Below are 72089 nucleotides of genomic sequence, written 5' to 3' on the forward strand. Positions count from 1 at the left end.
TACCAGTCTGGGTATATAAAATACCTTGACATTTGCTAGTCTTTCAAGAGCAACCATTTGTACTCAATAAGACTTGCTCAGGACTGCTTCTCTGGCTGGCTGGCTCCTTGCGAGGATCTTGCTACTTCCCTCCCTCAGCTGGTGTCTCCCAATAGCTAGCCTCTCAGCTGGCTCCTTCCAATGGCTAGCCCTTGAGCTGGTCTCCTTCCATTGGCTAGCATCTTTGCTCGGCATCTCTCATTGGCTAGTCTCGCTGTCCTGTGTGGCAGCTTGCCTCCGACTTGCAGTTTACAGGTAGCTATGGTCCTAGGAGTGGGCTGTCCTGTAGTTTTTTTTTTTTTTCTCAAGTATGATGCACCGTGATTGAGAGGAACTGGTATAACCAACTACAGTCTAGCATGCAAGAGAGCTTTTAAGAGCTCAAAACAACTTAAAGCAGAAATTTCAGATGGGTTCAAATTTAATGCAGTTGAAAAGCTTAGGCTTTTCTCCCCCATTTAAGGCGCCTCACCTTAAGCATGGAATATGTACATGATCTACAACTACAGTGAGTGTATGAAGGTAGCATGTAAAAACGTGTTTACCTTTTTGGCAGCAACTCAATTCAACCATAATAACAAACCTCTAAAAACTACAAGACGAAGAGTGATCACGTACACATTTAAATAAAAAAGAAAAACTGAAGCTGTTTATTTAATCTTGATTTGCGGCGATTTACATTTAAAACACACCCTTGGGGATGCAAAATATACCTCAAAACAAAGTTAAACCCTACCAATGACCTATTGGAATGCCTTACACTTCACAAGACAAAAAAAAAAAAAGAAGCAAAAACTACAAACTATCGACAGCTTTTTTTTGTTTGTTTCCTATTACAAATAAAAGGGAAAGAGACAAAAACAAATGATATATAAACTGGTGTTTCCTTCCATTTGCAATCCTCCCCCTCCCCCGCCTCCCAACCCACATGATTTTCCTCCCCTAATGTACACGTCTCTTCGTGCAGCGGATGCGTTAGCATCAACCACAGCGCATGGCTGAGCAGATCTAGGGTTGTAAACCTGCTTCCTTGCTCCTTTCTTTGCTTTCCTCCTTTCCCTGTCACCTCTCTGGCTCTCCTCTCCTAAGCACTGTGGCCTGTTGGACAATACGGAACATACATATACACACAGTTACCACTTTGGCACCTCTGGCTGCCTCGCATTTCAGAAAACAAAAAGACCAAAACAAAAAAACAGGGGATCAGAGGATGCTAGTCACAGAAGCAAACCTTCAATTCAGCAAAGCTACGCAAGAGGTCATTAGCGAAGTGAAGACTGAACTGTTGACTGAAGTAGGTAAGCACTGCTTTACATAACAAGGAAACTTGGAAACTGCCAAATTCATAAGTTCTTCTGTGAGATCTTAGCTTGGGTGGTCAGTGAAAGTTTGCTGCTGGATCCCCCCACCGCAATCCTACTCAGTATTAGGTATTCAATTACAATGACCCCACATCATGGCATCATTAATGCAGGCATGGTCTGGGATGGTCCTACCACTACAGAACATGTTATCTATCTCATCAGGACCAATGTAAGCACTCTCACCGTAGCGTTACTGTGAACTTTTCAGAGAGTCATGGATGAACCAAGCAGTCTAATCGAGGGTGAAAGGTGGTGGTGGTTGTTGTTGTTGTTGTTTTAAAAAGGGAAGTAGGGGGTACTAACAGCCCACTGTCGGGCGCGATGCTTACCCATTGCTTAGTATCGTCGACCTCCGGAGCCTCCTCCATAGCCACCGCCAGATCCTCCACCATACCCACCTACAAAATGGCCAGTGGGTTCTCTTAAAAACTAGTGGACAGCTGGGATACAGTTACACTACACTCAAGTTAGGGCTACACTCAATACCTTGCTCCCTTTTAAAGACTGAAGGTCAGACGGAACATATTTGGTACAAAATATGAACGCAAGGGACAAGTAAGGGAGATAAGACACGGTGCTGTGTCAGAGCCATGCTCTTTTAAAGAACTTGAACATTAACGAACCCCTTCATGAAGGGACAACCCTATATGACTTCTAGGATGGGTTCATTATCAGAGGTACACTGGCACTTGTGGAGATGCATTCACCTCAGTGTTGGGTAAAATGGTTAAGCGTCGAGGAGACTTACCACCATATGGGCCACTGTTTCGGGCTCCGCTGCCTCCTCCTCCACCACCGTAGTTACCACCCTTCATTGGGCCATAGCTGGAAGACGACTGATTGTAGTTCCCAAAGTCATTGTAGTCGTTACTGCCTCCAAAGTTTCCTGTAAAGACGGGTAGGCCAAGTTAACATCTGTAGAATTGTCTGGTAGGTTTTGAAGAAAATTTTTCGTCATTTAATTGTAGCCACAAGATGAGCTTCACTGACCACCGCCAAAGTTGCCGCCGCCACCACCGCCGCTTCCATTGTAGCCGCCACCGCCGCTGCCTCCATAGCCCCCACCCTGGTTGCCTCCATAGCCACTGCCGCCTCCCCCTCCTCCATAACCACGGTTACCACCGCCATAGCCTCCTGGACCACCACCACCACCGCCGCCATAGCCACCTGTCCAGAAAAACACAAATTATTCAATTTAACTGTCAAATATAATGCTTCATAAGGAGCATAGAATAAGTCATGACACGATTGCTAAAGACTGCTGTCTAACTCACCACCACCATCTCCTCCATAGCCATTGTAACCATCTCCTCCGTAGCCCCCTCTTCCTCCTCCATATCCACCTGTAGTCAAGGTAAGATTGTAAAAAAAAAAAAAAAAACGATAATTTCTCATGGTCTTTAGTTAAGAAGCAGCACACCAAAACCCATATAATTTTCTCTTGTTGAATCAAAACGTGATGCTACAAAAACTTACAAAACAGCTTTTGACAAAGGCACATGACCATCTACTGTGGAAGTTACGTGCCACCTTGTAGTTAGCAGCAGCTTTGCAATAACCACTATGAAAGTAGTAAAAACTGACAAATCCAGTAAACTAACCTCCTCCATATCCGCCGCCACCACCACCACCAGTTCTTCCAAAGTTTCCACCACCTCCTCCACGGCCACCTGGACAAGGAACAAGGATTTCAGAGCAGATAAAACGCAAAGTTCAGACTACATCACTGACTACCAATTTGACTTTTCTGTGGCTGACATGCAAGTAAAAAGTAACACACAGGCCATCCCAGCCACACATAGTGAGACTGAATGGAAAGTAGAAGTTAGCATCACTGGATCTGAAAGTAGATGTTTACATATAAAAAAAGGCACACATTTTTGCCACTTTACACACCATCTCTTGGGCTCATCCCGATCCTGTTCATCTCCTCTCGTGACAGGGCTTTCCTGACCTCACAGTTGTGGCCATTTACCGTGTGGTACTTCTGGACTGTAAGGACAGCAAAAAAACATTAGAAGTGCATATTGACTTTTGTAACTGCTCTTCAATCCAACTGTGACTGGTTACCTATATTAATTTAGGAAACGGAGCATTCAATTAGAGGAAGCAATGTCTATATCTGCCGTAACTAATGCCCTTTGGACACAAGGTAATGGAGCCATAACATTCTTTTGGTCAATTTTTGAAAATGTACTGACAACAAAAAAACCTACGGCCTCCTTATTGACAATTTTGATCAAAAGCTCTTAGGGTTAATCAAGTCACTCACATATCTTATTTTATCAAGATACTGGCGATCACAAACTTCTAGAAGGGATGCAGGACTTTAATTAATATAATGGAAAAGGGTTGTGTGTGTGTGTGTGTGTGTGTGTATATGTAATATATATATATATATATATTACACTTAATGCATATTTGTATGTAAAATGTAATGGGTATGGGGTGCTGCGAGGGTTCATATGAGCTGCCTTTAAGGTTGTTTTATGTTTGTTTTTGTGTGTTTTTTTTTAGTTCGATTGCTTGTTTGTGTGTTTCCCATTTAAAATGTGAGATGTTTTGTAACATACATGTGTAAATTCTATGTATATATGGAATTGCATCTTTAAAAGAAATAAAAAAAACTTAAGACAAAAAAAAGACACTGGCGATCACCAGAGGGACATAGACATGTTCCTGGCACACCATGCACTCTTCTTGGCTCAGTAATTTGAGCCAATTTAGGACAGAAATATTGGGAACCAGGCGGTTTTTCACTCACTGACGATCCTGTCGACAGAGTCGTGGTCATCAAACGTGACGAATGCAAATCCTCTCCTCTTGTCACTGTTCTTCTCAGTCATGATGTGGATGGCTTCAATCTCACCAAACTCTATGAAGTAGTCCCGTAAATGGTGCTCCTCAGTGTCTTCCTTGATGCCTCCAACGAATATCTTTTTTACTGCCGTGTGAGCTCCAGGCTTGCAAGAGTCCTGACAAAGCAAAGGGGGACTTGATTAAGAATAATTTTATAAGAATACGTATAAAAATAATCGCTTTTAAGGAATGAAATGTATGGACACTATTCTGACTGGTCAAATGGTCATGGACAGTTTGGGTACCTCTCTCGAAACTGCTCTCTTGGGCTCCACTGCTCTTCCATCCACCTTGTGTGGACGGGCGGACATGGCTTCATCGACTTCTTTTGCAGAGCTGTACGTCACGAACCCAAATCCTCTTGACCTTTTCGTTTCGGAGTCCCTCATGACCTATGGCACAGTATGAGCAGTTGTCATTTCTACCATGTTCGAAGCAAATGTGACCAAAAAGACACACAAACCACTGACAGCCACCATGGATGCTTCTAACATGCTACTCACCACGCAATCCGTGAGGGTTCCCCATTGTTCGAAATGGGCACGAAGGCTCTCGTCTGTCGTCTCAAAACTCAGTCCTCCTATAAACAGCTTGCGGAGCTGCTCGGGTTCACGGGGCGCCTGTGAATGTAGGAACGTAGCAATTACGAATATAAATTATATGAGAACATTCGCCTTCATGCATTTCCATTCCAACACCTTCATGTTGTGGTTGGTTTGCTTCGAGGTGATACAGCAGCAGGCCATATCCGTGACGCCATTTTTATACTACGAAGAGATTAGCAACTCGAGCTAAATTAAAGAAATGGTCAAAGGCCATACGAAAGTTTTAGCGAATTAACTGCAAAACCGAAGCACACTCAACCACAAACGTGCCAGTGACATCCCATTTAGTGTATCTTACCTGGCCATTGATACTGCATATCCGCTCCCTTGAAAACATTCACTATGGTTAGCTGGTAGGCTAGTTAACGTTAGTTTGCCGGCGTAAAATGGCGCACTCGATTTATATGACGCTATAATCAACATTAACCAAGGACTACCTCGACTCAACAAATGTGTTCTCAACTAGTTCTCAACCCAAAATTGTATGGACACTAATGCATTGGTTAATATCTACAAATGGCCCACTGTTCGCAAGCTAACGAAACAATAGGTGTCAATTGCTATCCAAGCTAGCTACCCTAGCTTTCTACTGCTAAACAGCAAAATGCACGATGAGAGGTTGTTTGACCTATGACTTCGCTAACAGCTAGATATACAGTTAAAAATAATTCGGACAGCACAGAAGTGTACAAAATTCACATTAGCCTAAAATGCATTGTTACATCTAGGCTGAAATGTCTAAGCAAGCCTATTAACAGACAACAATTTACCTCTTGCTTGGACATCGTGGTACGAAGGTTTAGCACTACCTTCCACAGCCCAACCCTCTTTGTGGTCACGCCAATGCGCAATCCGACTTCGAACAGTTGAAAGCTCAGTAAAGTGATTTTCGGGTGATTGATTCAAAACCCGCCAAAGTAAACTGGAAGCTGATTGGATCACACATTTGGATAACACACTTTTGCACTGACAAAAACAAAAATACAGCGACACAAGATTTTGTAATTAAAATGTAGTGTGTTGATAAATATGGTTTTAATTTAACCAACAGTTTCCTATTGTTAACTTGCTGTTAATATAATGATATGACATGGTTTCCCTTTTGCATTATAGGCATCAAAGGCCTATATGCTTTTCAGCATTATTGTCATTTCACAAATTCGGCTTGTGTTTGTGCGACTGTCACTAGATAGTGTGTTACGTCAGAACCCATAGAGATTTAAGAGTAAGTATATGATAGATAGAGTAAGGATATGATGTTCATATAAAATATAAACGCCGTATTTCACCCTTTCGCTGTCTGTGGTTACAAGCATAGACCTATATAGATGGCTATGGTTACAAGGACATACAGTATGTCTAACCAGTTCCTCTTTACCACGGTCTTTTATAATTTTCCCAATAGATGGCGATAGGGAGCTTTACGACATTTGAACATCGTAGAGGTAAAACTCAAGAAGAAGAATACGTAGTGGTTGTTCCAGCGTCATCCAAAAGCAAGGAAGTGAAGATGGACTCGTTTGCCCTGGTATGATGTGCATATTGCAATATTTGACTGATAAGTCATTAGAATGCATGGTATTTCAATGGTAAAATATTTTGCATGAGGACTGTGTCTGATAGTGTAACTTCAGACATAGCCATAATACATTGATTGTTTTCTCATCATAATATGCATTGTGTTGTAGCTGGCTGTCTAAGCACAGCTGGGCAAAGGGCACAAGGTTTTTTTTTCAACTTAAGTATCTGGATGATGGACATTTGACCTATCACTCCATATGGGATCGTTGTTCTGGATGTACATTTTTGCAAAGTAAGATCGTCATAAGACGAGAAATGATGCAGTTACTAAACCATTATGTTTTTTGCTGCTATACTTCCAGGAACCCACACTGTACACTGTAAAAGCGGTACTCATTCTTGACAATGACGGTGAACGACTATATGCAAAGGTATGCTATTTTAAGTTCCTTACCATATTCAAAACATACGGTTACTCCTGTCGATGCCTTGTATAACACTTTTGTTTTGTTATCTCAATACACGCTGTTTTTATGTGATTATCCACATTTTTCTCGTTTCTGTAGTATTATGATGACACATACCCGACAGTAAAGGAACAGAAAGCTTTTGAGAAGAACATCTTCAACAAGACTCACCGCACAGACAGTAAGCTGTATTTGTCCATTAATATGCCCTTCAAACTCACTGTATCTCTAGTCTCAGACCATTAGCCATGTTCCACTGGCTGGTATAGTACACCATCTCATACCACAGTGTGTTTGCCTCCCCAGGTGAGATAGCACTTTTAGAAGGACTGACTGTGGTCTACAAGAGCAATATAGACTTATACTTTTATGTTATTGGAAGCTCACATGAAAATGAGGTAAAAACAAGCATAAACAAATCAATTGAATTCCATCCATAAATGGTTCTTCACAAGATAAGTTTTAGACATAAACATGGACCTTTGTTTTTTCCCCATTTCAAATCAGCTGATGCTGATGTCTGTCCTGAACTGCCTGTTTGATTCCCTCAGTCAAATGTTGAGGTAAGTCATTCTGTGTATTTATTCCCCTCTCCTCGATGTATGCTGGTCTGGTCACCACATGATGAGTTTCATAAAATGTGTTTTCCATATCCTTCACCCTGCAGGAAGAATGTGGAAAGAAGAGCATTGCTAGAGAACATGGAAGGATTGTTCCTAGCGGTTGATGAAATTGTAGATGGAGGGTAAGACCTGTTCATCAACTATGGTTTCACCTTTCACACTTCAAATGGCATTCCCTTAGAATGCCATCTATGTGTTTTAAAATGCAACTGATTTTAAATGTAGTTATTTAGCACATGCTTTCATCCCAAACAACTTTCATAAACTTATGTAACTGATGTAACAACAACAAAAATACCACCTCTACTATTTTAATGTATTATTTTAATACTTTTATATTCCAAAATTATAAAATGAAAACATTATATTCTATTGTAAAGGTTGTACCAGAAGTTTGTATATAGTTGAAAATATTAGGGCAATTCCTTGAACAAACAATACCATAAAGGGTCAGCATAGAAGATACAAGAAGATACGTATTTTTGAAAATGTAAGACTGCTTTTTCCAATTTCATTGTACATTTTGCGGCAAAACAATAAAATTGCCTTACAGAGCTCGGGGCCTGAACCCCCTTAGAGCAGGCACAATGGCAACATTGAATGGCGAATAAACATCAGTCATTTACAACCTTAGTTTGTCAGGTTTTTCATTTTAAAACAATCATTTTAGTCTATCTATTCACTGATCTTGTTTTTATTTTTTTTATTTCTTGATCCTTCAGAGTCATCCTAGAGAGTGACCCACAGCAGGTTGTGTACCGCGTAGCGTTGAGGGTAAGAACCATCATCTCTCTGATGGCCTTTTGTTGTTGTTGTTGTCATTTACGTCTATGTCTCAGGGAAATTCTGACAACGGAGACTTGAGAGACCATGAGATCCAAACAAGAGCTTTCTCTTGCTTTCTTTGCAGGGTGACGATGTTCCATTGACAGAGCAGACTGTGACTCAGGTACGAGTGCGTTGACTGACTTGTGTGGCATATCTGCTTTGCAGTAGGCCGTTAGGTCTAAGGTTAAGACCCCTAGGAATTGTGCAGAGATGACCTGGTTGTAGAAAGGTCTGCAGGTTAATTTGAAACCGTACAATGTGAGTGCATCTCAACTTGTCTAGAACATTCTTCCAAACATGGAAAATCCATTTGGCCTCTTTTGCAACAAGATGGTACCCTTAGTCTACAGTCTTTATTTTACAATGCGGTGAGTGGACATACAAGTTTAGTCTTTGTCTGGCAAACCCTTATCAGTGTATTGAGGGGCATCACATTAGATTTTTCCCTTTGCACAGTCCTGTGTGTGCGGGACCAGTCTCATTGGGGGCAGTTGAGGATGCCACTCAGGAAATGAATGTCCCTTATTCTCCTAACTCTTGAGAACTGTGACTGTATTGGCAGTCAGTCATGACACATCTGTTGCATTTTAGTGTATTTGTACATTGAGACTCATTTTCTTTTAACAATCTTCTCTGTTTCTAAAGGTGCTTCAGTCTGCAAAGGAACAAATCAAATGGTCACTTCTGCGGTAGAGTGGGAACCACAACCCCTGAATACACACACGCACGCACGCACTCGCACTCACACACACACACACACACACACACACACACACACACACACACACACACACACACACACACACACACACACACACACACACACACACACACACACACAGGTGCGCGCATGCGCGCGCATGCAGACACAGACACACACACATACACAGTGACATTCCTGTATTCATACCTCTGTATATCACAGAGATCATTGCACTGAATCCTGTAATTACATCACCCATCAAAGGACATAATTCATCTTTTGACTCAATGGTTTGGACAACGATCTCTTTCCAGTAAGAAGGGAAACGCCTGTATGCTGGTAATGTCTGGAGTGTGTGATCATAAGGAAGCCCTCTCTGCTGTGATTTTTTTTTCTTCCCGGCTGTAGCATACACCAGCTACTTACCTTTATAGATTTTGACAACAGCCCAGTAATTCTCTATTCCTCCTGTTGCTCCTTGTATAGATATGTGTGTTTTTATCATTCTGTCACGCTGTTATTACCAGTGAGTGGGTAACTTAAAGTAAAGTGTAACCCCTTCAGTTTGTTTGTCTATTTCAGGAAGCATATACAAATCAGTATGCATTGTATGGCCCTGTTTAGCCCTTTGATGAAAATAAACGGTGTAAAAGTGGAAACGAATTTTCAGTAGTTTCCCATGTTTATGAAGGTTGGTCTGTCAGTAGATGATGGAAGTAGCAGCGCCATCTCCTGGTGGCTGGAGAGGATTTTCACCAGGCCTCCTTTGGGGTCAAGGCCATAGACATATATACATAGGCTGTATGAAGGTATGATGTCTCATATGTAAGTGTGGGGTGTTATTCAATGCATTAATGTATTCATTGCATTTCTCACATAATGCACACCTCCAAAGATTTGCAGTTGCAGATATTTGCTGTACTTGTAATTATTTACAGTATAGTTACAGACTTCTCATCTCTACTCTTGGAAAATTACAAACACCAACTCTAAAACTAATCATGTCACCAAGAATTAAAGAGTAAAACAAGGAGTAAATATTTAATGGAATGTTCATTACTATAATATCTCTGTACTAAAAGAGGGGTATTGTGGTGAATAATTATTTTTAAGTTTGTGGTACTCATGTAAACTTAATTTGAAGTTAGGCCTTGATTTATGTTAGGTCCTGGATAGCAACCAACAGAACTGCGCCCTGCTTCTTGTATACATAATTGGTAGATATAAATGACATACAAATAAATGACATTATCTATATGAGGTCATCTGTGAGCCAGGCCTGCTTTCATGCTCGGTTGATTTCTCCTTAAGAGAAGACCGCTGTCGTTTTCAAATACGTCACCCGCACCACAACACAGCTTCCCAAATTTATACTGACATTTAGCAGTCATATGGATGTTGTCAGCACGAGGGCCGTCTCCAAGGAAACAACAGTGACCCGGGCATGCTGGTCCCATACTTAGCCACATGATTGAGGGTGCGTGTAAACCCTGAAACCGGAGACTGCATAGGAAGAGACAAGTGTGTGCACTTCCTCCCCGCATCTGTCTGCCCATCGCATGGCTGGTTTTTGTAGAGCCTCTGACGGTGTGTTTGCAAGATAAGGGAATCGCATCTCTGTCTAACTTTAGAGCACGAGTCTGTGTGTGTGTTTACCCCAGGAATTTATCACTGAAGTGCTTAATTGCCTGAGATTATAGAAAACACTGCATCCTACGAACTCCATTGTGATCATTAGTTTGTATACATGTATACAGAGCCTCATACATTTGATTCTTTTGGAATTATATGAATGATGCATAATTGAAAGTGATTTTCATAAAAGAATGAAGACAATAGACACCTGCTTGACTTATATGTTGAAGCTATACAGAAACAAGGAGGTGTGTGTGTGTTCATCCATTTGCGTCTAGACTGTGAAGCTGTGCAAACCTGTCTGCTCTGATAAAGACAACCTGAGTTAGACAGGCCAAAAGCACCCATGTCCCCTATCAAACAAGCTCTCTGAAAAACACACACAGATGGACTAGAGTGTTTGGGCTGGACGAGGCTCTTTGTACGTGACTTATCTGGTTTGCGAAACGTGTTGCTGCATGCATCCGCGGCATTTTTGTATTTATGGGCCGTCGCCAGGCACCGCAGCAATCTCGGGGCCGTCGGCGGCGGCAACTCCGCTCAGAATTTTCAGTTTTATTCTTTATGGCCGTCGCGAGGGCCGTTTGTGGCTTTGCACGCGCTCACACTACCCTGTGAGTGGCTCCAGCGGGAAGCAGGCCAAGAACAACTCGCGCTCCCCCACGCTTCCTCCTCATTACAGCGTAATGACCATAACTCAGTTTCTTAGCTCGCCTCCTAAGCCTGTACCGTGATAATAGTGAGCATTAATCTATCCACACACTAGTACTGTTTGAACTTGCACAGATACTAGTGCTGTGAAAGAAAGACAAATATGCTTCTCTTATTTCTGGTAAGAGTTAGATAAAAAAAAAGAGTGAGAACGCGTTTCATCCAACAGGTTTAGGCAGCAGACGTCTCATAAGTGTGAGAGTTAGCCTCCAGGTGAGAATGAATATAATTTCAGGCATTTTCGGCAGATATCGATCAGCATAGCCATACCCACCGATCCATTAAACTATCTGTCACAGAGAGCATGAAGTTCACAGAGTATGCAACTTAGAGACCGACTAACTCATTGCGCAAGGGAATGACTGGGAAAACATAATTTGAGCCAATGACATTAGCAGCTGCACCCACCGTGGCTCTAGCCATGCACCGATGTCCTGGTCTAACTCTAACAGCAAAGCCAAGAAGGGCTGGACTGCGCTGGAGGCAAGACGTTAAACAGAGCTAATGCTGGAAGCCTACTTCCATGGGTCCTGTAGATGGTACAGCTATCTTCACGTAGATGCCTGCTGATGGGCTAGAAGACTGGAAAATCTGTTCATATTTGATCAAAACCTCCTTCCTTAATTGTCAGGTGATATTTGTTATCATTTTGATTCACAGGGCAATCGTTTTTCAGTTTTGTGGTATGCCGGTATTACCCCTTGCCAGATTTTGTTCAGGCTATGTTCATGTAGCATTCTCCCTTGCTCTTACTGTGATACAGTTGTCAATCTGAGATGTTATGTGTGATGTCCTCTCGGTCTTATCTCTTTTGTGTCATGTTCAAACTTGAATCTTGTGTAGATCTTTCATCAGTGCAGGCAAGAATGAAGCAAAAACACGTTTCTCTCTTAAAAGCAGCAGCACAATGAGCATTCATAGTTCTCATTTTTAGGCCTCATTTTTTTTCTTTTCCTCTTACCCTTTTTCACCCCCCACCCCTCCTTTCCTCTCCCTCCCCCAGTGGATTCCCTAGCAGCAATGCAGCGGCCATTAAAAGACCCCCCCTCCAACCTGACAGATTTATGGCTGCCGCCATACCATTGGCCGCCAACCTGACAGCGGTGATTTAATGCCGGCCTCTCATTGGCGGAGCCCTGACAGGGGAATTTATGGGTGTACTGTGATTCGCTGCTGGCTCCCTTTGAGGTGAATTACGACCCTGGCACTGATAGGACACAGAAGCAGTGTCGGGTTGCAGTCGTAAAACCACTGTCCCGTGAGGAGAAGGTGGGGGAGGGGAGCGAGAGGAGGGCGTGAGGGTAAACCTGGGTCTTGACGTAAGCAGGGGAAGATTGGAGAGAGAGAGAGGGAGCAAGACACACAACAGAAGATCTAGAATTTTTAATGTAAATAATGTAAATGGACACTAGCAGAGTAACAAAACAAAAAAATACATTAAATAGTACGATGCCAAAATGCAAGGGAAAGTTGGTAAACGTAGGACAAGTTGGCAGAAAAATGTGCCAGGAGATGGCTTAGGGTAGAGAAAGGGTGAAAGGAAGGAGATGAAATGTGAAAAAGATGGAGACGGAGACTAAGAGTGGAAGAATAGGGGAGAAGAAGATAGAGGATGATATAGATGAGCAGAGGGATGAGAAGACGCCCAGGGAGGACTGGATGTGCACACGTGATTTAGTGCTGCAGTATTTTCCAGGCCAGCAGAAGTCCTCCTGTGTGATGCTTTTGTGGAGACACTTCGCCCCTCGTTTCCAAATGCATGCATCATAGTCACCTCATTCAGCTCTCACAGAACCACGATCAGCCATTGTGTCTACTGCAAATACCATGCAGTTTCACAGAAGATGGACAAACATACTGTCTCTACAGAGCCAAAACCACAATATTGAAATGGGAAACAAAATGGAGGCCGTCACCAAGCAAGGCGTAACATATTCATTAAATAAGGAGAGTGGTGGTGTTGAGGTTACCTATCAAATAAATAACTAGATAACCCAAAACGAAGAGTGGTGGTGTTGAGGTTACCTCTCAAATAAATAACTAGATGACCCAAAACAAAGAGTGGTGGTGTTGAGGTTACCTCTCAAATAAATAACTAGATGACCCAAAACAAAGAGTGGTGGTGTTGAGGTTACCTCTCAAATAAATAACTAGATGACCCAAAACAAAGAGTGGTGGTGTTGAGGTTACCTCTCAAATAAATAACTAGATGACCCAAAACAAAGAAAGCCTTTTGCTGGGCCTCAGTGGGGAGCAGAGTTATGGTTTGTCAAGGCCTCACACCCTCGTGACATCGCCATTACATCATTTTGCATCATTTATATAATTGTGACCCATATGGGGATGCGAGTAAATTGCTTAAATCTGAAGAGACAGGGTGATATATCCTTACGTCAAGAGTACATTCTAGTGCAGGAAATGAAGTTCTTGGCTGGCTTTTGTTCCATTTCCGAGTCCTGAATTATGCTTGATACTAACCTATGGGGTCTGCTTATGAGTTTGTGAGTGCATCATGCAGGTCTGGTGATTGGCCTGATAAGCCAATGGACATAAACTTCCTAGTGTCCATTGTACAGCATGTGCATTCTGAAGTGCTTTGGGAAGACTACACCTATAATGATGGGAAACACATGCTTCAGGGCTGAACTACAATACCTGCACTTTTGGATGAATAAATAATACGCATGTATAGAATCAAATAATGAAGTAATGTAGTGAGACTGGAGAGAGGGGCCTGAAATGCCTTTCATTTTGTTGCACTGTTATGAAATAGAAATTCAAATGAGGTTTGGACAAAGGCCTGAAACGGCAGCACATGCTTTATGGCTGTGATGGTATATGCCAGGTTTTATGACTTCGTACAAAATTAAATTCCCTCCCCTCTGGTGTGGGTGTTGAGCTATGGTGTGAGTTACCCATGATGCCTGGGGAACAAGGCGGCCTCCTCCTTTCACTCTGGTTCTGCTCTTTCTTCTCTCTCTCTCTCACTCACTCACTCACTCCCTCACACACACACTCACTCACTCAGTCCCTCACACTCTCACTCACTCTCTCTCTCTCTCACACACACACACTCACTCTCTAAGTCATGTTCTTTTTCCAGGATCTTACGTTTTATTCTGTTCCTCTTGACGCTGAATAATCCCAGTTTCCTTCTTCCTCTGCATGTTCTTTCCTTCCTGGTTATTCCCTGTGATCTGCAGAATCATCCTTTCAAACGGGTCATGAAAGAGAAGGCTGCACCCCTGGTCTAATACCCACACTGCAACTGTCCCTGAGCGCAGGTGAACCCCTTTTAGGAAAGTCAAAAGTATTTGTTTTAAGATTTTCTTGAAATAAAAAAAAAAAAAGATTTGAAGAGCGACATGCAAGATGGATGTAGCATACACGAGAATGAAGGCGAAAGACAGAGTGTGTGTGTGTGTGAGAGAGAGAGAGAAAGGTAGTAAGAGATTAGAGAACGAGAGATAAAGGCATGAAGCGTAGCAGCAATGCCTCTTTAATACCTTCAATGACCCGTGAGGATGAGGAGAGCCGGACCGCAGACTCACCTGTCAAACTCAATCTGGCCTCCTAATCTTTCATTTGGAGATGAACTACCTGCTGACTGGAGCACCCCGCAGCTGGGGATCGTCCTGTGCGCTTCTCTCTAACAATGTCATCGCGTGGTCAGAAGCAGTATGTCACAATTTCAGTACCGAATCTACCATAACAGTGCCAAAATATTGTAGATAATCTACAAGACTGTTACAGTATAGACAAAATACAAATGGCACATGTCATGAAATTCTACACAACATTTTCACTGGAAAAAATCTGTACGTATCACATATTACAGGTAAAGACACTGAACAATGAATTGCACTGTTTTAATCATTAATATATCCGGGTTATCAGCACTTAAATAAATATACCTCACAGACATTTCTGATCCAAAAATCACTGGCATTTACCGGTAAGGCATCATTATTGTGTGGATCCACACACTCACACACACACACGTCTCTCTCTCTCTCTCTCTCTCTCACACACTCACACACACGTCTCTCACACACAAACACATTAAATCATGTCTGATTGCTTCCACAGGTCAATTACACTGTCGTCACCCGCTGTCAATCTCAATCCCATTTCTGCGTGTCCGTCAGTCAGTCTATTATCATCGCCAGCAAGGACATGCCTTGTTGATTGTAATATTTACAGTTCTCACCTTCTCACCAGCTATTGTTCCAACCATTTAACCTGTTGACTTATTTGTGCTTTTCTTTCAACAATAGCAAATAGTCATTATAGTACTACAAATGCGAGTCATTTCTTTCTAAACACACACACACACACACACACAGAGACATTGCGGGAGTACGAGAAAGAGAGGGAGAGCACAAATGCAACACTTGAGATACAGTTAAGATACAGTTAACGTTCATAACGTTCATAACGTTCATTACTCCATTTTGTACCACTGCTATCATCATAGAACCCCTCTCCCAAAATGGCTCCAGCCGCCACCCTCCCTCCTTCCAACCCCCACCTTTCTTTAGACCCCTATTCTGATGCACCAGAGGCCATACATAATTTATGAGCTGTGTTTGCAGCCATTATTACGATGGTACTTTTATCTTTACTGTATGCCTTTTAATTTATATCTTTTCATTACACTCCGCCACCAGCACTGAAGAGCCCATACATCCCTTGCGAGGGGAGCGTTAGCAAGTTAATGGCAAATACTAAACAACTAAATGTGGGTTCATGGGCGTTGCAAATCTTGTCAACTTGTAAGCACGGGCAGTGATTGCTGATGTGTCTGTATGAAATTCGTGACCTGGATTACCTTGGCAAATACAAACTGTTTGTGGAGCGCCACTGATTGAACTTTTGACTCGAATCAGACAGAGAGAGTGTGTGTGTGTTATCCTTGTGATACAGCACTGACTATAATAAGTTCCCCTGTTTATTTGACCATTGCAGGACCCATTGAGATTTATTGTAAGCTATTGTAATGAAACAGCTGGTGTAGAATGACGATTCTCACCAAAAAATGCGTAGAAGTCCCAAGACACAAGTGCTGCTTCTATATTTACTCTTCAGTGCATTTCACTCCCTTATGCACATGGAAATAAAAATATTTTTTTAGGCAAATATCCATACTCCGTCCATAGAAAGTCTGTGGTTTTGAAGGTATCTATATAAACGCATCTTATCTATATAAAACCTCTGTAGAGGCATTCAGACTGCAGTGTGTGATGACGGGGGACGGACAGTACTGAGATCAGGAGAAGCAGAACCACAGTGCGAGCCCGAGCCAGAGCACATCTGCTTCATTAAGTACCGTCATTAATTAACACGGACGGACGAGCTGTGAGATGCCTGACGGATCACTGCATTAACACATCCACTGAAACATTTATTAAACATTAAACAAGCCGGAGACCTCTGACCTGGTGGAGAGGGACAGCCTCGGAGATAAGGGGTGCTTTTAAGGGAATTATGGGTGATTTACAGTGGCGTGGGGGGATTTCAGTGGAATCTGGGATCAGGTGGAGCAAAGGGAGACTCAGGGACTTCATCCACAGATGAGTAGGAATGTGTTTAGAACGTGGAACAGTAAAAGACTTTGGATGAAACATTCAAAGACAAAATTATTTTTATCATGAGGATCAAAAGGAAGACGGTTTAAAAAAAAAAAAAAAACAGCACTACTCCTTCTAACCTTCTGTAACCGCTTTTCTGAACAGGGACCAGAGGGCGTCAGAGTCACAAGTGCATCTCAGAGTAATGTCTTGGTACCCTAAAAGCACGCTTTGCGTAGGGAAACTGGGCAGATGTATCCACACACTGAGCACCCCTAACCTCGTCTGGCCAGAACAACTCCTACTTCACTTAGGATGACTGTGTTAAGTGCTTGTGGACCCCAGAGAGCTGTAAATCAGACATCAATGGTAGATTCAGAGAGAAGGAGCAGAAACAGAGCGAGAGAGAGAGAGAGAGAGAGAGAGAGAGAGAGAAAGAAAGAGACAAAGACAGACAAAGACTGTAAAGACAATCATCAAGCCCTAGGGTGCAGATTATAAAATATGTGTGCCATATGTGAGATCTGGATATGAAGCCGTTTGTCTGCGATCATTCCATAAGGAAATGCAGCATTTGGGACATTTATCAAAGAACACAAATAGTGCTTTTGCAAAACAATTGGCAGACAACTGCAAGCCTAACTTCATTAAGACTTTTGGTTGTTACTTAAGACTAAATAATCCTAAACAGGGGCATATAGCTATAGATTTCAACTTCTATATTTTCTACATCTGATAAATTGTCCAGTGTTCAGTGTCGGGGGGCCTGGACCTTTAAGAGACTAAGACCCTTGCTATAGCCCTACTCCTTAAACTTATAAAATTAAAAATCATTTATATCAATTATTAATCATGATCAATTTTATATCCACCACAAACGTAATCACATAACAGCCCTTAGAATCATCCTTACAACCAAATGGTATTGATTAAGATTGAGTGAAAAGTAACAACTCAACCATCAATTTTTTTGTGTGTGCTTAATTAAAATGAAACATTACCCCACTATCAACTAACCCTAATTAAAGAGCCCATCCCTGAGACAAGATCCACATAAAGCCTCATTTGCAGCTGAAGGTGACAACAGCAACAGAGAACAAAAGCTCCTAAGCCCCTGGGAGTCACACAGATGGCTGGCTATGCTGAATGGACACACCTGGCTTGGTCCTGTCCTCCCTTCTCTCTCTCTCTCTCCGTCCTTCTAATCATTTTAAGTCTCCCTGCCTCCCCCATCAGTACTCATCCGCGATGAAGCTCAGATGTGTGTGTGTTATTAGCCATAATGGCCTGCAGTGGTCTATGGACTGGAGAGGACACATTGGAGGCAAGGTCACTGCCTTTTTTTTTTTGGTTTGGAATGAGATTTGGGAGGTTTAGTTTGTGGACAGGAACAGCGCTGTGAGAATGCCACTCGGCTGGAACACATTCCGTCAGAATGCCCATTTGACAAGGTCGGCAGCGCTGGGCTGGCAGTGACTTGTGATTACTCTGTAGCTCTCCAAGAGGTGACAGGCTGAAGAATGTCAAAGGGAGAGAGCTGTGACGGACACACCGTCTGCTGCCAACAGGAATGACAATATGTGTAGAAATATATAACATCCACAGCAAAATCAGGCTACTATTGCAAGGCAATTGTGACTGTGCGATAGCAAAGTAATTGGAATTAAACTAAATCAGATAATAATTCCCAAGATTCTAAACAGCACCTTCTTGTGGGGATGAAGGGAATGAGCAGGAGCTGCATCCTCCATTTTAGGGGCTTGTCTCATCTTGAGATCGGACATTTTTTCCACCCAAGAAGCAAAGCCGATGGATACGAGCAAGTTGTAAAAACATTATTGGGGTGGGGTGGGTGGTTGTGTAAACGTGTAATGTGAGTATTCCTTCAGAGTAATGACACAACAAAAAAAAATGTACTTTTACAAAGTATTTTTATTTCTGCATAATGGAAGCCCCTCTCCTCACTCCATACAATGAAAACTAATTGGATCACAAGGGTACATATTAGTTTGCCCATTTTTTTCTTTACAATAATTATCATGATATCACATTATTTTTTTATTAGAAAAGATGTCTTTGCAAATATTTTTTTCACCTACACAAAATAAAAAACAAAACAATATAAGCTCTTAAACTGATGACTGTAACTGCATGCAAGCCTATGAGAATAACAAAAAGACTAGTCTGTGTTTTCTACCATAGACGCGGTCTCTTGACTAATGTCACTATCAATATAGTTCACTAAAATCAAAGTTGGGGTGGGGTGGGCTGGGGGGAAGGAGTTAATACAAGAGGAAAAAAAATATAGATTTTTTTTAGGTACACAGACCCTTATGAATCATCCAAAAGATTGGACTGGTTCTGCCCACCACGTGTGTCGAGTTGAAGAGAGGCTCTGTCTAAATTCTAAACTCTAATTCTGTTTAAAATAACAAAAACAAAAAAATCTGTATTTTTTTTTATTTCTTTCTTATCACTCCAGTGTTTTTAAAGTCATATTAGAAATAAAAAAAGGTCCTTGAAATAAAAACAGAATCATGTTACTACATTTATGCAACTAAAAGAGGAGGAGCTTAAGTTCATTTCTTGTCAAATTCATAATCATAATTAAAATATATATATAAAAAAAGTGGATTAAATACAGATTTGGCAACCCTGCCTTCCCTTGTCGCACTTGTGGATTACATGACGGGGTTGTCAGATCAGATATAAATCAGCATGCAGGACCCAGAGGTAACAGTTGGCCCATAGTCGGTCTGTGGGTTGCCCAACAGTTCCATTGTGCCCTTCAAAATGCCAAGGCGCCACACAGCCAAGGCTGCGAAGCACCGTCATGCTTCATCCAAGTCTGTGACAGGGTATAGAGCAAACTCTTAGACACACAAACCCACCACAAGCACTGAGGGCAAGGACTACAATGGAATCTCGTCTTGGGGTGCGCGCACGTGAAGGCCGACTTCTCCCCCCCCAAAAGAGAAAACACAGTTTCAATGCTAGCGTTACTCCAACACCATCACTACTTAATAGGCAAATAGGAAAAAGTTATGACCTCAAGGACGACAAGTTACATCATTTCCAGGTACAGGACCCCCACAAGTCTTAGATGTTCGAAGTAAAAGTAACTAGGGTAGCCAATCACACTGCCTGTCAAAAATGATAAGTCCTTGTTACCATCTTTCTTAAGTCCTCTTTTTTTCCCCCAACAAATATCCATGACAGATAATATTGATACATGTATGGATGAGAATATTAATTACAAAAACAACAGCAGCATCGCTACTCTATGATCCATGTGGTAACTGAAGCGTTCAGGTGCCAGAAGGGTAGGCGAGGTTTCGTTACAACGGCGGCTTTGGAAAAAACGTTTGTCTGTTTGTAAAAGGCAGTGACTATCTCAAATATGATTTTAAGTGAAACGATAATTACACCATTAACTTCAAAGTAAAAATAACATACATTGAAAACAAACAAAAAAAACAAAACAAAATATATTGAAAAAAACATTAGCACATCCTAAGGCCACAAGATTGAATATGTCTTGTTATAGGCTGAGCACATTGATCTGTATACACGGTTAAGTGGTGGGACTTCGGAAAAGTCTTGTGCTGTCTCCAATGTCTGTAAAAAGCACGACAGGGCTGTGGTAACCTTGACAGCGTTACCCAAAAACGACAGCACAGGCTCACGTATGTGTTTCTCAGAAGTAGCGACAGGACTTCTGGACGTTGCTAATATTGTGCCATCTCAGACAAGCGTTTGTTTGTTTTTTTTTGTTTTCACTTTGCAAAGTTCTCGCTTCATCGCCCCGTAAGTTGGCATCCTGCGGGCGTTTTGGGGGGGATCTGGGTAAAGCGGGCAGCTCTGTAGGAGCCGCCACCATGTGTTCGCCGCCGTATCCTTTGTCACCAGCGCATCAGTGGTGCTGCAGACGAAAAAGGCGGCATCTAACCGAGATCGTGACCGTTCCTGACACTACTCCACCCGGCACGAACATCACACAAAAATATACAAGGGGCGTGTGATCAGTCCTGGGGTTCACACTATCAAGCTCCATCGCTGGAACTACGGTCATCAAACACTATTGACTGAACTAGAAAGTTGTACCATTCATGGTTATCCTTTTGAACTACAATGGGCACTGACATTAATGCCTTTTTTTTTCCTTGATAGGTTCTCTGTGTAACTCCGGTTATATATTTATGCATCCCTCTTCGTTGCCATGGTGATACAACAAGTCCCTCCTGAAATCCCTCTCAACTGCTCTAGTTCCCTTCCTTTAAAAAGTACCACCATAAAACATGACAGTAATTTCAAATTATTATATGAAAGCAACATGATCTTTTAAAGGAAAAAGAACCATGATTACGTACAAAATAACCTAAACAGTTGAAGGAAGGAAACTAACCATACGTTTGAAATAACATCCCCCTCCCCTCCCCAAAAACAACAACAACAACAAGAAAGTAAAAAAAAAAAAAAAAAAACATCTCCCCTCTCTTGGTTAAATTCCCCCCCTCTGGACTGAAAGTTGCAGTTTCAGTCTTGGCCACAGAGTGGCGCCACTGAGCTCATTGCTGGGGTGGCAACGGGTGAGCGTTGCCAGGACAGCAGGGTCTCCAAGGAGCCGATGGCGGTGCGAGGGGGGTGAAGAGGGGGGGAAGGGAATGTCAAACGGCAAGACGACCTGGGGGCGGGTGCAGGGGGCTCCAGGCCGAGGTGGGAGGAGGCGGCTCCTGCGGGTAGGGGCGGGGCTCGCAGCAGGGCTGCGACTCTACCTTAGCAACGCCCCGCCCCTGGCAGAGCCGCCTGTGCCTCAGCAAGCGGTCCGTCCGTGAGAAGTTCTGCAGAGGAGGGAGGGAGGGGGGGGGGGAGAGAGAGGGAGGGAGAGAAGGAGAGTAAGGCAAAAGAAAATGCTTTCAGAAAGGAATATGTGATTAGACCCTTGTACCACAAGTGGGTGCTTGAGAGAGAGAGAGAGAGAGAGAGAGAGAGAGAGAGAGAGAGAGAGAGAGAGAGAGAGAGAGAGAGAGAGAGAGAGAGAGCGCAGCAGACAACCAGGAGAGATGAGGCAGAGGCAGAGCGATGGGACTAGATCTGAGAGGTGTGTGGGGGGTGGTAACGGTGTCATAGAGCATTGGTGTGTGGGAGGGAGAGAGAGAGAGCGAGAGAGAGAGAGAGAGAGCGAGCGAGCGGGGGAGCGCGAGAGAGCGAGCGCAGCTGGGAAATAAGCAGTTTAACTCTGCATCGCCTTAACCAGCAATAGCATGTGCCCATTTCTAAACCACAAAGGACACAGACATCTGCATGCGATTGTGAGTGTGTATGTGCTACTCCTGTGCTACTCCATAAGGGTCCCTCTGAGTAAATCAACGCATCCATTTGTCTCTCATCATTTGGCCTGAGCTCCATTACAGCCAGGTCCACTCTTACTGGGTGCCTCAGGGAAGGCTTCTGGCCTCCAGGTCAAAACCCTCTCAATTAAAAACAGGACTGAGAGCGCGTACATTTCATTCCATTTTAACAGTCGAACTGTAAACCTCAAGGCAGTCGTGGACACATGCACACATTTCATGCGTGTCAAAAATATCGCCGGTTAGAAACAGGCAGCTTTGTTTTTTCTGAGGCATGTGAGCAGAAGAGGAGTCAGTCACGACGAGAGAGAAGGAGGATGCGGAGGAGTGCTGGCGGTGATGGCTGCCATGAGAAACAGCCGGCCAGGCTCAGAGAAACAGCAGCAGCAGCAAGGCTGTTTGTCTGGCTCTGCACCAGATGACGTGGGCAGAGGAGATGCAGAAGGGCTTGGCAAGACTCACACTGGGAGAAGGCAATGGGGTGGTGTGTGTTTCTCTCTCTCTCTCTCTCTCTCTCTCTCTCTGTGTGTGTGTGTGTGCGTCACTGGTTTAAACAGGCAGATGAAATGTGGCTTTTTGCATGTATGTGCAGCTGCCTTGACTGACAGTGGGCTATAATTTGGAGGTAGTTACATCCCCCTAACATGCCAGTACTGGCAGCACTGTTCCCGGATTTCAGCTGGCAACCTTAAACGCTCTCATTCTCTTGTGATTATTTCAGGCTTCTCAGGGAGTAAGGGCAGGGAAGAGTGTGTGTGTGTGTGTGTGTGTGTGTGTGTGTGTTAGCGTTAAATTCTCTTGTGATTATTTCAAGCTTCAAGGGCAGGGAAGGGACTGTGTGAAACCTCAGAATTCAGCGACTCGCGCTTCGAGACGCAAGAAAATACCAAACAACTTTAGACAATGGCGTAGCGTTCAGGGTAGAAGATCACAAAAGATGTGTTTGTGTATGTGATGACTCAGTTGCCTATTCTAATCACATGCATCAGTTGGTGTGAAAGTTGGTGTGAAAGTTGTGCAACTTGGGAGTGTACGCATGAGTGGGTGTGTGTGTATATTAGCGTGTGTGCGTGCGTGTGTATGTTAGCGTGGGTGCGTGTGTTAGCGTGCGTGTGTATGTGAGCGTGTATATTAAAGTGTGTGTGTTCATGTTAGTGTGTGTGTTCATGAAGGTGTGCGTTCCCACACACCTGCTGGCAGCGTTCGCACTGATATGGCTTCTCTCCACTGTGCACGCGCTTGTGTCGCTCCAGGTGGTAGCGCTGGATGAATCGCATGTCACACATGTCGCAGGCAAACGGCTTCTCGCCTGAAGAGTGCAAGGGGCAACAAGTCAATGCAATCCCAAGACCTAATGGCTCCACCACGTCTCCACACACACACACACACACACACTCTCTTAGCCATGCACCAGCCTGACTGCAATCATCAAAGTATACCATCTAATCCATTATTAGTCTCCGTCAACCTGTCTTCTGAACTCCTCAGGGGTATGAGATTATTGGTTGTTTTTGTCTGGTTGAGACGCTACCCAATCTGACAGTTTTTTGCGGTCAAAGCATAAAAATGGTTCTAAATCTAATATGGTCAATGAACTTGATTTTTTTTTTTTTATTCTGATTGCGAATATGATGATCATCCATAAAGCTACGAATCAAGATGTGCAGAATGCACAAGGGATACTGTGAACAAGGAACTTAAGGTTTTCAATGTTCCTTCAGAATGCATATCTTTTGTCCTGAGGCGTTTCATTTCTATGACGCACAAAAACAACAAATCGCATGTTTATGCATTTCTCACTGGACCAACGACATCGCTCAATTTCATTTATGTGCTGAAATATTACAGTTATCAGGTTAATTGGTCTGTCAGGCCAAGTATTAAATTAGACATAAGAACAGAACACAGCAATATCAACTTGTATTTTGGTATACTTTGATGAGTGTGGAGGTAGGCTGCATTTCCAAAGCTGACAACACGACTCAAGACCACACAGGACAGAAAACCAAGACAATACCAGTTAGTACGACAACATCCAATAGAGCTGTTCAGTGATCATTCAGTGTTTTTTGGAGCAGGCCAACCCTAAGGGTTACACATGGGTTCACACAGTGCTTTCCTTGGAGAATAGTTTTTTTTTTTTTTTTTTTTACAACAGGCCAACATACTTTTTTGCACAGAAAATACAAGGTCTGTGGGTAATATGAGAAAATATTCCCTTCTCATCTTATAGAGGAATTATTTAAGCCATTATGCGCTTTAAAAATCTGAAAAGATCAGCATCAAAATCAACATAAGATATTAACCACAGAGCCTAACGCTGCACAACTTCTGTTTCCCAATTGTAAAAAAAAAAAAAGAAAAGAGAAAGGCATTACAAAATAGCGTCATTAGTCATTCTTTTCTACTCATGACACACACTTTTCAAAGACAATACACTGAACAGCTCTATGATTCATGTATAACTAGACAGTGGCATTCAAAAGGTCACCACTTAATTACTCTATGCTTTTTGGATGAATTGGGCATAGACAGGTTTAATTTTCTGAGAACAAGAAAGGCAAACAGCAAAACTTGTCTAAACAAATAAATGTGACTAATTCTCCAAAGGTCTTCCCCCTTCTCCGGACTCCCTCTGTCTGATCAGAGAAAACTGGAAACTGAGCTGTTCTCCTATGAAAACTGGCGTGCATGAACTTGCCACCATGCATTCACACCGAGTCACCGTAGAGGGGGAACCCTTTGAGGAAGTAGCAGTCCTACGGATGACTAAAACAATTCCTTAGAAGTCACACCCTGCCCGATGACGTATACCCAAACTCGAGTTTGTTAGAGCATTTTATTTAAATATATTTTGTTTTGATCTTCCCAATCCCAATACCCAGTCAATGGTGGATGTATGAGACTCAACACCACCCACTGTATTTGGACTAAAATGTGGCACAGTCTAGACCGTCTCCTTGATAAAACGGACACATACCAGAGTGAGTGAGGCTGTGTCTCTCCAGGTGGTAACGTTGGAAAAACCGCATGTCGCACATGGAACAAGCGTACTGCTTCACCCCTAAACGCACAGAGTACCAGTTTTAGTGAGCGTCTAGACATGGGGTAACAATATTATCTCCTGGTTTTTTCTTCATAAGATAACACACCCAACTAATCTGAACATAGATATTGTGGAAACTATTTTTATTCCGTTCACACGCAGGTCTACTCTTTTGCAATGGGGGTGAAATAAAATTGACAGATAGGAGTTAGAAGTAACGGTGTAGCCGATTCAGATGTTAGTATGATTATGAAATTTACAGACTAAAGTTTCAGTCGTTTGCTTTCCACTCTAGTTATTTTTATGGGAGGAGATTTGCCCTGTTATTTAGAGTGATATTTCTCAGATATCTACATAATAAACTAATTTCACATTGATATAGCCTAAGGTAATGAAACGGTGCCAAAACATTTCGCTTGCATGTAAGAACAACGGAAATATCTTTTGGCACCACTCACAGGTAAAAGGGGGATTAGTGGGCAGAATGTTAAATATGTGACATTTAAAGGACGAGCTAAGATCTCACGCATGTTGCGCAGTCACCATGGTACTCCTTTCAGCTCAGTTAACTACACTGAGTTCGATCTTGCCCAGCCCTGTACACTACAATACTACGATTCAATGTTCAAACAGGAAGGACCCAAATTACTATTTTTTCAAAATATCTTTGGCTATAAATCCACTTTCTATGGGCATGCATGCATATTGACTGAGATTTGATCTTTGTGGCCGGTGCATGTGACAGGGGTAGGCGGACACATACCCGTGTGTGTGAGGCTGTGACGCTGCAGGTGGTAACGTTGAAAAAACCGCATGTCGCACATGGAACAAGCATACGGCTTCACCCCTAAACGCACAGAGCACCAAAATAAACATGCATCTCTCTCCGTCTTTTCCTAAAATGCATCAGTGACATACAGAAGAGAGAGAAAAAAAAAACTATCTGCAACTGCATTATGAAACTAACTATACCTCAAATTATGTTATTGTCTTCCTTTTCATTCAGCTTGTGCATGGTTTCTTAGAGATCACAGACATTAAGCAGAATCCCCCAAGCACATTAGAACAGCTACAGTTTTATAAGTGCCTTTTTTGGTTAACTATCTATTTTGTGTAGGTCTTTGCAAACCAAGTCCGCTGCTGTGTTACGGTGAGTCACTGGAAAGCACTCCAAACATACTCCAAATAAAGGGAGGAGTTCAGGCCTTTCAGACTTCATTTATACACAAGGTGTTTTTTGTTTTTGAATTTTCAGGACTCGTTCAAAGAGTGGTGTCCACTGATGTTTGGAGGGGTAACAAACTTGGACGTGGTGTGCAAGGGCCACCGAGAGACATTTTGTGAACATGTGCTCATACCCGTGTGGGTGAGGCTGTGTCTCTGGAGATGGTAACGTTGGAAAAACCGCCTGTCACACATGGTACAAGCGTAGGGCTTCACCCCTAAACGCACAAAGCACCAGCATAAGCATATTAAATATTTTGCTTTATCATTTAAACTTTGTAATCTAATGTCTATATATATATATATTTTTTTTTTGCCAAAGAATAGAGGAAGAAAAAAAGCTCATATCAATCAAATATTTATTTAATTTGGTTCAATATATTATTGTTGTTTTTTTGTGCCACATTTAGTCCACATTGAGGGAATTCGTGTTTTTTTTTTTTTTTTGTAACATGGTGATCAGTCCTGGTCTCTTTTTATCTTTGGTTTTCAACACCAACAAGTTAATGTTAATCGAAATACGATTCCAAACCTACCCCAGAACCTATAAATCACATTGTTGTGCTGAATCTGGGCTGAATCATTTCAAGATAATCTATTCCATATTGTAACAGTGTTGAATCGCAGCCCAATTGATTTTGAGTTTGGTCTACTGCAAGACTTTGTGCTTCGCTAGCTAGCTAGATAAATACTTTATCCCGAATGAAATTTAGGATTTGGCTTACTCTAAACCCAAACTCGAATTTGATGCAGTCCTGACTGTTTACTCATTAGTCTTTATACCTTGCCTTAAGGAAAAAAAAAAAACAACAACAACAACGACGACAACACAGAGAGGGAGGTCCTACCCGTGTGGGTGAGGCTGTGTCTCTGCAGTTGGTAACGTTGGAAAAACCGCCTGTCACACATGGTACAAGCGTAGGGCTTCACCCCTAAACGCACAGAGTACCAAGGTAAGCAGTGTAACATCTTGCTAAATCTCTCTTATTAACTCTTATTAACTCTTTTGTCCCTCAACCTCTTTGTCTTCAAGATATACTGTAGTCATCAGCATAATGCATAATTAGCCTTTTTGCCCTTAATCCTATACTTTCAGGGAAAATCTAGACCTGCTTTTTTTTTTTTTTACACATTTCTGTGGCACCTATTTCCTGCCAAAAGTTATAAATTACTACAACCTAGAGGCCAGATAACAACAGACCAACTACATACACAATGTGCTACTTTTGTTAAAATCCGCAACAGCAATCTACCCGCATAGGTGGCAACATCTTTTGAAATAAATTCCATGAGTATAATTTATTGCCGTGTTGAACAGTGCCACACAAGATATCTACCCAAGAACTAACGGTTAGCATCGGGAACAGGGTGTTTGACTTCTCAGAATTGTTTATAGGGGGAAAAACAAGAGGTCACTTTCTATAGGCAGGGCAGCACTTCTCAAAAAGATTTGCTGTGCTACCATCAGCCAGCTGATTGTTTGGACTGAGAGAGAAACACGCTCTTTTGCAGTTACAATGGTTGTAGCACAACAACGCTTCTAGGGGAATGCTGCCCGTGCCGATCAGAATGAACTGTTCACCAAATCACATTTAACGTCTTGACTGACGGATCTTAATGTTCTATGTGAAGGTCCAAACACTAGGGATTGGCTAATTTCTGGTGTAACAAACAATAGTCATGCCTAAAATAGTGAGAGTCGTCAGTAAGAATGGTTACAGAGAAAAGAAAACTCCTACCCGTGTGAGAGAGGCTGTGTTTCTGCAGCTGGTAACGTTGGAAAAACCGCTTGTCACACATGGAACAAGCGTATGGCTTCACCCCTAAACGCACAGAGTACCAATGTAAGAAAACATCTTCCTGCTTGTCTTAGTCAAATTAAAATCAGATCATTAAATAATCAAGATTTGTTTTTATTTTTGGCATGTTAAGTGGGATTGCTGGTTGGGTGCCAATTCAGATACGCATTGGTTAAAATCTAAATGTAAAAACAAACAAAAAAAAAAGGTTATTACACTTAACTCCAAATACTTCAGACTACAGTGAAAATACACAATTAGATCTACTGCCCTTAGCTCCTGATTTACTTCCTTGGGGTTCCTAACCTGTTGTTCCTAACATGTGGATATGTCTGGTCATTTGAGTGGCATTTCCTCTCTAATGGATATCAAACTGGTGAGATCTAGAGACCATACATTTGTCATTTCCCTTATTAAGCAACTAATGACTATTGTGTTGATAACTGTGCATACTTCAACGACTGCCCTTTTTCTCTGGTAAAGAAAGCTAATTAAGTTAAAAAGAAAGCGATTACATGATAAATAAGGAATACTTCATAGAAAAATGCACAGCAATCACCACCTCAGTTTCTCAGTGCTCATAGCATTAGCCCGACAACTACATAAAGGGTTAGCATCTCTAGCAGGGTAGCTTCAGGATCTTTTGTGGAATGTGCAAAAACACCAAGGGGGCAACTGGGTCAGCATTAAGTTGTGGCAAGTTGTCTACCAAAGACTAATAAAAGGTCATCTGATACAGCTAAGCATTTTTGCCGTTTTTAAAATCCTATCACTTAAATTTGCACAACACCAACTGTTCCATTCTACGATCACCTAACAAACAGAGAAGACCTCTTATCACAGGGAGAGAACTCATACCCGTATGGGTGAGGCTGTGTCTCTGGAGGTGATGGCGTTGGAAAAACCTCATGTCACACATGGTACAAGCGTAGGGCTTCACCCCTAAACGCACAGAGCACCAGTGTAAGAAAACATCTCTCCCATCTTCCCTAAATCCTATGCAGCTTCAGCTCCTAAGATTCTGCTTCATGTCTCTCCAAACTTCTCTCTGACCTTTCCATCTCACATAAGTCTTGGTTATGCAAACGCTCTGCCACAAAATAGCAATACATCTTTCGCTGCCTTTTAATACAAGCTGGCAGTTTCTTTTAGCTTTCTGCCTCACTTTAGGATTTAGGACTTGTAAATGACTGGATCTACAAAAGGTGATCTGGTGAAATGACCTTCCCAGCACCAGAGCCTAGCTGCAGAGATGAGAAAGGTGATCTCCTACCAAATATTATGAGTTCAGGATTATTACTAATGAGCGCTGCACTATCTGTCTAATTAATATGTCTAATTAACTCTATCTTAAAGTAAAATAATATAGACATATATAATGGCACATCCTGTTCAGAAGCTTTAACTCTAGCAAAAACATTTAGTCTCCTCAGTTTTGATTATTTGGGATGTTGGGCTAAATGCAGTATTGCTGTACAAACAATGTTCACCAATCTAAACACCATATCAAATAAATCCACATTTACCAATAACCTACATGAGTTAAGATATTTAATATCAATTTAGTCATAAGTTACCTTCTAATGGAACAGTTCTGAATGTGTCTATGTGGCCTGTCTACAATCTGTCAACATGGTCATGCAAACTCGAGTTTGTTGCTTTCATGCTTAAAATTTAAAAATGTCCTTGTAGGAAGGATTCAATGAGTGTAGTCATACCCGTATGGGTGAGACTGTGTCTCTGCAGATGGTAACGTTGGAAAAACCTCATATCACACATGGTACAAGCGTAGGGCTTCACCCCTAAACGCAAAAAAACACCAATATATTAGCCTTTGTTCTTTCTCTTACCCCTATACTTCAAATTACATTCTGGCTCCTACACATAAGCTTATGTTTGTTAATAGCTGACTGAAATATCTCAATGGCCTATTTTGACACAACAGGCTTAGACCTGCTTCTAAATGTTGTTGTTAGTCAGTTTCTTTTTGCTATGTCTTTAGACTGTGCAATGGATTTTTTTAAGAAATTGCAGCAGCTATGTGACAACTTTAATGATTTCTAAATGACCTACACACTCCATGCATTTCTAAAAAGCCTACAGAATCCAAAGCAGAATATAGTAAACACAAACTCCTATGCACCTTTTCGGCTAGCTGCTGCCGAGATGCTAACACTATAAAAGTGACTGCTGCATAATTATTCATTTAAATAATTTTTTCTTCTTCTATTTCTTATGTAAAATAGTATTTATTGTTACACTAGGTCTCTATTGCTCGTAGCTTGATTGTTCTCTCCCTTGTACGTCGCTTTGGATAAAAGCGTCTGCTAAATGACTAAATGTAAATAATTACATTTCAAGATACTAATGCAGCATCCATGTAAAGACTGGCTATTGTCAGTACACTGATACCTAACTAAAGGGTGGTTATATAAAATCCTACTTTTCCCTCGAAGCTACGATTTCTGACAATGACTAGCTTTTGAGTTTATGAAATGGAAATTTGTGATCTGGCTTGAAAAGAAAAAGAAAATTATGTACAAAACAGAGAAACTTAAGAGACTAGCTAGTAAATGGCAGTCTAATCTTGAAATGCACATGGAAGACAGGGTGTGGTCATATTTAGCTAAATATGTTTTGTAAATATTATAGGCCAGTTCTGAGGAGTGGTAACTATACATAGATACATTCTTCTCTCCCAACAAAGTACCAAACTCAATGCTAAACGATGTGAAAAGCAAGAACATGATAAACTGAACTACCTATCTGTAAACACACAAACTAATTTCTTCACAGGCATGCTCAAATTACAATGGTCAATGACATTAAAAGTGAAGACAAAATTGTTTAGGGGAGAGGGTGACAACAGACTTTCAACAGCAGCGCTGCTTTGGCCAATCTTTCATTAGGGGGGTTAAAGTGAGAAGACACATACCAGTATGAGTGAGGCTGTGTCTCTGCAGATGGTAACGGTGAAAAAACCTCATGTCACACATGGTACAAGCGTACGGCTTCACCCCTAAACGCACAGAGTACCAATATGTCAGCTGTACACGTCTTCAACATCCCCTAAGGTTAACAATTTTTGGAGTCCCAACACTTATTACTGCCACATAACATAAGCATTTTCCCCCAATCATTTAACATAAAATTTCCCATTTAATGGCCTTTTCTCAAATCATTGTACCCCTAGGTTAAAAACAGGCTTCAGTTCTAAGCAGGTTTGGAAGGCAAAATTGAATGGTGGACTGGCCAAAACTGGAAATGCAGACGGCTATATAATCTAAACATGAACTCCTAGACCTCAAACGTTTAATTTGTCTTTGCTGGAAGATTTGTATGCCCTGTCCAATTTAGTGTCTCAATCCTCTAAGCTAAAATCAAAACAATACGTTCTTCAAAGAGCTTCAAATCGAGTTGGTCTAGAGTACACCCCGTAATTATGTTAGAGGGCAAAAAAACAAAGCAAGTACACACGTAAACACAGCTATTAGCGGACCTAGCCAACGACTTACCAATTTGTGCTACAAAACTAATCTCTTAGCCAGATGTGCATTCATTTTCACTAACACGTCATGTGCACTTTGCATGCGTGTACTTAATTTAACTGCTACACTAACTACTACACTTTCTGATATCCTGACTAGACCTTATGAAAGAGGGAAACTTTAACCAAATTCCTCTTCAGCACACTATTGTGACCTGATTGCAAACAGAATTTAAGAAAGCCTACTAGATTCTGTGCATGCACAAAACTACGATTACAAAAAAAGTGGACAAAAAAAAAAAATCATAATAAATACAATTATTATTTTAGTGCTACACTACAAAACTAATCGGTCAAGACCAGACTGTAACGATGGTGACAAAAGTCCAGCAAATTCTGCGGAATATTTTGACTGAGAGGGTTAAGATGAGTGTGCTCGTACCCGTGTGGGTGAGGCTGTGTCTCTGGAGATGGTAACGTTGGAAAAACCTCATTTCACACATGGTACAAGCGTAGGGCTTCACCCCTAAACGCACAGAGCACCAAAATAATGAATGATATTAGGTTTACTGATTCGTCAGGTTTGTCAAAGCCACTCTGACTTTAAAATATTTTTTTTTAAGTTATCAAATACAAACTCGAGTTTGCTGTAGTCATACAATTATAGTATGTGTTAACAGAAAGCTGAATGAACTAGCCAACTAGTAAACACATGAACGAGGGAAATGTCAACCAACATTCAGCATACAGGGAGATGATCTCTGTGTGCAGAGAATATCAGTAACACTGCTTACTTCTGTGCATGCACATAACTTCAATGAAAAAATAAGTAATTAATCTCTAATATTCATAATTTAGTATTAAAACACAATAGTGACCTTATAGTTGAAAGAAAAAATCTTGTATTAAAACACAAGTGATCTGTAGAGATCAGACTGTGACGGAGGTGAGAAAAGTCCAGCAACTAATGCAGGATGCTTTGAATGAGTGTTAAGATGAGTGTGCTCATACCCGTGTGGGTGAGGCTGTGTCTCTGCAGTTGGTAACGTTGGAAAAACCTCATATCACACATGGTACAAGCGTAGGGCTTCACCCCTAAACGCACAAAGCACCAAAATAATAAATGATATTCAGCGTTACTGGTTTGTCAGTGATATCAATGCCTGTTTTTTTTTTCAATATTTAAAGTTGCCAAATCCAAACTTAAAACATGCTGCAATCATACAATCCAACTACATGTTGACTCAACACGCTGAATAAGCTAGGCAACCTCGTGAATGAGGGAAATGTCAACCAATGTCTTCTGTGTACAGCCAGATAACCATGGTTTATACCAAATTTAAGAAAGCCTGCTGGATTCTGTGCATGCACAGAAATTCTATAGGGGTACAAAACGTGGGGAAAAAAAAAAAATTCAGCATTTAAAAACGAAATTGTGATGAAATATTGAAATGCTCTGTGAATATCAGACTGTGTAACAGCTGCAAGAAAAACCCAGCAACTTGTGCAGGATGTTTTGAATGAGAAGGTTAAGATGAGTGTGCTCGTACCCGTGTGGGTGAGGCTGTGTCTCTGCAGTTGGAAACGTCCGTAAAACCGCCTATCACATATGGTACAAGCGTAGGGCTTCACCCCTAAACGCACAAAGCACCAAAATTAATAAATGATATTAGCTTTACTGATATATCTGTCAGTATTGTCAATGCCACAGTGTGACTTCTTATAATATTCTGCTTTGAGTAACCACGTCTAAACTTGAGCTTGATGCAGTCATACTACAGGTGTTAAACACAATAAATGTACAGATGAAATATTAAACTAATCTGTGAAGATCAGGTTGTGTAACAGTGGTGTCAAAAGTCCAGAAACGTATACAGAATGTTTCGAGTGGGAGGGTTAAGATGAGTGTAATCGTACCCGTGTGGGTGAGGCTGTGTCTCTGCAGTTGGTAACGTCGGAAAAACCGCCTATCACACATGGTACAAGCGTAGGGCTTCACCCCTAAACGCACAAAGCACCAAATTAATGAATGATATTAGCTTCACTGATTTGTCAGTGTCGTCAATGCCACAGTGTGCCTTCTTATAATATTGTTTTGAGTTAGCAAATCCAAACTCGAGTTTGATGCAGTCATGCTACGGGTTGACTCAACAAGCTAACTAAACAACTTCCTGAGTGAGTTGTAAATCAAAATCTTCTTCGGCGTACAGTAAGATGACCTCATACATAAAATTTCAGGAAGGCTGTTTAATTCTGTGCATGCACAAAAATGCTATGAGGAAAAACTGTGGGGACAAAAAAAAATATCTTTTTTAAACACTGATTTTAGTGATGAAATAGTCAACTGATCTATGAAAATCAGACAGTGTAACAGTGGTGACAAAAGCCTAGCAACTTGGGCAAGACGTCTCGAGTGAGAGGGTTGTGATGAGTGTGCTCGTACCCGTGTGGGTGAGGCTGTGTCTCTGGAGATGGTAACGTTGGAAAAACCTCATTTCACACATGGTACAAGCGTAGGGCTTCACCCCTAAACGCACAAAGCACCAAAATAATCAATCATATTAGCGTTACTGATATGTCAGTGTTGTCAATGCCACAGTGTGCCTTTTTGTAACATTCTGTTTTGAGTTACCAAATCCAAACTCGAGTTTGCAGTAGTCATACAATTATACTACATGTTGACTCAACTAGCTAACTAGGCAATCTTATTAATAAGGGAAATATTCAAAAAACGTCTCTGGTGTACAATGAGATACCCTTAATATATACAAAAGAAAGCCTACTTGATTCTGTGCAAGTACATAAATGCTAAGGAAATAAACTTTTGTGGGGACATAACACAGTGTTAAAAAAAATAATGATGAAATATTAAACTTGTCTGTAAAGATCAGACAGAAGCGGGAAAAGTCCAGCAACTAATGCAGGAAGTTTCGAAGTGAGAAGGTTAAGATGAGTGTAATCGTACCCGTGTGGGTGAGGCTGTGTCTCTGCAGTTGGTAACGTCCGAAAAACCGCCTATCACACATGGTACAAGCGTAGGGCTTCACCCCTAAACGCACAAAGCACCAAATTAATGAATGATATTAGCTTCACTGATTTGTCAGTGTTGTCAATGCCACAGTGTGACTTCTTATAACATTCTGTTTTGAGTTGCAAAATCCAAGTTAGAGTTTGATGCAGTCATGCTACGGGTTGACTTCACTACTTAACTAGGCAAATTCATCAATGAGGGAAATGTTAAACAAAATCTTTTTCTGCGTACAATGAGATTACCTTGTACACATAATTTGAAAAAGCCTGCTTAAATTCTAAACATGCACAAAATGCTATAGAAAAAAAATAGTGGGAACAAAAAAAAAAATCCTTGTTAACACAACTTGGATATAAAATATTAAACTCGTCTGTGAAGATCAGGTTGTGTAACAGTGGTGACAAACGTCAATTAACTAATGCAGGATGTTTCGAGTGGGAGGGTTAAGATGAGTGTAATCGTACCCGTGTGGGTGAGGCTGTGTCTCTGCAGTTGGTAACGTCGGAAAAACCGCCTATCACACATGGTACAAGCGTAGGGCTTCACCCCTAAACGCACAGAGCACCAAATTAATAAATGATATTAGATTTACTGATTTGTAAGTGTTGTCAGTGCCACAGTGTGCGTTCTTATAATTCTGTTTTGAGTTATCAAAACCAAACTCGAGTTTGATGCAGTCATACTACGGGTTGACTCAACAAGTTACCTATGCAACTTCATGAATGAATGAAATGTCATTCAAAATCGCCTTCAACGAATAGTGAGATGACCACGTACAAAAAAAAAAAAATCAGAAAGCCTGCTTAATTCTGTGCATGCACAAAAATGCTATGAGAAAAATAAATTGTGTGGGGACATAAAAAAAATCAGTATTAAAAATTAATTTAGAGATGAAATATTAAACTGATTTATGAAGATCAGGCTGTGCAACAGTGGTGACAAAAGTCCAGCAACTTAAGCAAGACGTCTCGAGTGAGAGGGTTAAGATGAGTGTGCTCATACCCGTGTGGGTGAGGCTGTGTCTCTGGAGATGGTAACGTTGGAAAAACCTCATTTCACACATGGTACAAGCGTAGGGCTTCACCCCTAAACGCACAAAGCACCAAAATAATCAATCATATTAGCTTTACTGATTTATCAGTGTTGTCAAAGCCACAATGTGTTTTTTTTTTTTATAATGCATTTTGAATAACCAAATCCAAACTCGAGTTTGCTGCAGTCATACAATTTAGGCTAGGTGTTGACTGTCAAGACAGTGTTGCCACTTCGTCACAATGTCCAATAAAAGAAAAAAAAAATGACTTAGAACCAAGTTCATGGTAACTTTGCAGGGAAAACTCCCCAAAAAATTCAAATAAGAAAAAAGTGCTGGCAACCAATAGTCTTGGTTTAAGGCCAATTGTCATGCTTTGATCATGTTTATGCCCTACATCTGGCAAAAAAAAACAGCAAGCCTAGATGCTTTACTGCAGACCTAAATGCAGTACTGTCTTATATAACTGCAACTTCACACCATGTTTGGTGCAAATCGGGAAAAAAGTCCGAAGTGGGCAACAGAGCTCTGGTGTGGCGTCTGTGTGGGTTGTTTATTTGCAACGATGCGTGGGGTAAGACTGACGGACTCATACCCGTATGAGTGAGGCTGTGTCTCTGCAGGTGGTAACGTTGGAAAAACCGCCTGTCACACATGGAACAAGCGTAGGGCTTCACCCCTAAATGTACAAAGTAAATGTACAAAGCATCAACACATTAGCTAGCAGTATGGGTAAGCAAAGAAATAAAGACAGAACAAAAAAATACTGCACTGAGATTAAACACCCACATCTTTGGAAGGGGCGCATTTATGCAGTTTCCATAAGCGCCTGAAAGTCACATGCCATGGGATGAGTTTTGTGAGTGAAGAAGCAGAAGCAGGAGACACTCAAAGTGAAGTTATACTCTGCAAGATGTTGGCTTGTGGGAATGAGATTTTTAGACCAGCCCAAAATCTGGTGGCAGCCAAAGAAAATTGCTATATTTTGCTGCAAGTTAACGGGCTTGATAAAGGACTATTTTAGTGTGCGTACAAGTGAACAGCAAGTGTGCGAGCTGATGCCATGCTGGGTACGTCTAACCTGGCAATTAGCTAACCGCAAAAGCGTCAGGATTAGAGGAGAAAGCAGAGAAAAGCAGCAATTTGCCAGAACTGTCATTCTGCAGAAGCAAAAAAAATTATTCAAAGAATGGAAGTAAGGAGTAAAGGAAAGACAAAATGTCACTTGACTACATTCAATCAGCGGGTGACTGAACGAACACAAAAAGAACAAAATGCGGGGGGAGGGTGGGTATGGAAGGGCTTGATAGAAGCATAGCATCTGTGCAGCCGGTTGCATCAGTGCAAGGGGGTAAGGAAAGAGGGCTCATACCCGTATGGATGAGGCTGTGTCTCTGAAGGTGGTAACGTTGGAAAAACCGCATGTCACACATGGTGCAAGCATACGGTTTCACCCCTAAACGCAGAGCAAAAATTATTAGCTACAGGTTCTTCGCCAACTGATCAGTCATTCCTGATAAAAACTGTTAAACTTGTATTAGCCATTTGCTGTAAAGCAGTGAGCGCTTTTGCAGAGCTGAATGGCACAACTATATACGGCTAACAAAGCTGTATATCCATGACCAGATCCAGTCACTTGCGAATTTCAAAATTTCAAGTGCTTTTAAAACAAGTTAAGCTGAAAGACACCTGGCCTGTTCATCCAACTGGGATTTCCCCTCTGTGTAGACACTCACTGTTTTTGGTCTGGTTGAAAGAAGCTACCAGTCACATCCATTACTGCTGGGTGTTATCTACCATCAAAACTAGATTAAATTATCTAAATCGATGCCAAAAAAAAAAACACATCAACCCAAAATATTTCACTATGATACTGCTTGTAATGACTGGACATAACAAGAGCACTTTCTGTAACTTAAATCCTAACAAAGATTTCAAAAGCTGTTTTTAAAATTCAACTTTTTAAAAGTTTTTGTTAGGATAAAAAAAAAAAAAAAAAAAAAAAATGTATATTAAGCACCGGTTTATCTACATTCAGCATACATCATTAACTGTTAGGGGTTCAGTACAACCCCTACTAAAGAACACTTTTCCTATTAGCCTTTTAAGGGAGGACACATACCCGTATGTTTGAGGTTGTGTCTCTCCAAGTGGTAACGTTGGAAAAACCGCATGTCGCACATGGAACAAGCATACGGCTTCACCCCTAAACGCACAGAGCACCAGCTTTAGTGAGGGTCTACACAGAGCAGAAACAGGTATAGTATGCAAGAGTAGAAGGCGAATGTGGGTTCACTTGCAGGCTGTGGTTAAATGCACTACTGCAGTATGTGTTGAGGCAGAAGTCAGTCAAACGTTAATGTGAGCACAGCCACGGCGCAAATGGACCCAAGTTAAATTCCACGAAACTATACAAAAGTGTTAAAAACTTTGGGGGGAAAAAAAAAAAAAAAAAAAAAGAGGTTTAGCCAGTCTACCAGTAGTATGACAGATGCAATAATCTCTTAGTTCTGACTTGCTATGAATACATTCCTTTAACAAACTAAAATTCTATGCTAAATAACGGACTAATGGCAAGGATATTAATTAAAAGTCCTAGTGGAAAAAAAAATAATGTTAAAATGCAAGTCATCTTACAGAGTATAACTTTCCACAAAATGCATTCCTTTCACTTTTTCATAAGCAATTTCAATTTATGGTCATGTTTGTCATCTGCTAAATCTAGTTGACCCATCTTAAAACGCCCAATTGCCTTTTTGATTTGTTCAGATGCCATTGTGTAATACCATTTCTTTCCAGCATATCCCATTTTTGTCTGAATTCTAATCATGTAAAAAAAAAATTAAATATATATTTTTGGGTTTTTTTTTTGTTTGTTTTTACATAGACAAATCATTCCCAATTTTAAAAACGTCAAACTTTTCTTAAAATTTAGAATTTCTACAATCATCACTGAACTAATTCATGTTCAAAGAATTGGTGACTCAGCGAAGCATTTTTGCATGTTGTCATGATAAGTGGCCTAACTGGTGAGAGAAGGCATACCCGTGTGAGTGAGGCTGTGTCTCTCCAAGTGGTAACGCTGGATGAACCGCATGTCACATATGGCACAAGCAAACGGCTTCTCTCCTAAAACGAGAAGAACCAAATTTAGTTCAGAATCTACATTCTGAAATTGAGTCTGGCTTAAGGGTGTCAAATACATATTTACACCTATGGTTAGACATACCAGTGTGGATGAGAATGTGTCTTTTCAGGTGGTAGCCACTCCTGAAGGCTCCATAACAATGATCGCAGATGAAGTTCTTCTGCACTTTGGACAGTGGACAATTCCCATTCTCGTCCACCACCACCACCTGAGCACGCAAGGACACAAGAGGACCATCAGCCGTATACAAAACACACAAATACTACTGAACAAGCATCCAACCATCAATACAAACAAAGTAAATGAGATACACTGGTCTGTGAATATTACAGACCCGGTTTCTGTGGTGGTGCAGAATCCTGTTTCACAAACATAAACTCTTAGTCTCCAGCCGCACACTCTCTTTCAGCTAGATCAGTGTACCTGACCACAGCGGACAGTATATTAGCTGTAAGGAATTGTGGCAAAGAGCTTACAAAACTGAACATGCACTCATGTAATAATGGGGGGAAAAAATTTGCTCCTCAGATATCCCAATACTGATGGTGCCTTCTGTGGTTGTTGTTTAAGGTTAAGCCAATATTTTGCTGGTTAATTCTGAATCTTGGATGCATATTGTCACTGCAACGACCCATATAGTAATTATGCAGGCCATAAAAGCTTTACAGGGTTTTTTTTTCTCACCAATTCTTGACAATTAAATAGTCACAGATTTACAGAGCCTTGAATGTTTGCATGAATATTTAAAAGCAGAATGTAAAATATGGATGCAGTAAGTCCCTGGCCTCAGCAGGGTGCCAGTATTCTAATCGACTGCCATGCCAAGAATGCATTTACACAACCTGTGGGACCACATTAGGTCGCATAATGGCATCTAAAATGAATGACTTCATTAAACTAAGATAATTAACACAGTTTTATCTCTACTGACATTCTATGTACTTAAGTGCTCCCCATAACAAAACGTGTTTTAAACGTATTATTCTGTATGTGTAGCTGAATGCCAAATGGCAATACATTTGTGACATATAGAGACTGTGGTCTAAAATGCTATTCCTGTGACAAACCCCCCAAAAAATATTTTTTGTTTTGGTTGCAAATGTCTTCACAGATGAGTGAAATTCTAAAATAGCACAATCGTGGAACATAAGACAAACATTTGGTTAACTTAAACACTTAGCTCCACTGGCATTGCATGCGAGTGCTCCTCCTCAAACACACAATAACAGTTATTGTGCTTCCGTTCCTCCCCTCCCTTTCCTTTTCAAAGAGCCCCACCCCCACCCCCTCCCCCTACGCTCCCAAACTACCACCTCCCCCACTCACACAGGGGCACACAGAGTCTGGAAGGCAGGCATGGTGGGGCACGCGCATACGCGTACACACACAGACACACACACAAAGAATGTTATTCTCTCTGCTGGTCAAACAGAGAAAAACACTGACCTTCCCTCCCCTCCCCTCCTGCTCCCTCACTTTACAGGGTGTTCCCGACTTCCTGTTCTTCTTTTTCAGCTGCATGTCCTCATTGGCTCTCATTTCCTTCTCATCCAACAGACGGGGAGCAGAGAACTCTCCGTCTTTCCGGAGGAGCTGTGAGGCATTCGAGCAAACACACACACACACACAGATATGCACGCACACACACACACAAGCGCACGCACACACACACACAAAAACACACGCACACACACCCTTATGGATTGTCTGCTGCCCACCACCATTTGTACATTTCACAAAGTACATTTTCTATTTGAAGATTGAGTCTAGAATAGAAAACAGTAAAGCACAAGCAGAATATGACTGCAATCTAAATAAAGAGCAAGATCTCCCTTTCTCTCAAGCTGAGTATAAATAACTTCTTTTCTAGAATTAACATGACAAGGTTACCACCATCACATCAGAGTAAGTGTACAAAATACACATTACCAATACATTTATTTTGTTTTTAAATGCAAGTTAAAATGTACTTTTCAAAGCTACCACTCCCACAGTTCAAGTGATGTCAATCTTACTACCTCTACCTACATGTCTCCTATAAACGATTTTAAGAATAGAGTCCATTCGGCATTTTTAAAGGGGGCCGCTACACTTCAAAAGCACTGACATAACCATAACTGGGTTGCCTAGAAGGAATGACGATTTCAACTTCTCCCTGTCTCTCCATGTGAGCAACGTTATCAGAGTTCAACCATCAAAGCCCATCTCATTTTTGTTCTTCCCAAGAAGCCCAGAGTTTTCCTAACCAGTGGCGGACAGTTCATTCCAGGTGGCAGAACCATGGGACCCTGAGGTCCACGGTCCTGAATATCCCTCTGTCCCGGGCCGTGATGCCCAGGGGAAGGACCCAATGGTGCCATCATCTTCTTGGGACCGGCCATGGAGCTAGCCTGCATTAGAGCCATGCTGGAGAGAACTGCTTCACAGCCAAGCAACCCGGCCTAAAGGAAGTCACATAAGGGGTAGAATTCAGCCAAGACAACCTTTACCATCAAGCGAGCCATTGAGATGAGGATACTAGAGATTTACTCAAGAGAAATGTGCTGATTTTTTTTGGGTGGTTTAAAGTAATTAACATTAAGAAATGACAAAAATAAGGGGTCCTTAGGTAGAGATTTATGGGTTCAAAATGCATTTAGTATGGCACAAATTATTAACTAATGTAGTATATATAGCAAAGGTATGATGTATATTGAAAGTATTTCGATGCGTCACTGCAATTCATTTACATAGTTTGTGGACAGTTGAGGACAGACCCATTTCATATGGTCACGGACTGAGCTGCTAGGCAGGTGAGACATCGCAGTGGACACCGGGTGCGAGAGGGTGGGGAAAGGGGTGGGGACAAGGTGGTTGAAGGAGCCGTCACTCAGGATGGACTGTTTGTCAAATGGCCACACCCACTTCAATCATCTGGTACCAAAATCCTGTAAAATCCTGAGTGTTAGTGATGACAGAGACAAGTAAGGGACATCACTCACGTTAACAGAACTAGATGGAGCTCCACTTTTAAAAAATAGTGTTATCATGTTGCACCCAAAAAATGAAAACCCAATTCTCAGTGTATCTAAAAAAAAAAAAGACAATTATAATTTTGTTCTCTAAATTATCAATATTCTTTACAGAAAAGGGACCCATGTCATAGTTGGCAACAAGAACAGCCACTGGCAGTGTGTAGCAGCCTTATCTCAATGACCTCGGGTTATTCTTTGATAAACAAGGAAACATTTCATCTGCAACTACAAAGCCAAATAATACATGCATCAAAGTTTCAAGGCCATTATATCTGCAAAGATGATACAATTGCTGTTTTTACCATGGAGTAACTTAACATTGTTAAATTCTGCGAATTTTTATCTCACGTAGGCTAACGTTACTCCATGGAAAATTCACCAAGGTCTAATTCATGCAAAAGGCCTTCTGTTCACATTACGTTATCTACACCCAAAGACTTCACCTTTTTATTCGTTTCAACAATTTGCGTAAAGTCCCTGAAATGCAAATCTATAAAACCTACCTCTCGTAATTCAACACAATTTCGAAGTAATACACAGTAAATTCCTTGTTTTTCTTCGGTTGTGTATAGACCGTAATTTTCCTATTAGGAAGGGCAGACGGCTAATATTAGCTATCCCAAGTTAGCTAGCTAGCATAGCTAACTTGCTGACAGGCCATTAGCCGACTAGCTCAAAGATGATTTCGCCTGGTAAAAAAAAAAATCGATGCCACGTTCGTCAAAACGTATACAAATTAAATAAAATGATAGATATGATGGATTACCGATCTCAGATATACGTATGTGTTCATATACATATCCTACTCGATCCAGAGTTGTCTAACGTTACTCCGTCATTGTGAAGGAAACCTGCATTCAGAGAAGAGGAATATCAGCTAGCGAGCGTTAGCATTTCCAACGTCAAAAGGCTAGCGGTTCAAACGTAGGGGAGCTGGCTAGCTAGATGTACTAGCCATACTAGCTAGCCACCCTTGCTCCCACGCATAAATCACACATCCATATCGGATCTAAATCGCAATCCATTTTAATGCCAGATCATGCAGCACATTTTTAAATATCTATGATTGGCAAACGTAAATACAATCACACTAACAGCGACCAAAATGAGAATCAAACCAATATCACTGTGGAAGTGAAATAACGTAGATCTCCCGATAAAGACGCTCGTCGCTGCGTACACCCCCTCCCCTTGTCTACGAGTCGTGGGGGATCGGGGTCTTTTCTAAAATACAGGTCCTATCTATTTCATCAATATGTAGGAGTAACTTTCATAGTTCAAAAAATATGCAATGTAAGAACTACAGAAAATGAGTCGATGGTCTTACCTTTGATGTAAAACCGTTGTATTTTTTATGCCGTCGCCCGAGTTCCAGCCTTTCTCAGTTTACAAACACAGGAAACGCCACCGGAAGTGCTCCCCGGGGAGGGCGCTGCCACGTGATTTGAGTAAAGCGAGCCATGTACGACTGCCATGTTGGTGAATGTGGAAATTCGACACCGTGTACTCCATTTTGGTTGGGACACCAATAACGATTTGTAAGTTGTCGTGTTTATCAAGGACCATATTTTGCGTTTACACAGTTAATTTTATACGGGTTACGCGTTGGCACCATCTGGAGTGAAGTTATTTCTTACCAATGAAGTAGCTGTAAGCCTTGAGTCCAAATGTACTTATTTTGAAGGGGGTTGACATTGGAGGCGATAATGCAAATTAGGTTAGGCCTAAAATTGGTTAAAAAAATTTATGGCAAACAAACAAAGAGACATAGTCTTAACCCGTTGTTAGACCTATACCTTCTCCAACACCATTCTGTTAAAAGTATAGCTGTTGACTATTTTTGGTTGGCCTAAAGACTACAGATCAAATAAATGTAATGTTACACTCTTGTAGCTCTTGTAGATTTCCCTCTAAAATGCTCTTGTAGAGTTCCTCTAAAATTACTATTGACCGTTATCACCGACCTTCAAAGTCAGACCTTAATTACACCCCCCACCCCCTTGCCCCTCCTTTAAAATATGTTGCATACAAGAAATCTGTGCAACAGTCTCCACTTAATACAAGAGTACAACCATAAAGGAGATGGTATGTATTAAAAAAGTTCTCAGCTCCATTTAGCAAAAAACAAGATTTAGACCTTTATTGTTCCTCTATTAGCCTTAGATAATAATAATAATAATAATAAAACTTTATTTATATAGCACCTTTCATGCAAAAGAATGCAGCTCAAAGTGCAGGCCTGCCATTCAGTCACTATAGCATCCTTTTACTAGTTACTTTGATAGGTGATGGAACACTTTGACCTTGAAGTATAATTAGTCTAAAATTCTGAAGTCTGTCCACCTTGTGCATCCTCATTGTCCAAGAGACTCAGACCTTGGAGCATTTTGGAAATGGTATCCATTCCAAGGTATTCAAGATTCTCAACACAGTGACAGTTCTAGCTAATACAATATGACAAATGTGTGCATCATTAAATCTAGTTGTTCTCTTATCCGCTTTTTGGTTTTGTGATTCACAGAGCCTTCCTGAAGTTGTGTTTACTTTAACATATAGGGTGACCATATTTGAGTTTGTGAAAAAGAGGACACTTCTTCGCTGGGGAGGGGGGCGTGGTAGTGTATAGCATACACATGACCCCGACCCCTCCCCCCGCGACGAGGTTTTGACATCTTTTCCACATGCAGATGTCATGTGCTGTTGTAAACAATGCAACTAGTGGAAGCGGCAAGGTGCTCAGTGTTGCCAGATTGGAAATGGCGAAGTATCGTACCAAATGCTCAAAATTATCGTCTTTGGAGGATAATTATCGTGCATCTGGAAACACTGAGAGGGCAGTCGACACATGAAAGTTCTCTCTACAGTCAGAGCTCGCGCAAGAAGGTGGAACGTAAGGGAGATACCCTTTCCAAAATTTGTAAGGGCGTAAAAACTAGTTTGTGAAGGACCCAGAGAAACACAAATATCAGAAAGCGTTGCCATCAGTGCAAGCGCCATCCAGCAGTTTCAGGGCAGAACAGCAGTACCTACCCCAGAGTAGGTACTTATTTTGCCCCTGAAAAATAGCCCTGGAAGAGGTCCTACAGGTGCGGCGTCAGCCCCCCTGAAACGGCCTGTGAGTTCATGCAGCAGAAAAGAGCCTATAGTTTTGGCCCAGGCCCAGGCATCGTGCATGTCGGCCCTGACAATGGGTATGTCACACTGGATTTTGAAAAAATAAAAAAACATAGTTAATTGTGTGTGTGTGTATATATTATTATTATTAATTTTTTTCATATTCAAAACTGAACACCTTAAGTGAACTAAGTGGGAAAAAAATATGGTACATCATGCCAGCCAGTAAAATGAATGCTGGCAAACCATAGTTTGCTGCCTGGTAGACCAAATCTAAACCTATGCATTGTTCCATCTCACACATTTAAGTCACGATTGGCTGGCTAAAAATATTGACAACTAGACTAGGCTAAAACATCCATTCTCTTCTGATGATGAGTCCTCAGCATAGGGAAAGAAAACATTAAACATTACTAACTCAACCTAGACACCTTTTACCTTCTCTTTACTGGCTTTCTCTTTATCTGCCCACATAGATAGGGGGGGTTGTCAAATGAACCAATAAAGTAAATGCTAACCAAGTGACTTGTCAGTTGAATCTCAAATTCAGAGGAGAAAACCTACTGTGCCTTTGAATAGTGAACACGATACGTGTGACAACTTGCTCCAGCCCGCATGTCTGCTACTTTTGGCTGAAAGTTCAAGTGCAGACTGATTTAAAGCATCAAATTACACACTCCTATCACCTCTCATCATAGAATAGTTGGAAATGTAAATACTCAGAGTGAAAAAAATATTTGTATTTAGTTATGCCATATTTTTACTTTGGAAGGGGAAAAGAGAGAAAGGTGTGCTCATGTCATGAGTGACCTTGATTAAATGTAAGCTGTTGCTTCTGTGGGGTGTCACAAAAAGGTCTTATGATTTTTTGAAATAAATGTTAATAAAACTGAAGCACTGGATAATAACGGTAAAACAATCAAAAGATGACAGTGAATTTTGCTGGCCGTCCGAGAGTATTAAATACCTTGGTGTTTGGATGAATTGTATAATGCAAATTATGACAAATGAATTAATAAACTCAGACAGGATCTTTTATTCAGATCAGAAAAGATGAGTGTTTTCTCTATCACAAACCTACAAATCAGACACAACAGCACCAGGAAAAAATGGAAGGTTTGTGATTGAGGGGAGGCGATAAACACTAGTAGTGAATTTTAGAAGACGTCCACAAGAGCTGCTCACATAGCTGCACCCAGAAGTCTTGACATGTATATATATATATATATGTCTATGGCTACTGGCACTGTGTGCCAACTTGCCCCATGCTCCCCTACACCGTACTTAATACACCACACCAGTAGAGGGCGCTACCATATATACGGTTGTGGTGATGAGTTCTCACGTGGAACAAAGCAGTTTGGAAATACACTAACTGGATGGTCACTGTTTTCTTTTGACTGTCAAGCATATTGATGCATAGTTTAGATAAGCCTATCGCAGTAATTACTTTTTTCATAGTTATAACAAAAAGTATTGGAGTTGGTAGGCCGGGTGTTTTGGTAGGCCAAAAAACACTATTTATTTTGACTGTCAAGATTATGAATTCTGTGAACAGTCAAAGTATTTCAAACACTATGTTGCATAAAGACCTCTGGGTGCAGCTATGAGAGCAGCTCATGTGGACGTCTTCTAAAATTCACTACTACTCAATATTTCCATGTATTCCACAACTCCTATGTATTAATGTTGCTATGCCTTGTCCCCTTTGTTGTAGATACCCTTACAACTTTCTCAATCAGAAGTCAAAAGCTCAGATGTGTCGTTTTAAAAGTTACCTGTTACCTCCCACCTATAGTGCCCTCCAGAATTATTGGCACCCTTTAGTAAAAATAAGCAAAACGAGATGCGAAAAAAAAATCTTTATTGTTTATCCTCATGATCTTTCATTCAAAATATTAACATTAAACAGAAACATTAAATTCTCATCGTGAAAAAAATATTTTTCACAAAAATATGTGTGCCACAATTATTGGCACCCCTTCAATTCATATTTTTTTGCAGCCTCTCTTTGCCAAGATAACAGCTCTGAGTTTTCTTCTATAATGCGTGATGAGGTTAGTGAACACATGGCATTGGATCTGAGACCATTCCTCCGTTTTTTTAAGCAATTCACCGCCAGAACAATAGGTGGAGTAACGTTTTTTGTCGAAGACGACCTAGAGAATGACGTCTTTGTGTGTGGAAGTCGTTCGTTTGTTTATTTACCTGGTCTTGTTGTCCACATACACAGTGAACGATGGCAACCGAGAGAGGAAGACGGATGATGGAGTTGTTGATCATTGGGGTTGAATAAATGTTCATATCTCCTCACCTCTTCCGACGGGCCGGGCTGGGTTCGGACAAATATTTATAAATTATACTCGGGCTCGGACACATCAGCACGATAAGGCATTGAACATTCCATATTTAAAATATCTAAGTCAACGTGTCTGCTTCACATGATGCAGAAGTTGGTTTATTGACAGATCTTTTAAGGACGGCCGCAGCGCTTTAAAACGACGTGTTTATAAGTTACATACTAAGGTGAAAGATAAAAGGCGAGAGAATCGCCAGGTGTACCTTTATGTGTGTGTGTTGTCAGTGTTTGTAATACAATGGTGTTGGCCGCAAGTTAACTCCACTTCACGTTAATGTTCAAACCACCCTGTCAATTTCCCCCTACGGCAGCGTTTCTCAAAGTGTGGGGCGCACCGTGACAGGTCTATTTTCGATGATTTGATTCCAGGTCACATTTTCATCCCGGTCCCCCATCTAATGTTAATACAGTGTTGTATAATGGTCTTGCTCCTATAATATATAATGTATAATGGAGCAACACATAGGTTACAGGGTGGGTGTGGCAGAGCAAGAGAGAGAGAGCGCCAGAACGTTGATGGATAGATCAGATGTAGCGACCGGAGCAAAGTTATGTTGCTGTAACGTTGAACTCTGTGCAACCAGTGTGGAGATTAAATCCTCGGGCAAAATCAATTTGCCATTCATTTGCTCATCAACCGCAGACTGAAGGGAAGGGAGATAACCCCGGAGTTTAGAAAATAGAACACTTCGGCCCTGGAGCAGTAAACAAAAGTCTCCCCGGTAATCTCCGACTACGACTAGCATGAATAGTTAACAACAGGCTAATTAATACAATACAATACTTGATAGGCTAATTGATACAATATTTATTTGTTTGAGTGTGGTTGTTTTAGTGCAATGGCAATGGGAAAATCTCCCGTTCATCGTGTCCATTCGCGCCCCCACCTGTCACATCTGTCTATAGAGGGCAGCGCCAGATAACCGAACAAAACTCTACTCACGCTTGTCTCACGGGTGCAATACCATATGCCGTTTCATCATATCTGGTAGAACGAAGGACAAATTAGTTGTCAATACTATCACCGAATTTGAAAGGTATTGGTCAGGTAATAGCCGAGTAACAGCTGATTTTCTTTCTGATTTGTCAGTACTTCTGTTCTGCTCTTCTGATGACATGCAGCTGGGAGTATGAGTGAGAGTGAGTGCTAAAGGGGGCGTGGCCGGAGCGGAGCGCAGCAGGAACGTGACAACTTCACAGTGGGTATAAGGTGCTTTTCTGTATGGCTATCTTTCTGTCTATGCCAAACTCACCTTTGATGTTTGTTGCCCAAAAGCTCTGTTTTGGTCTCATCTCACCATTTAACCCGGTCCCATTGAAAGTCCCAGTAACATTTGGCAAACTGTAAGCACTTTAGTTTGTTGCTGATTGACAGCAGAGCCTTTTTTCTGGCAACCTTCCCAAACAACTTGTGGGGATGTAGGTGGCTTCTGATGGTAGTTTTGGAGACTTTCTGACCCCAAGACTCAATTAACCTCTGCAATTCTCCAGCTGTGAACCTCGGAGATTCTTTTGCCAGTCAAACCATCCTCACGGTGCGTGGGGTCAATGTACACACACGTCCTCTTCCTGGCTGATTCTTAACATGTCCTGTCGCTTTAAACTTCTTAATTATTGCCATGATAGTGGAAATGGGTATTTTCAACTGTTTTAGAGATTTTTTATTTAAATTTTTTGGGGCTTTTTGCCTTTAATCCGATAGGATAGTGAAGCTTTTGACAGGAAATGAGCCGGAGAGGAGAGGTGGGAAATGGGTTTAGAAAATGACTGATCGGGAATCCCCGTGGGCGTTCAATCCCATTCATGGTCGGGGCTGCTGCTTGCGCCACAGCTCCCCCAGTTTAGAGATTTTCTTATATCCGTTTCCCCAACAACTTTTCGTCGCACATCGTCACTGTGTTATTGGGTCGTTCCCATAGTGATGAATGACTAAGGGTATTTGGCCTGTGTCACCTCATATTTAAAACCCAGTAAAACAGGAAGTCATGGTTGACCACTTTTTACATACAAGTGTAAAACAGCTGGACTTAACCTGTTTGACCAGGGTTAAATGTTGAGGAACTTTGTTGCTTGAAACACTCACTGAGGCATGAGAAACAGGTATGCTGAGACACAGCCTCTGTCTGCCCAGACTGTGAGAGATTGTTCTAGAAAAGGTTAGTCAGACAGAACACACTCCATAGCAGAGCTACATCACCAGGGGTGTCTGAGTGTGAGCGCTTTGACGTATGCTAAGTGGGCAGTTTGTACTGTACCTGTTATGGTCCCCTTGGTAGTTTTTGTCAAAAGGGAAACAGTTCACTTTTTCATTAGTGCTTCTCGGTCGTATCCTTATTTACTCTATATTCCATTCAAATCAATTTAGCTTTTTTCAACAGCATGTTTGTTGTAATGTGTTGTCTTTTGTTGTTCTGGCAGTTGCCATATGAGTATGTGTTTGTGTGTATGTATGTGTTCATATATACAGTATAGCATATAAAGATATACAGACGTGGACAAAATTGTTGGTACCCTTCCGTTAAAGAAAGAAAAACCCACAATGGTCACTGAAATAACTTGAAACTGACAAGCTCCAGTTTTGTGTCATCTGTCCAAAGGACATTCTCCCAGAAGCCCTGTGGCTTGTCAATATGCATTTTGGCAAATTCCAGTCTCGATTTTATATGAATTGCTTTCAACCAACAGTGGTGTCCTCCTCGGTCGACTTTGGCTCTGTCACGGAACGAACAGACTTCGAGAATTGGATGATTGGAACAGAGTTTATTGCAAACGGAGACAGCCAGGAACACACAGGACAGACAACAGGTTGCAGACACAGAGATGCTGATACGAACACAGAGAGGCTGCGGGAGAATCCTCAACAACACAGTCTCCACCCTCGGAGGGGCGCAGGCGCGTAGCTCTGCTGGGCACTCGCGATCTAATCGCCAAACTCAATAAAGCAGAGGCAACCTCTGAATGAACAAACTATACAAGAACAAGCCGTTGCGGCAAACAAAACACGAGTCACGCTCGGCTAGACACTTAACTAAACTAAAACTAAGTTTATACCCAAAACAGGAACTAAGGCGAGGAACTAAACTGAAACAAACAATGACTGAAGAGAACGTAATCCTTCGGAAAGCCAGGTCGCGGGAAATCCAATGGTTGTGTATCCGTTGAAGTGCGATACCAGACCCCTGAGTGAAGGGAGTGTGAGGTATATGTAAGGGCTGTGACAGGTGTGGGTGATTATGAACCTGGTGAATGTAAACGCGGTGCAGTTGAGTGAGGCTACAGGTGTACGTGATCAGTATTCCGGTGAGTGAAGCGAGAGAGTGGAACAGGTGTATGTGCTTGTGTGATTGGGGACCTGAATGCAGCTGATTAACATGCAGCTGGGAGCAGTGCCGCCGCTCCCATAACGCACACTACGCGCTGTGCGTAGGGCACCAACTCCTGTGGGGGCACCAAAAAATAGGCAACTGAAAAATCATCATAGTTATAATAATTATAATGCCGATATTATTTCAGTATAGAAATATTAGGGACCTTTTAGGCATGTATATCACAAAACAGGCAGAACAAGAGATATATTTAATTGCTTAAAAAAAGTTACGCTGGTGCCCCCCCCCCCCCCCCCCACTCAACTTCCCAAGCTTGCCGTGGGTGCCCTTTCCTATCTCAGTGGCCTGACGAACTTTGACAGTAGGCTAGGTCAGCTTTTCGAAAATGGCCTCAAAAAGACAACAGGAGTCAGGGGCAGACAAAAGAAAGATAAATAAACTGCGAGATGATGCCCGTGCATTACTTTCGGATAACTCCATGTGTAATCATTGTTAAATACGGGAAATGTGCTGCTAATTTAATGGTTAGCCTATGCATACACCTCGAACTAGCTGACGTTATTGCTAATGTTAGCACACTCAAATATGTTATATGTTAGGTGCAAGTAGGGTTGCCAACCGTCCCGAATTGTCCGGGACATCCCGAAATATTATGGGTGATTTTGATTTGTCCCGTCAGGGACAGCTCCAGTCCCGTATTCCAATCACAGCCTTTTTTATTTGTATCCGTGAAAAGAGAAAAATATAACAGTTAAGTGTAATCTGTGCCCTGGAGACAAGCGCCTCTCAACTGCACTTGACTCCACAAGCATTTGTTACGCCAACACGAACAGGTGAAACTTGTAGCGAGAGATCATCATGCCTCGACTGAAGGACAGACTGCCCCAACTCAAATAGAGTATCTTAAATCAAATTAAATTGGAAGCTTGCACATTGACTACTGGTTGTTTTCATATTTCATATCAGCATTCTTTACACATAATGAACTGGTGTTAATATGTGTGAATATGAACTCATGAATATGAATTTGTTCATACGAAGTGTCACAGGCACCCATTATAATTGTAGAAGTTAAATCGAGGAGACTATAACATTAGCTAGATAACTAGCTATCATTTCATGCAAACGGAAATCTTCCATTTAAATCGTTTGTTATTAAAAGTTTCCTTAGCTAGATAACCATAGCCTTAGCTAGATAACCATAGCAACCAGGAATTGCAACTTTAGCTGCAAAGTTATGGATCTGGCAAGAGGTAAATAGCGCCCCCCCTTGACCCATCTAAAACAATGTTAAAACTATGGCCAGGCAGTGAACTGCAACCAGTCTGAGTTACATAGGACGTTGAGACAGAGGCCCTGTTCGAAATGGGTTAAAATGCTGATTAACGAATGACGTTCTGACTCTGATTCTGATCGGAGCGCGGGCCCCAAATTGGGCAGCCTTGGTCTAATGCTATTTCAAGAAAACAACATGAAATTTGAGAGAAACTTGTAATAATTGTCATGACTATTACTATGAACAATACATCCAAGCAAGTACAGTAGTGGTTTGCCAAAATTACACTGAAATTAATAGGTTTATGGTATGGCTAATGAAACCTTGCGATTTTCATTATTGTTGGTCAGCTGTTGGCGCGCGCGCACACCTGGAAGAAAGTGTCCCTCACTTGGGGTTGAGGAAGTTGTTCTTTTTCGTTTTAATAAAATGTTAAACTGGCAGAAACAAACTTTTTTTCTCGGGGGGGGGGGGGGGGCATCATAAAGGACTTATGCTTAGGGCACCAAAATGGCTAGCAGCGGCACTGGCTGGGAGATTTAGTGAGCTGAAGGGGGCGTGGCCGGAGTGGAGCTCCGCAGGAACCTGACAGGCTCAAACAGCGACGTATGGTGCGATCTGACACTGATGTACCTTGACCTTGGAGTTCACCTCTAATCTCGTTGGAAGTTGTTCTGGGCTCTTTGGTTACCATTCGTATTATCAGTCTCTTCAATTTGTCATCAATTTTCCTCTTGCGGCCACATCCAGGGAGGTTGGCTACAGTCCCCTGGACCTTAAACTTCTGAATAATATGTGCAACTGTAGTCACAGGAATATCAAGCTGCTTGGAGATGGTCTTATAGCCTTTACCTTTAACATGCTTGTCTATAATTTTCTTTCTAATCTCCTGAAACAACCCTGTCCTTAGCTTTCTGTGGTCCATGTTCAGTGTGGTACACATCATGATACCAAACACCATAGTGACTACTTTTCACCCTTTAAAAAGGCAGACTGACTGATTACAAGTTTGAAGACACCTGTAATGCTAATTAAAAGACACACCTTAGTTTAACATGTCCCTATGGTCAAATTATTTTCAATCTTTTCTAGGGGTACCATCATTTTTGTCCAGGCCAGTTTGATTCTTTTTTTAAATTTTATTATTCTGTTGAACCACAATTCAAAAGCAATGTCTGATTTTCATTAGTTAACTTTCAGTACATTTTTATTTATTATTACTTTTGTCAGTTTCAAGTTATTTCAGTGACCATTGTGGCTTTTTCTTCCTTTAGCGTAAAGGTACCAACAATTTTGTTCCTCGTCTGTATATTAGAGAGAGAGAGAAAATGAGAGATGGGAGAGAGAGAGAAGTGGGAGAGTGCTGAAAGGAGAAGTGTGAAGGAACCAGAGATGAATGAATGGTGCCCAGACCTCCCTGCAGCTCCTTACTCATCACTTTTTCTCTCTCTCTCTCTCTCTCTCTCTCTCTGTTTCTCTTGCTCTCTTTCTCTCTCTTTCTCTCTCTCTCTCTCTCTCTGTTTCTCTTGTGCTCTCTCTCTCTCTGTTTCTCCCCTTGTCTCCCTCGCCTTTTCAAACAGGTGGACTTAAAAATGTAAAACATGACTGGAAATATACTTCAGTTAGATTGTATGTTCTATGGGTGCCAATAATTGTGGCACACATGTTTTGGATAAAAAAAAAATTCTTTCAATAATTTAACTTAAAGGTCAGATAGGGTGCCAATAATTCTGGAGGGCACTGTATCTTTTGTTCGGTTGACCCCTACAGCCAATTGGATCTAACCCCACTATCTGACCCTTACTCAATCAGAACGTGTTTCCTGTATGGCACCCCGCCCATTTTCTAAGACCTGGTCGTCCTAATACACTCCTTCCAATTTCAAAAAGTAACGGCGGTTCCCGCAGTCCCGTCTTAAATAAAAAAAGTTCATATCTTGTAAGTTAATCCTTGTCCATCATATTTTTTCCCCTGATGTCGGGATGAGTAATAAACTTTGTCAGCCCAAGTTCTACCAAGTTTATCATGCTCGGCATCTGAAGGATGGGTTTCCTGCAAAAAAGCAATCCCACAGCCAAGCTGTTTTAATTGGCAGAGAATTTTCTCTTTTTTTACAGGGCCATGAAGGCCATTTACATTATAACTAATTAACTTAACCCCCATCAAAGTGTGTGAAAATGTGAGTGAAAATCTGAGAGATATTAGACTTCATCAAACCCTAATGGGAATGGTTGGAGATCAAGTGAAAACAGAAAAGGGAGGGGAAAAAAATCCAATGACAAAATACACAAATACCTCAAAGGACCACGGGGGAGCAATAATAACAACAACAATTGAAGGGACCGGCATAGGTCATAAGAATATGCCATAGTCAATAATTCAATGATATTATACCCAGTTATAATTGTTACTTTTATTTTGGAACTAAAGTTAGAATGTAGTTATTTCTGGTTCGAGAGAGATTGTCCTGGGGAAGGAGGTGTGACAAGTGGTCACCCCCTTCCCCCACCAAAGGGCCTTGTCTCCATGGCCTATTTGAATAGACGGTAACACCCCTTAATGTCAGTGTATTTAACAGACTGTCCCTCAAGGGATAATCAGATATACTGAGGTGAAGTTCTGTGAGGGAGGATGGATCCTCAATCTCTGTCTCACAGTGGTCGGCCGCCATTCTTCAAGAATAAACCTGAATCCTGACTGATCAAACCTAAGACTGAATCTTCAATTATAGTATAAAACTAATTACCATCAATTGGAGGTTCCACCGAGATATGTTCTTGTATTTGCTGATTCGAGTTTGCTGTAAGATGTCTCTTCACCCTGGGTTGACACAACACTTTGGTGAGTAAACTTACTTAATCTTGGGAAAATATGTGCCGTAGATCGTAGTAACAGTCTTGAGATTGGAATTCTCAGACGGAATTGAGTCTTTGCACTAGCAAGTTCACCATGGGCAAGCTAAAGCTTAATTCGAGTGTGTGAGCCTTCAGCTCCATATTCACATCAGAGTGTTGAGTAGTTCTCCCTTGGGAGAAGCTACACTCTTGAGCCTGCTCTGTTTAGAGAGTAGCAGACATCTGATTCAGCACAGTCTGAGCTGTGGGTTGGATCATTTGTGAAAATCTAGTTTCTGCCACGCTCAGATATTGTTCCCAAGAGGATAGAAGTTTTGTGGTCATAACGAGTGTTTGGAAAATCTTCAGCATTTTTTTTTATATTTCAATTTAGAGATTGTTCTAAGTCAATTTGTAAATTATTTACATTAGATTGTGGAGATTCAGTTCTTGGATTTGACCAGTCATGATTCAAGACATAGGATTCCTTTAAGTCCAGATTTCACAATGCTTTTGATAAAGTCAGATGTTAGACTGCTAAATGTTAAACTGTGTCTGTTCACACAATAGTTAGACAGCTCTCACGCATACCACTTAATTCACACTTCAGGCACAGCCGCACCTGTGACCTTGATGGCCCATTAAGCTGAAGTGAACCACACCAAAGCCACATAGCAAGACAAACTTTAAGCATTTGTTTTGCCTACACATTGATTTTCTTAACCCATGCTAAAATCATTGTATGAAGTGTTACAATTATGAATAATTGTAAGCGTATTTTTAACGGAACAAAGTCTTCATCCTTAGTGTATGGGTTTAAGGTACATGGAAAATAAGATGTTTTTTTTTTCGGAAACCATACGTGATCTCACAGCAGCAGACGACTGCTGTCAGATCAAAAGGGGGAGGAGTTGAGCTTCAGAGAGAATTGACCTTAATAAGATGATAACTGCAGAATGTGTTTTTTCTCAAAACAGGTTTTAGCTGCTGAATTTCTGACTTCATCAAATGATTCAGGAGCAATGAATGAATTAAGGAATGCCTTAAATGGTTTGGCATTCAAGTGCCATTGGAATCTGGATAAAAATGGATTTTATGAGATCATTTTGTAACTAACTAACTAACTGTAACTCTGTAAACAGATTGATTCCTTTCTCTTAGGAATGGACACATCTGTCTCCGGAACAAGCGAATGAATGTGTGTGTGTATGCCTGTAGGCTGGCCAGCCGTCGTATGAATGAATGAATGAACTTACAGGACTGTTTAACCTACGTTTCACCACTGTCTTTATCTTCAGGTGAATGGTTTAAATTTCTTTCAAATCCCACTCTCCTTTTCTTTAGTTGGTTAGTATGCGTCTGTAGTTTTTTTACTGATATCTGCTTACACTGTTTCTTCTTGGACACATGTTCACACCTGCTTTCACACTCATTAGCATCCAAATAGCTAATCTGGGCGCAGACCTAGCTTTCTGCAGTCTTTCATACCCAAATACCAAAGGTCTATTGTCTGATGTGTTGAGTATGCTAACAGGCTTCCTGCCTCATGGAGATGCGATCCAGTATTATCTTTGTCTGAGATCTTGTTACAGTCAGTTTTTAGGAATTTGGAGAATAGCAGATGAAGGACATCAGCCCCATTCAGCGCCTCGTCACGATGGCAATAGGAAGCAGCATCTCGCCAAGATGTCGAAAGGGGGAGGAGCACGACCATTGGAAACTCCACGGAACCCTCAGCCATTAACCCAGATCAACACCCCTGGAACCCGCAGGACTGTTTGAACAAAACATCACACCTTCAACCATCATAGACGATCAACTCCAAGGAAGCACGGCAACACCTGAAACAATAGCCCACCCCCACCCAAGAACTTTGACGAAACAGCATATCAGGAAATTGCCGAAGGTGGAATGACCCCATATGGAGGGGAACAACTGAGACAAGCCAAGCGTCACAGACACACACACACACACACTAACACGCACAAACACACACACACGTCCTACCCCCTCCCAAGGAAAGTCAACCCTTGCTTTAAAACAAAGGCAAGACACAAGACACAGAGAAGACCATAGGAGGCAAACAACTGAGACAAGTGTCAACACACACACACACACACACACACGAACACACACACACACACACACTTAACTGTATCACCCGTCAACCCACATTACAATAAAGTAATGCTCCATGTCATGTACCCCTCAGTAACCAGAAAGGAAATGTTTTAAGATGTTGTGACACTATAATGTATCTCCCATAATCCGTTATCTTCTGTACTATTGTTTAATCCTAACATTTCATTTTAGCTTAGTTTACCTTAGAGTTAACATGTGTAATTAAGTTTGTTCTGTGTTCTCACCGCTTGTAAACTGCATTTTCCGAATGGGTACCATGTACATACATGTATTACTTCTGTTATAGTTCTCTGCTCTCACGGCTACGATAGGATGGTTATGTTGACATAACATCGGGAAGGAATTTGTCCCTAAATCAGAGGTCCACACAATTGGGAAAAAAAAGCGTGGGGCACTCTGTAACATGGGTTTCGCCTTCCCTCGTGAGAGAATGTCACATTTATGAGACAGAGACTGAACAAAGCCACTCACTCAAGAAAAAGAAAAAAGTTAAATGATCTGATGTTTAAGACATACAGTCTTAAAAAGGGGGAATGAAGGGACCGGCATAGGTCATAAGAATATGCCATAGTCAATAATTCAATGATATTATACCCAGTTATAATTGTTACTTTTATTTTGGAACTAAAGTTAGAATGTAGTTATTTCTGGTTCGAGAGAGATTGTCCTGGGGAAGGAGGTGTGACAAGTGGTCACCCCCTTCCCCCACCAAAGGGCCTTGTCTCCATGGCCTATTTGAATAGACGGTAACACCCCTTAATGTCAGTGTATTTAACAGACTGTCCCTCAAGGGATAATCAGATATACTGAGGTGAAGTTCTGTGAGGGAGGATGGATCCTCAGTCTCTGTCTCACAGTGGTCGGCCGCCATTCTTCAAGAATAAACCTGAATCCTGACTGATCAAACCTAAGACTGAATCTTCAATTATAGTATAAAACTAATTACCATCACAATGAATAACATCTCTTAATACTAACAAAAGAGAGGAAAGGAGTTTCCAGGTAATTTGCGTTGATTATGCATCATGGTGGTATTATCATTCGGTTTAACGAAAAAATAAGGAGACTGTACTTTAACTAACATGGATTTAGATTTGGGACACGGGAGCTCTTCTTTCAAGTGGCCATTGGTTTTGTGACGTCACCGGAACTCGAGATAATTGAGTTTTCATTCACATATTATCCACCACAGTGTCCCTCTTTTTCAAATATGTACAAGAAATCAGTACAACAGAGACTTCAACTTGATGCAAGAGGGCCGCAACAGCACTTAATTCACTTAATTTGGCTTGGCCTCAAGATACTGTTGCCTGGGTTGTAATGTACATCGCTTGCCCTCAAGATACTGTTGCCTGGGTTGTAATGTACATCGCTTGTACTTTGGATGGTATGGTATGTTTTTTAATCTAGTTTGAACTAGTTTTGGTGGTATATCATCTTCAAATGTATTTTGATGGTATATAGTCAGTGAGGGAGAGATAAACACAACTGTCATGTGTGTGTGTGTGTGGCAATAGTTATTGTTTAGAACCTGAAGGAAAGTAATGACAAACAAGTCATAACGAGTCTAAGCATGATAGTGAAAAGGCCAACACCTGACTAAAATTAGAACGTGTTATTATACGTCTTATTCATAGTTTCACTCTCACTCTCAGGCTTTGGTTTTACATAATCTGAGTGAGTTTTCCCTTTTTACACTATGTGGCCACAAATACAAAAAAAACAACCACTGCAAAAACTCTGCCTCCTGTCTTCTCTGAGGAGTTCAGGCGTTGTTTGTTTAGACCCACAGTTTTGTTAAAGCCTTATTTTCAGAGATTTAATGTAACTGGGGTCATGCCATTCATACCCAAACCAACCCGTGTCCTGTTGATACTGCTCCGATTTGTAATGTTTTTGTCCCCACTTTTTCACATTTGTTTCTGGAGAGGCCTATTCTGTACAACTCCTTTGCTGGTATCTAGGGCGATATAGCCTAATTCAGATCCCTTAAACTGGAGCACATTTATTTGTGTTTACTTATGATCTTATACCACTATGATGCATATGAAAATTTCCATTCAGTGCTACATTGCTGCATAGGGGTTAAAGGGTACCCCTTAGACTTCTCAGGCATAGTCTGTTAGAATTCAGGAACAAGGAAGTCTTGAGGTGCTATTGTGAAAGCAAACCATTGGAAACACACAAATACACATACTCCATATGGGGCTGTTTCTCTGCCAAGGGTACAGGACGACTCCACTGCATCGAGGGGACTATGGATGGGGCCATGTAACGTGGAATGTTGAGCTTGAACCTCATTCCCTCATTCCCTCCCATTGAAAACGCAACCTTAAGGATTTGGAGAGGATCTGCAAAGAGGAGTGGACCAAAATCCCTCCTGAGATGTGTGTAAACCTGGTGACCAACTACAAGAAAAGTCTGACGTCTGTGCTTGCCAACAAGGGTTATTCCACCAAGCACTAAGTCATGTTTTGCTAGGGGTTCAAATACTTATTTTCTGCATGCAAATTAAGTCATAAATGTTATGAAATGCAGTTTTCTGGATTTTTTTGTTGATATTCTGTTTCTCACTGTTAAAATACACCTGCTATTACAATTATAGATCACACATTTCTTTGCAAGTGGCCAAACTTGCGAAATCGGCAGGGGTTCAAATACTTATTTTCCCCACTGTACATATACATACTCTATCTATATATATATATACTCAAATACACATACTCTATATAGCGTCAAATACACATACTCTATATATACTCAAATACGCATACTCTATATAGCGTCAAATACACATACTCTATATACACACTCTAACAAAACGCCTCACTGTGCTAGCATGTTCTGACAACACCAAGGAGGTATGTCGCTACACGATGGTAGTCTTTTGGGGGATAGTAGTCCCTCACATTGCGCATGCTCAGACACAAATGGTTTACGGCATAAGGCTCAACATCAACATCAACATATCTGGCTTGTCTTAACGCATAATGTAGGTTTATTTAACGTAATATTTAATAATGTTGTAAACAGTTTAAACGTCAACATATGGGGCTTGTCTTAACGCATAATGTGGGTATATTATATGTTATATTTAATTATGTTGTAAACGGCTAACAGCATAAGGCTCTACGTCAACATATGAAACGAAACTGGGGAGAGACCCAGGCTTTCGTCGCTTTTCTCCATGATTGAAAACGGATCTGTCGTTGTGACGCATGCGCGCGCGGCTTCGCAGTCGACAGTGTCGCAAAATGACGCATGCGCAATGTGAGGGACTACGATCCCCCAAAGGACTACCATCGTGTAGCGACAAGGTACTAGCCCTATCCCTTCCGTTTTCGATTTTTGGGTCATTTTACCCTAATGTTAGATTTATTTATTTTTAATGTCAAAATATTATTTGGAGATATAGAAGGGGGCGCAAAAAAAAACTCTGCCCAGCCAAAAAAAACCACAATTCTTGTTTTTTTTGATGGGCGCAGTTTTTTGCGCCCCCCTCTGAGTGGCGCCTTAGGGCTGAAACACACCAAAAGCGTTTTTAAAACAGCAGACGCTTCAAAAACGCCTTGGCAAAATGCGGCGGGCAAAACATTCGCAGAATCACCAGGCTGTTTTGCCCGGCGCCTAGGAAGCGGAGCTGCGTGCGCAACCTGCCTGGGCCGAGTGGGACATTGATGAGCGGTGCGCCTCTGCGCCTTGCGCTGGAAAGTTGAGAATAGTTCAACTTTTAAGCGCATCTAAAAAACGCTAGAAAGACGCAACGCGTGGCGGAGAAAAGGCGCGCCGTACCACAGGAAACAATGCATTTGCTAGCGTCCCGTTTTTAAAAACGCGTTTGGTGTGTTTCGGCCCTTAGGCGACCGCCTATACCGCCTGTAGGAAAGACCGCCCCTGCCTGTCGCAAAATGTACAGAAGTCTGAACATGGATGAGCTTGCGATTCGCCAGGTTTTAGCCTTTCCTATAACCAATGACGGATTGAGCATTCCCAAATCTGGCTGCCCTTATTATACCTTAAGATTCCTATGAGCAGCGGCAGGCAGAACGTTTCTTCAGTCGCCTTAAACTATTGAAAACGTTTTGCATGCCACAATGGGCGAGGAGCGTCTCGCAATTTGCACTAGCGTACTTTTGATCAAGACAGAGCTGCAAACATCTATATGGATAATGTGGTCAACAAGGTTGAGGGAATGGAATGTTAACGTGTGATGTCTCAGAGTGTTGTTCTTGAGTCTATAGTCACGTTGTTTGAGAAGCTTTCTAATCATTATAGTGAGATTTTATTTTCAGTTGTCAAAAGTGGTGTGGACGAAATTGGTGATGGTTTATAGTTCCCCGCATGGGCGTCGCCACAATATAACTTGGGGGGGTCACGTCCCCCTCACTTTAAAAAAAAAAGTCGTTTGGACCCCCCCACATTTGACATCAAAATATTAGTGCATGACTGGTCTACTAGTCCAGCGTTCTTTCCATTGCTTCACAATCAAATCCGTTCCACTTTATCAGTAGCGGGAATACCCATAGCAATAGAAATCCACTCCGCGTTTTCCTGGTTTCCTGCACATCACGCACCAGATTCAACTCCCATACCCTTTGATTGAAGCGTTGCGCTAGCTTTTCCACAGACGAGATGGAAGGAGGTTTTTTTCGAGGAAGAGGAAAGTAATTCAGAGTTGCCCAAGTTTTCCCTTTAGTGGCCAAAGCACCCTTATGACACATTCTCTGGCTATAATAGCATTAAGTCACAAAGATCCTTCTGCAAACATTATGAATAAGCAAGCTATTTACCTACAACTAGCACCAGGCAATACCATACTTTATTTACCCATTAGTGGAACAGCATTTGTTGATTTTTCATTCTGGGACTGAAATATGTTGTGCTTTTGGCCGTGTTCAGACCTAGGCGTCTGTTTCAGGCAGAAAGGAATGACCAGGATGTTTTTTTCAAGTAGCTACAAAAAAAAATGAAGGTGGTTTATTTTTTAACAACCGTGAGCTAACCTGGTGTTAACGTTAGCTAACAAGCTAGTTTTTCTAACGACTTTTTAAATCCTCCTTTTAAATATTTTGCTCTCATTAAGTGGAGAATAAAGTGCTAAAGTTGTCAGTGTCAGTCCCAGTCCCAGGGGCGTAACTATAGGGGGTGCAGCAGGTGCGGCTGCACTGCACCTGGACCCGTGAGGTGTCGGGGCCCGTAGCCGAGCCCAAAGATATACACGCGTAAATTAACAGGCCCCCAATCAGCGAAGGTTGCATAGCGGGTCCACCCTCGATCCGTGTACATCGTCAAATTGTCTTGGGTCTGCTGTTGTTCAAATGCGCGCTGTTTTAAAACTAACCGCAGTGTCAAATGCTATATATACACCTGAAAGAGCAAACTTATCTCAGTCATGGTTGTGATTATTTTTTGGGAAAAAGTAGCAATTTATAACAAAATCATATGCTTATCCTACATACACTATAGAAACTATCAAAACACTATTCAATTAAATGAATAAGTTCTTATTTTCTTTGGTATTGATGATGATTGCTGGGTAATATGTATGTTGTTGTCCAATGTCAAGTCTCTATTTGATCATGTGACAATACAATACGCTATAGTTAAACCAATTCTGATAACCTAGGTCTGAAGGTCTGATAACCTAGCTCATTGAGCACTGCACAGCACAACTTTACTCGTAACAATGCCTTTTAAGCACAAGAGTGGAAGTAGAAAAGGGCAAGAGAAAAAAGAACAGGAGGAGAAGGCGGCAAAGCTGCCTAAATTAGATTATTTTGGCTTTTGAATTGCCGTCAACTAGACGCCAGCCCACGGAGTCAGCAGTGCAGCAGTTCAGCTGGGATCAGAATCGCTGTTTCTGCCCTCAGTGGTGTGTCAGCAACCATGCAACAGTTAACAATTGTTACGGTAAGAAATGTTCCTGCTGAGAGTCAAACAAGACTTAGTTCATTGTGTACACACCAATCACTTCTGAAATATGTAAGGTTGATTAATTAAACACTATTTATATCGATAACAAACACCTTCGATTAACGTTTTTTTTTAGACGCGGTTGTGGAAGTAGGGAACGCTACGATTTTTTTTTTAGCGTTCACTAGGGGGGCCCGTCATAATATCTTGCACCTGGGCCCGTCGTTACTACGCTACGCCACTGGTCAGTCCTCTGTGTATTACACCAAAACATTATCCTGGCTATCACCAGACCAAGCTCAATATTATTTTGCAATCTAAGATTGCAGAGTGGGCTGTGTTTACCCAGTCTACCACAACATAATAGTAGTCAGTGATTGCAGACCATGCCGACTCCAAGGAAAAACAATGAAAGAGAGAGATAATTTTTTAATCTAAAAACATGGTAAATATACCAGAATACGGGAAATTGCATCTACATCTTTCAAAATTTTCTGGGGGAGAACCCCCAGACCCCCCGCCAAAATATGTCCCCCCCACTCTCAAAATTCACTAAAAGTCAGCTGCTGACGCCCTTGGTTCCCCGTGTGTGTGTTTTGGCATGGAGATGTGGTTATACTTTTAATTCAGATCACCTCATAACATTACCTTAATTTCAATCAAGGATGAAAACTATTTCATCTTACATGTTACATCATAGCTTTTTGCGCGCTGGTTGGGCTCCATGTCGCTCGTCATAGCTTTTGTCGACACTGCTGAAAATCCAAATCGACAGCTCACTTACGTGTTGCAACTCTATCACCATGGAGGGGCTGTAAACAAACTCTTCCTGGCTAGCCCAACAGAAACCTATTCTATTGTAGGTGGTTGCGCAACGTCAGCTGGAGGGGGCGTCCAGGACGGTAGGCTACCACTCCCAGTGGGCTGGCACTATAAAGTCTTCAAATAAGTTCCTAAAGAGAAATAAGCACCATAAAGTCCTCAGAGTCTTGAGAGAACCCATCCAACGCACGCTAAAATGGGATTGCCCAACTTTTCCACAGGCGGCAGTAAACTCGTTTTACAGGTGCGTATGCAGTCTAAGTTATATGTTCCTCAGTGTTCTTAACATGCTTTCTTTTTTAAAACAAATGTCTCCCCTACTAGGTCGCCGTGTTGTTGTTGGCATTCTCTAAGACTGTGTGCGAAGAACCCGAAATGTTCACCATAAATGGCACGACATGCTTTTACTGTAGCGAAGGTGAGTGCCTTTCACTGAAACGGGGTAAACTTTTTTAGCATTCAATCGTCAGCTAAAAGAAAGTTTGTCTATAATGGCAATGGAATGGATGTGTATTCTACTAATGAAGACTGTAAAGTGATGGTTAATCACCTTATTCATACGACCGATGTGTCTCCTGCAGATATGTACCTAACACGAATATGCACCGCAACTTCAAGTACTCAGTGTGCGTACTGCTCCAAGTGCAATGGTAAGCTTTGTTCTGTGTTAAAGCATAATCTAGAATAGCCTAGGCGTGTTTTGTATGCATACCGACTAGTTGCCATTGTATGTCTTCTGAACACTCAGTTGCAGAAGAGCATGGTGACACTGTTTATGAGTACAGACTCTCTGTACAGTAACACCACTAGTTTCAAAGTTCAGCCAGCAGTTGTACAGGCTAACAACCTCATGAACATGGTCTGACTATTTCCCCACAATATATTTTGTTTGTGTGTAGTCTGTTGTAGTGGGCTATCACTTTTGCTGCAATATGTTTCTTTCTTCCTTTCTCATTCTTCTCTTTTCGAAGATGTCAGGCAAATCTTTCATTTTTATTGTAACATGTCATATTTTCTTGGTTTCATTTGAACACTCCTTTCTGAATGCCTTCACAGGAGAAGGCCAGAAAATACTGGCCAATTGCACCCGTGTGACTGACACCCAGTGTGGCTGTAAAGATGGCTATAGGACATCATCCATTCACGGTTGTCAGAAAGGTACTGTGGCTCCTATAATAATAATAATACTTTATTTTTATATAGCGCTTTTCTAGATACTCAAAGACGCTTAACATAGGGCAAAGACAAACAAAACAAAACAACAACAAAAAAAACAGAATGTAGGAAGACAGAGGATCAAACAAAACAAACAAACCGAACATTTTAGTAAAAGATTTTGACATTATTTCTCCATAGAACAATCTGTTTGAATACATGTGTTGCTTTTTTGTAGTGGTTGCTTTAAGCATAATGCATGATTTTTACAATTGATTTCCTGCCAAGCGAAAGATACTGAACACGATTGGCGAGATGATATCAGTAAATCATGAAATAATGCCAACAAACTCTAAATAATGAGATTTGATTTAAGGTTTACCCTGAGCGTGTATAAACAAACCCTTGTACTATTTCTGTTGGCTTGTCACGTGAGTTCTGCAGTAGCACATACATAGTCCTACCAAGATGATGCATGTAACTATTTTTTCTTTTTTTAGTGACAACTACTCCACCAACAATTATGTCCACGCCATCAACCAGAAACCACTTCCAAAGAGTAACCATGTAAGTCTACATTATATAAAGTAGAAGGCCTTTAGTGGCAATATCTGTTTTTACAACTTGAATCAAAATGGTTGAGATAATAGTCAGTCTGCAGTGTGAGACATGTTCCTGTTGTTTGGCTCATAAGGTTGGGCGCTGTTCCAGTCTTCCTTGCCTTCATCTTCATCATTTTGGCTATAAGTGTGCTGTTTATTGCACGCGCTTTCTTAAAACCAGGTAAGGAGTTTGATATTTGACTTTATTGCTCCTTTAATAGTAACTGTGAAAATGTAGCAGGAGTAATAATACTTATAATAATAATTTCATCAGTAATATTTTAGCTTCAATTTATCTTTCTGTTTTATTTTTTATTTTTTCATGATAGCTGGAAAGAGATGGCGGGAGAATTCTACACCTATCCTTGAACCTTGACAAGAGGACCAAGAACAACACTCTACTCTTCTTTACTCCTCTAGATGGCTATGATTTATCACCTAAATTTCCCTCGGGATTAATAAAGTATCCATCTATCTATCTATCATTGAACCTTGACAAGAGGACCAAGAACAACACTCTACTCTTCTTTAATCCTCTCCATCTCCTCTCTGTTGTTCTACCTCTAGACATTCATCTCTACCTCTGTGCCTTACGTCATCTTTTAAACTTGTTGATCTCTGAGCGACTCCATGTTGTTCTAATATATATCTTTCATCCTTTCCCCCAGTTATCATGCCTATTAGTCTGCAGCTAGGGGGACACTGTGAACATTGCAATTGAAAAGTCATCCTAACATGGTGAGATTTTTTTTTTTCTGTGATGCCAGTTCAATAACTGTGAAATATGAGGTACCTTTTGCATTTTACCGGGGGGCTCAAAGTTATGAATACTGTTTTTTTCTTTTAAAAACTTGTATCAGTTTGTCATGATGCTATGTGTCATCACTTTTTTTTTTTACATTTGTGATAAATGGTGGCCTGCATGAGACGTTAAAGTTTTTGTAAGCCCAGAATGTACGTTTAAGAGATTCTACTGAATCCAAAATAATTTAGGTCTACTTACTATGAATAGCAGGCCATTGCATGCAGCATTATTAGGCTATCAGCAGCAGCTATAAGCTGTCAGCAACAGCAATTCCAAGTTTCAAAAATATGAATTGTGGCCTATGCACCAGTATATGTTTTGCATACTTCAGAAAAAATATCTTTTATTTTCTAAAAGAATGTGGCACTTAACCTACTGTGATCTGTGAAACAGTTGTTTCAATGTATTGTTACATGGAATAGGTTTGTTTATTTCGTTTTATTTGCTTTTATTTAATATAATATTTTCAGGGTTTTTATTTATTTTCCACAATTCACTAAAAGTCAGAAAGCATCTTTTTAAAATATTATGGAATGCCTTGGTTGCTTTATTTGCCTGGTGTGATGTGAAAAGAATAAATACATATATAAATAGTTTCTCTCTCTCTCTCTCTCTCTCTCTTGTCTTTGTTCGAAACAGTTCGCATGAACCGATGACCCTTTTTCTTGCGATTAAATTGTTGCTAAGATCATTTTTGACTGATATGATCGTCTGCTTTCACAAAAAAGGACCGTCAACCATATGTGTCTACTTGAAGACATCAGGTTAACGATCACACAATTGTGCAGTTCTCTCATACTACCACTAGGTGGAACCACAATCCATACCATTTCCATAGATCACGTTCACCTGTTGGTCGCAGGATTCAGTTTTTACAGCTAAAGGCTTGGCTGACCCCGTTGTCGTTTACTATAATTTGTAACTTGATGGGACTGGTATATTAATGACCGAGTCACAATGGTTAGTAACTTGGCTTAATTTTTTTTTCATATCACCCTTAAAGAAGATGGGACTTGGAGCCCAGTTATAGACCACAGTTCCCAAAAGTCTAACATTTTTGCTGTCCCGCCCATGCGCCGAGCCCGAATCGAGACGCGGGAGGCGAAATCAAAGCTGTCATGCTAGCGGATGGGGTGGACGTTTGGAAGATGGGTAGCTAGTGGCTTTACACCATTTCATTTGCTGTGCTTTTTTCCCGCAAAACTCGTTTGACCTCCAGCGTAACGTTACCTCGAGATTGTGCACCTGTTCAAGTAAGTTCAAACAGTTCGATTCAATAGTGTATCTTGAAACTGACATTAAATTAACATAGGGGTAAAACAGCTATCTTACCTCCTTTTGGTGTCTTGTGTAACGTTAGTTAACGGCAGATGACTTAACGTTGTTTTGCGCCAAGGTCTGACTGTCTGGACTGGACCGGACTACGTCCTAGTTAGATAGATATCATATTATTTTAGGCGACATATCCTAAGGTTAGTGTTGTAAAACTGAAGCGTGGTGTTGAATTCCACTTGCTGCTTGTTAGCCTACCTTTTGTGGATTAAGAGGAACTCTGAACCTTCACGTTACAAGGACTTTTAGTTCCTTGCTGTTATCAGGCTAATTTTCTACCTTGGCTCCTTGACCACACAGCAATGGTATTAATAGTTAGTTTTAATGCAGATCTCGCACCATTTGACTCCATAAATCGTGGTTAAGGTAATATATGGCAAGTCACAGCATTACTTTAAGTCTTTATTCGTGATCTACTTAAGGCCCCGAAAGTCGTGTTGTAAGGCTTTTCACAAACACCGGGGCTTTACCCCATAGTGGAAATGCGCCGTATAAAAACATTTATTAAAACATTGGCTGATTTGAATGGCGTGATGACTCAAGTACCACCTAAACCAAAAGTAAGCTATGAAGTTGACTACTGCTAGTTCTATTCATTTATAATGCTAGTAAAACAAATAGGCAATGCAATGAACCTACAATGGTGATTAGAACTAATGTACGGAGCCAGTATTTCTCCTGGCGGGTGTTAGGGTTTGGTGGGGTGGCTTTGGCATCATATCTGGACTCTGGGGCCTGGAAACTTCCATGTCCACCTCCTGTAAAGACTGTCCCCCAGTTGTCTAGATTTGAATGCCCCTGTCCCCAGTTAGCCCTCTTACCATGTAGGCCTACTCCTCAGTGTTGCCTCAGTATTTGCTGAGCAGGTTCTGCTGGCAGAAAAGCTAAGACTCACTCTATTGTTCCTTGGGGAATTGGCCTGCATGCACCAGAGCACTCTGCCATGGAACACCTGGTGGGGTGTAATGGAACTCCTCAGGTTATTGGTGCAAAGTGTGTCACATGACAAGCTCTCCTCTCTCCCATGTCACCTTTCAGGCTTGCTCCTCCCACATCAGGGTGCTGTAGAGAAGACACACACAGACACACACACACCGAGAGTCAAATGACACACCCTTCTCCAGAAGGCAGGGACATTGAAGGTGCTGTAGGATTAGATCGAAACTGAATTGGGGTTATGTGGCAGAAGACAAGCATTGGCAGAGTGAACTCGCAGTGAAATTCACCTTTGGAACGGAGAGGTGAGTGAAGTCAAACGGAACTGGCTCTTTAATTGGTCATCCTAGCTCAGAAAATATCCTTATTTTCATTGGACATAAGTCCAAAAGGAGGAGAGTCACTTTCGAGCTTTTGTTCACACACTGTGTTCTGAAAACGTTTCTTTTCATGTAAAATCGGTCATATTTCATGTGCTTCTTGTGGTGTGTAAAGGCTTTTCTTTCAGTTACAACCTGTACAGGTCTGTTTTATTCTCACGGAAGGACACAGGTGTGGGTCTACTCTCTCAACAGGTATGAGACACAGTCTATGAGCTGTGTGTGTGTGAGAGAGAGAAAGAGAGGGGGTGTGTGTGTGTGTGGGTGAGAGGGGGGTGTGTGTGTGTGTGTGTGTGTGTGTGTGTGTGTGTGTGTGTGTGTGTGTGTGTGTGGGTGGGTGGGTGTTGAGGCACCTGATCTGCTGCCTCGGGGGAAGAGCCAGGTCACCTTTCAGCTGTGGTGTTGCAGAGAGAGAGAGAGAGAGAGAGAGAGAGAGAGAGAGAGAGAGAGAGAGAGAGAGAGAGAGAGAGAGAGAGAGAGAGAGAGAGAGAGAGAGAGAGAGAGAGAGAGAGAGAGAGAGAGAGAGAGAGAGAGAGAGAGAGAGAGAGAGAGAGAGAGAGAGAGAGAGAGAGAGAGAGAGAGAGAGAGAGAGAGAGAGGTCTTTGTACTCTTCAAGACTGATTTTGACAACGTTTAGGTATCCTACCCGTTAAGGCAAAACACTGCCATCTTTATTTGTGGTGATCATCTAAAATTCCCAAATAAAAAAAAATAGCAATTCCCACTTTGAAATGAAAGAAAAGAAAGCCACTCTCAGTGCCTCTGGTGCCTCCTCTGAACCGGTTTGTGGGCGGCTGGACGGTCGCTGAGAGAGCGGCGGGCTTGTTCAAACGCACTGTGTTTGGATTTCCCCATCCACGGCTCTGTGCGAGATCTGCCGGTGCACTCAGCCAGAGTAATCGTAATGCTTGTGTTGTTTCAGTTGAGTTGGCGATGACGTGGTTGACATTGCACTCAGGCCGCAGAACGGTCTGGGATTGTTTTCAGTGTTTAAGCTGACCCAGCCTGTCATCCCCCTCAGATACTCAGAGAATTAGGCTAATTATGGAGAGCAGTGATGGAAGTGGGAGGGTTGGAGAGGGCACATGTTTGAGTGAGTTAGGGGGAAGGAAAGATTCAGTTGAAAACATACACACGCACACACACACACACACTTTTCTTTGTGAAACACGTACTCCTCCCAAATTCACCTTGTAAGACAGTGTCTTGTCATCCGATGTTCTTTGTTCCGGAACCGCACTGTAACTATTTCTAACAGTTGTCTGCTGTTTCTATGGAAAACTGAACAAAGTGCAGGTTCAAAGGTTGTGGTTTGCGGCACTTCAATGAGTGCTGACCTCAGTGTGTGTGTGTGTGTGTGTGTGTGTGTGTGTTCATTGAAATGTGGGAGGAGTCATGTATTATGATATGCAAGAGCACACACTGAACAATTTTTGTGGCCTTCAACTGAAAACATTGTATGTAACAAAGTTTGGGGTACGGGGTATGCAATAAAGATCAATAGTTGTAACATGCTATGAGATGTTTGCATACAGGGCTCCAGACCAAAAAAAAGAAATCATTAGGAGCCCTTGGCTTGTAAACCAGAGATATTTAGGAGCCAAATCAAAGGTTTAGGAGCCACGTTGCACACTTGGTTTCTGTGTTCAGTATAGTTGGTAATGGTGGGTGTCCAATAGTTCTTTGCAATGGATTCTGTGGCCTATTAGGACCCCCTTTACAGGTGATGGGCAATATGACCTCAAAATAACCATATAGCAAGGTTCTGTGTCAATATCAGTGAGATATGATGATACATGAACATGAGTTTTTCATTGTAAATTGTAAACACAAAGTTTTCAAAGTGAAAACTTATATAATTTAGCCACTCATAGAAAACTCATAGAAAAGACTCATGGTGCTATGAATCCAAGAAGTCCCTATGATATGAGTAATATGCTTTGTTGTACAATTTAGTATTGGACACATCATGGTTTCACCACCTAGGCTGATAAACCCATTGATATAAATGATCAGAACTCACAACTAACTTTCCCTATTTCCTTGGCTGATATCTAGGCTAGTGGCCGCTACAAAAAAAATGAACTTGACTGGCTAATGCTATCTCTATAATCACCACATCTTAACACTAACTTCATCATTTTTCAGGAGCTTACAGTAGCCCAGTTGCCAAAGAGCTTTAGAGAGTTGTTGCGAGCTTGATAAAAGTTGTCTTGGTTTTCAAAATGTAATCAGGCCAACTCTAGTTGACCTAAACAAGAAGAAGAGAGTGATTTACATTCACTTTTATTTGAGCTCTGCAGGGGTGGAACACCTTTGTGTCACACCTTGTAATGTGCCGGCCACTGGTCCTTTTCCCAAGGATCATGATTTCACATTAGAAAAATCCACGCCAGAACCTTACTGCAAAGTCACCTATGTTGGGCCTCCGCTGATTAGCTACATAAGCTATTCTGGACGCATTAGCCGCAGTGCTGCTGTGCATTGTGTGCTTCCTAACTTGATCGCATCGCTGCGGAGCGCAGCCTTACCACACCGCCTCCACCCTAACATTAGCGGCATGTGAAACGCCATTGGGCAGTCTTTCCACATATCTTGGCCTTCAGCTGTCATAATAAATCTACATACACGAGGAACTGAAAAGGCTGGTGAAAAAATGGATAGTGCCAAATCAGAGTTTTTCCTTTTAGACTTTAGTGTTTTTCATATACAGAGAAAACCTTTTCAACATTGAGATCAATAGTTATTCATATTGCTAAATCAATGGTGGCAGTCATCTTTGACCAAATATGGCTTGATACCCTTTTTTGCCTTTTCCTTTTACCTGCTTGCAAATACTGTTTATTACATTATGCACCAATACAACATGAATGAAAATCTTCTAGTTTACTTTGTTAAGTAAGAGGCGTTCTGTGTGATTGTTAGCTACAGAGCTACTCACATTTAGGTAGCTAGGCTTTATGGCCCAGTGAATAAGTCTTTAAACCTCTGCCTGTAAAGAGCTGGGCAGGTTCATGTTGGTGTCTAGGTGTATT

General features: G+C 41.4%; 4 protein-coding genes across 50 annotated transcripts in view; 2 read left to right on the forward strand and 2 right to left on the reverse strand.

Moving 5' to 3' along the window:
- Positions 1-5748, reverse strand: part of hnrnpa1a (heterogeneous nuclear ribonucleoprotein A1a) — a 6410-nt gene extending 662 nt beyond the window's left edge. The window contains exons 1-11 of one of the 4 annotated variants that reach the window (XM_012836627.3): positions 5638-5748; positions 4766-4882; positions 4508-4654; positions 4168-4378; positions 3300-3395; positions 3005-3073; positions 2678-2746; positions 2394-2570; positions 2152-2289; positions 1733-1801; positions 667-1137 (exon numbers count right to left, since the gene is read on the reverse strand). In XM_012836627.3, the coding sequence (XP_012692081.1) occupies positions 1740-1801; positions 2152-2289; positions 2394-2570; positions 2678-2746; positions 3005-3073; positions 3300-3395; positions 4168-4378; positions 4508-4654; positions 4766-4882; positions 5638-5652 (1101 nt within the window). In that variant the 5' untranslated portion in view covers positions 5653-5748 and the 3' untranslated portion in view covers positions 667-1137; positions 1733-1739. Of the gene's footprint in view, positions 1-666; positions 1138-1732; positions 1802-2151; positions 2290-2393; positions 2571-2677; positions 2747-3004; positions 3074-3299; positions 3396-4167; positions 4379-4507; positions 4655-4765; positions 4883-5637 lie in introns of those variants that run through there. The other 3 variants (XR_004163707.1, XM_012836634.3, XR_001162738.2) reach the window with 3 other exon arrangements.
- Positions 5749-6287: 539 nt separating this feature from the next.
- LOC105907582 (coatomer subunit zeta-1) lies at positions 6288-9092 on the forward strand. Its single transcript, XM_031567714.1, has 9 exons — positions 6288-6395; positions 6751-6819; positions 6955-7036; positions 7162-7253; positions 7363-7418; positions 7523-7600; positions 8201-8252; positions 8389-8427; positions 8952-9092. The coding sequence occupies exons 1-9, from the start codon at positions 6378-6380 to the stop codon at positions 8997-8999; spliced, it is 534 nt and encodes a 177-aa protein (XP_031423574.1). The 5' UTR covers positions 6288-6377; the 3' UTR covers positions 9000-9092.
- Positions 9093-18839: 9747 nt separating this feature from the next.
- Positions 18840-43493, reverse strand: znf740a (zinc finger protein 740a). 41 transcript variants are annotated; one of them, XM_031567715.2, is made up of 28 exons: positions 43386-43479; positions 42562-42909; positions 41774-41971; positions 41291-41485; positions 40491-40637; positions 39126-39252; positions 38942-39025; positions 38019-38102; positions 37269-37352; positions 36492-36575; positions 35866-35949; positions 35328-35411; positions 34798-34881; positions 34276-34359; positions 33750-33833; positions 33383-33466; positions 32844-32927; positions 32275-32358; positions 31281-31364; positions 30064-30147; positions 29204-29287; positions 28286-28369; positions 27395-27478; positions 26681-26764; positions 26086-26169; positions 25257-25340; positions 23467-23585; positions 18840-21766 (listed from the first exon to the last, which is right to left on the reverse strand). In XM_031567715.2, the coding sequence occupies exons 3-28, from the start codon at positions 41843-41845 to the stop codon at positions 21593-21595; spliced, it is 2514 nt and encodes an 837-aa protein (XP_031423575.1). In that variant the 5' UTR covers positions 41846-41971; positions 42562-42909; positions 43386-43479; the 3' UTR covers positions 18840-21592. The 41 variants fall into 41 exon arrangements, with proteins under 41 accessions (XP_031423575.1, XP_031423577.1, XP_012691812.2 ...); XM_031567717.2 differs by lacking the exon at positions 42562-42909 and having other exon boundaries at positions 41801-41971; positions 43386-43493; XM_012836358.3 differs by lacking the exon at positions 42562-42909 and having other exon boundaries at positions 43386-43493.
- A 23874-nt stretch (positions 43494-67367) lies between these two features.
- The window catches only part of LOC105907215 (LIM domain and actin-binding protein 1-like), a 40219-nt gene continuing 35497 nt past the window's right edge, over positions 67368-72089 (forward strand). Inside the window, exon 1 of one of the 4 annotated variants that reach the window (XM_031567742.2) lies at positions 67368-67659. The gene's annotated coding sequence lies outside the window, so the exon portion shown is untranslated. Of the gene's footprint in view, positions 67660-68772; positions 68980-72089 lie in introns of those variants that run through there. The other 3 variants (XM_031567741.2, XM_031567738.2, XM_031567740.2) reach the window with 3 other exon arrangements.

Source organism: Clupea harengus, chromosome 5 (assembly GCF_900700415.2).
Source record: "Clupea harengus chromosome 5, Ch_v2.0.2, whole genome shotgun sequence".
Classification (NCBI taxonomy): domain Eukaryota; kingdom Metazoa; phylum Chordata; class Actinopteri; order Clupeiformes; family Clupeidae; genus Clupea; species Clupea harengus.

Bases quoted from the DNA above. Each gene is read 5' to 3' on its own strand.
- LOC105907582 (XM_031567714.1), top strand. The intron at 7,601-8,200 runs GTAAGACCTGTT...TTGATCCTTCAG, and splicing joins GATGAAATTGTAGATGGAGG to AGTCATCCTAGAGAGTGACC. The intron at 8,253-8,388 runs GTAAGAACCATC...CTTTCTTTGCAG, and splicing joins TGTACCGCGTAGCGTTGAGG to GGTGACGATGTTCCATTGAC.
- znf740a (XM_012836358.3), bottom strand. From the start codon at position 41,845: ATGTCTCACCTGCCTAGCAGCTCAGTCCGTGACCATATGAAATGGGTC. The intron at 38,103-38,941 runs GTATGCCTTCTC...CTGTGCGTTTAG, and splicing joins ACACAGCCTCACTCACACGG to GGGTGAAGCCGTATGCTTGT. The intron at 26,170-26,680 runs GTATGAGCACAT...CTGTGCGTTTAG, and splicing joins ACACAGCCTCACCCACACGG to GGGTGAAGCCGTATGCTTGT.